General features: G+C 33.6%; 4 protein-coding genes across 6 annotated transcripts; all 4 read left to right on the forward strand.

The window, feature by feature from the left end:
• The first annotated feature begins 16,613 nt into the window (after positions 1 to 16,613).
• On the forward strand, positions 16,614 to 33,507 carry LOC134273332 (uncharacterized). 3 transcript variants are annotated; one of them, XM_062755562.1, is made up of 7 exons: positions 16,614 to 16,819; positions 16,899 to 17,288; positions 25,014 to 25,111; positions 29,140 to 30,345; positions 30,650 to 30,736; positions 32,278 to 32,485; positions 32,821 to 33,507. In XM_062755562.1, the coding sequence occupies exons 1-7, from the start codon at positions 16,672 to 16,674 to the stop codon at positions 33,489 to 33,491; spliced, it is 2,808 nt and encodes a 935-aa protein (XP_062611546.1). In that variant the 5' UTR covers positions 16,614 to 16,671; the 3' UTR covers positions 33,492 to 33,507. The 3 variants fall into 3 exon arrangements, with proteins under 3 accessions (XP_062611546.1, XP_062611607.1, XP_062611675.1); XM_062755623.1 differs by having other exon boundaries at positions 30,653 to 30,736; XM_062755691.1 differs by lacking the exon at positions 30,650 to 30,736.
• A 10,246-nt stretch (positions 33,508 to 43,753) lies between these two features.
• On the forward strand, positions 43,754 to 45,513 carry LOC134273654 (uncharacterized). The gene is made up of 3 exons (XM_062755884.1): positions 43,754 to 44,037; positions 44,156 to 44,295; positions 44,435 to 45,513. Exon 3 carries the CDS (start codon positions 44,456 to 44,458, stop codon positions 45,440 to 45,442), a length of 987 nt encoding a protein of 328 aa, XP_062611868.1. The 5' UTR covers positions 43,754 to 44,037; positions 44,156 to 44,295; positions 44,435 to 44,455; the 3' UTR covers positions 45,443 to 45,513.
• Positions 45,514 to 51,642: 6,129 nt separating this feature from the next.
• LOC134273554 (uncharacterized) lies at positions 51,643 to 58,558 on the forward strand. The gene is made up of 3 exons (XM_062755781.1): positions 51,643 to 51,984; positions 57,177 to 57,316; positions 57,420 to 58,558. The coding sequence occupies exons 1-3, from the start codon at positions 51,711 to 51,713 to the stop codon at positions 58,416 to 58,418; spliced, it is 1,413 nt and encodes a 470-aa protein (XP_062611765.1). The 5' UTR covers positions 51,643 to 51,710; the 3' UTR covers positions 58,419 to 58,558.
• A 5,358-nt stretch (positions 58,559 to 63,916) lies between these two features.
• On the forward strand, positions 63,917 to 66,680 carry LOC134273239 (uncharacterized). Its single transcript, XM_062755462.1, has 3 exons — positions 63,917 to 64,211; positions 64,333 to 64,472; positions 65,371 to 66,680. The coding sequence occupies exons 1-3, from the start codon at positions 63,950 to 63,952 to the stop codon at positions 66,430 to 66,432; spliced, it is 1,464 nt and encodes a 487-aa protein (XP_062611446.1). The 5' UTR covers positions 63,917 to 63,949; the 3' UTR covers positions 66,433 to 66,680.
• Positions 66,681 to 72,089: the final 5,409 nt, after the last annotated feature.

Consider the following 72,089-nt stretch of genomic DNA (forward strand, 5'->3'; position numbering starts at 1 on the left):
AACGTTTGTAAAAAGCTGATGGAGTTATGGAATAACGATGTTACTCGGGAGGAGGAAAAATCTCAGAAGATATTGGAATCAAAATCTGCATGGTTGAATCGATATGAGATCAACTATAGGAAAGAACCAATAAAGCCTAAAAAGATAAAAAGAGCACCGGCAATAAAGAATAAACAACAAAATAATCGGGAACAACAACCGACGTACTGAACATCGGTCTACCACCAGGAACAGAGAAAGTGGTCCAAAACGTCTATCATATGCGGATGCACTGAGAAGAGGAAAACCACACCGTGGACCCCAAAATAATTCAACAAAGTCGTCAAAATAATACCATAGGCATGGTCAAAACAGAGAACATGATCAACGCAGAATTGATCGAAGATTATTTGCTAGAGGTAGAAATGCACCCAATAAGGCAAACCATAAAAACTCGTGGAGAAACGCAACACAAGAAACAAATTAAGTTCCAAGGAACTCTTCCTTTAAACAGAGGACAACTCAGAGGGACGCAAGGAGTAAATCATCACAGAATTCCAGGAATTCTTTTTTAGGACAGGGTTGGTCCCAAACGAAACGGAAGAAATAATTAACAATAATTCTACAATACCCAAAAATTATCAACCTATCACAACGAGACTTAAATAGTGATGAAATAAAACTTCTGGAACATGGTTTAAAATTCACGCCTACGCCAAAGTCTGATAAGGTTGATGTCGTTAAGGACATAGAAGAATTCTGCCGTAAATTACGCTTGAAGGATTTTTTTTCAAAATAAAACCGATGATGATATATCTCTAGTTAAAAATAGAAAAGGTTTCAGGCCACCGCTTAATAGAGATAAACATTTGGAGGATTATATCTCATGTCTCAAAAAGGCAGCTCACTCCAACATGGCGGATAAAAAAGGTAACGTCAAATATTTCACATAATCAATATCAAGCAATGCAAAATCTTAAAAATGACCAAACAATTGTCATAAAAAGTGCCGATAAAGGAGGTGCTATAGTAATTATGGACAGAGAACATTATAAAGAAATATCCCTATCTCATCTCCAGGATAATCAGTTCTATAAGAAACTAGAGCAAAATACAGATCGACACACTATGCTCAAAATAAAAAAAACTCACAAAGAAGTACCAAGGTAATATCACGAAAAATGATATTGAATACCTTACGGATTTCTAAGTTAAAACTAGCCATTTGTATGGTCTTCCGAAAATACACAAATGCAAAGATATCCAGGAAAATGTCAAGAAATTTAATTCTACATACATAAAACTTCCTAGACCAAATGATCTTAAACTGAGGCACATCATTGCAGGACCCGCATCTAGTACACAAAGATTACCGGTAAGCAATCTACTAGATATAATCTTAAAACCACTGTGTACCAAAGTGACCAGTTACGTGCGTGGTGATATGGATTTCCTCAACTATATTCCACAAACAGTACCAAGAGAAACATTACTTCTTAGTTTTGATGTTACCAGCTTGTACACTAATATTACGCATGAGTTAGGAATTGAGGCGATCAAATATTGGTTGAATAAATATCCAGAAGAAATCGACAATAGAAACTTCATTTTAGAAGGACTTAGAATTGTACTAGAGAAAAATAATTTTCTGTTTGATGATGAAAATTATCTACAAATCAAAGGTACTGTCATGGGCACCAAAGTCGCCCCTACATATGCCTGTTTAGTAATGGGAATTTTAGAAGAAAACCTTTACAACATTTGCCGGAAACATTTGATCTAGACTTTACGTAGTACATTAAAGAGAACTGGAAAAGGTACTTGGATGATTGCTTCATCTTTTGGACAAAGAGTGATGAGGATCTTGCAAAATTCCATTTGGTCATAAATGAGTTACACGATTCTTTTAATTTCACAAGTGACATGAATCGTGACTCACTTCCTTTCCTTGATATACTTATAATAAAAAACGGAGAGGATATTTCTACAGACCTATTCTGTAAAGAAACAGATACCCATCAATATTTGGACTTTCACTCTTTCCATCCGTCACATACAAAAAGGAACATACCATACAATATGGCGAGACGTATTTGTACAATCGTGACCGATTTTTCTCTACGCTTTAAAAGACTCCAAGAACTTAAACAACACCTGACGCGACAAAATTACCCAATGAACCTTATTGAGGACGGAATCAACCGGGCAAAAGACATACCTATAACCCAATTGCGAAATATTCGCCATCCAGAGGAAAACGGCGAAGAGAATATTCCATTTGTGATAACTCACAACCCCCGTAACCACAATATTCTCAATTCAGCAAAGCGATTTTTTCCAATATTAGAACAATCTGAAAACATGAAAAATCTTCTGGACAAATCGTCAATTATTAACAGCAGAAGACAAGCACCAAACCTGAAAAGGATATTAACCAAAGCAAAATTTTCCTCTAGCAACCAGAGTGTCGTCAAAAAGTGTAGTGACCCCCGATGTGGAACATGTGATTTCATTCAGGAGGGCGAACAAATTACACTTAAAAACGGGAAAGTTTTTAAAACCTAATACCAGTATGAATTGTAAATCTTCAAATTTGATTTACTGCGCAACATGCCCAACCTGTGGCGAATATTATATAGGGCAGACAAATCAACTTAACGCACGAGTGAGGGTACACAAGCAACATATACGGGACGAAACTGTCAGATGCACCCATTGTTCAGAACATTTTGCCGAGTGTGGTAAAGGGAAATTTAAGATTTTTCCGTTTTACAAAATGTGGACATCGGATGAAATCGCCCGTGTTACCAAAAAGGACTACTTTATAAGACTTCTTAAACCAAAACTGAATTGCAAATGACATTATGTATAATTCACAAAACTTATTTTATTTCTATGCTTTAATTATACATTCTTTGACTGCGCAAAAAAAAGTTCATGCAGCCGCTACCACAGACTACATTGTGACGTCATAATGGCTAAAGTTATCACGACGTCATTAGACACGTTCTTGACAACGTTTTGAATTTTTTATAACTGTCTGAAGAGCCAACATAGCTGAAAGCGCTAACAGTAAAGATTTTATTTAATTTGGACTGCAGCCTTCTGTTTTTATTTACTTAAGTATTTTTTACTGTACCAAGGATTTAACTTATCAACTTATAAATGTATATATATATATATATATATATATATATATATATATATATATATATATATATATATATATATAGAATTGGTCTGTGCCCTGGCCGGTGTCGGGGGCTTTTATATTTGTTCCTCTCTGAAGAGGAGTTCCTAACCCTAGTTCCCCACGGGTCTGTTATGTTAAACATAAGAACCATTGCTTTTATAGCCCCCTCCCCAGACTGATGATTAGTAGATAAGTAGAATGATGGGTGAACTAAGGGGGATTTTGTAAACAATAAAATAAAGAATGCTAAATTGGTACATATAAATTTTAATTTAAATAGTTGTGTTTATTCTTTTAAGGCGAATTTCAATGATTTAATTTCCCTTTTTTTCTCTTTCATATTAGAAGCAGCATTGGAAACACCTAGGAATCTGTTTTTTTCGTTAGCAGATGCTATAGGTTTGAGATTTTTCTTATTCTTGGCTTACAATAATAAAATCTACTAAATAATGATTAAGTGAATTAAGCAAATATGATAAAGATTGCTTATTCAGTACTTTTGTTTCATAGATAAATAGTATTTCTGTTTTATGCTAAACATAATTTTTTTTTCAATTTGTACTGTTAACCACCATTATTTTCTTAATGATTTACTCAGACCATTTAAAAAATCATAACATCATTTTATGAACACAGATATCCCATTTATTATTCACATAATTTGAATTAGAATTGATAAATATCGTTTTTTTTTTATATCGAATAGAACTTTTAGAAGGATTGGACCGACGTGGAGGTAGGTGTATTTTATCCAGTTATTGAAATAAATTCTTACACATTTTTTCGTTCATATTTTCAATCATAATTACTACAAAAAGTAACTTAAAGCACCTTTTAAAGAAAATCTTCAAAAATGTTTTAGCTCACATGAGCCGAAATCCGTCTGTCCGTCTATCCGCCCGTCTGTAAACTTTTCACATTTTCGACTTCTTCTCAAGAGCCACTAAGACAATTTTCACTAAACTTTGTAGAAAGCATCCTTGAGTAAAGGGGAATTCAAATTGCTAAAATAAAAGACAAAGTCCCCTCAAAAGGGGGAGATAATCAGGAAAAGTAAAAAATATAGGGTGGGATCATTAATAAATCTTCTTCTCAAGAACCACTGGGCCGGAAAATCTGAAACTTGTGTGGAAGTATGGTATTGTAAATTTTAAATTGTTCAAGTAATGACCCCGGATGTTGGGCGGGTCCAAAAACGGGGAATCAAAATTGTACTTTAAATATATAGGATTTAAAAAAAAAATCTTCTAAAGAACCACTGGGCGATGAAAGCTGAGACTTACGAGGGTTGTTCGAAAAGTTCGTGGACTCCTGTCATCTCATTTTTATTTAACGTCAATTCTAACCAAAATTAGTAGAAATATTTTAACAATAATTCCAAATAATTAAAAAATTAATTTCAAGTGCTAGAAAAAGGTTTTTAATAAGTGATTATTAAATTAAACTGTTGAAATGTATATGCATAGTATTTTTAAGTTATTCTTGACGCTTTGTTTTTGACGTTACATTGTTGTTAGTATGCTCCGCGGGTACAAAACATATTGATTTCAAAATGAAATAAATTACTTTCTATTAAATCGAATGAAATGAAACACCACACATCAACAAAACAATTTTTTACACAGAATTTTAAGCATATTTTAAATTTCTTGAAGCTACATGTTGACATCATCCACGAACTTTGAAAAAACCCTTGTATGCAGAGGCATCCAGGGACAGTGTTTATTCTAAATTATTCAAATCATGACCCCTGAGGGTACGGCGGGGCCACAATAGGGAATCAAAGTTAAACATTGAAATATATAAGAAAATAAAGTGTTTTTCTCAAGAAGCACTGGGCCAGGAAAATTTAAACTTAAGTGAAAGCATTCTAGGGAAGTGTATGTTTCAATTATGGCCCCCGGGGTAGGTTGAGGCCACAATTTGGAATCCAAAGTTTACATTGAAATATAAAGGATTTTTTTTAAATCTTCTTCTCAAGAACCACTTGGCCAGAAAAACTAAAACTTATGTGAAAGAATTCTCGGGAAATGTAGATTTTATATTTTTCAAATCATGGGTAGGGCGGGGCTGTAATAGAAAACCCAACTTTTACATTGAAATAAATAGGGAAAATATTTCAAATTCTTCTTCTCATGACCTACTGAGCAAAAAAGTCTGAAACTTGTATGAAAGCATCCTAGGGTAGTATAGATTTTTTATTGTCCAAATTATGACCGGTGTGTATTACGAAGGGAGAAATCTGGTATAGAACGGCATAGTTAATGCTCCTCGGGTGAGCGATGTGGCCCATGGGCGTCTTGTTTATCATTAAGATAAGATGAAAATCCGAAGAATGTGTCGTTGTAATTAAAGGATTTAGCTGTTTTTGTTTATCATTAAGATAAGATGAAAATCCGAAGAATGTGTCGTTGTAATTAAAGGATTTAGCTGTTTTTGAAAGATGCTTTTTAAAATCTTAAATACTTTTCAAATTATCTCTACATATTACATATAAGAAACAATTTATTTAATGATGTCTTATTTTGAGGTCACCTGAGTAAACTCAGGTGACCTATTGCTTTCCGTTTTCGTCTGTTGTCGTTCGTCGTGCGTTAACATTTGAACATTTTCAGCTCTGACACCACTATACAAATTTCAACCTATTTTGGTATATAGCATCTATGGGTGAAGGGGAGAAAAGTTTGTAAATTTCATGGTCCCTGTCCCACAGGAACCTGGGGGTGGGGCCCAATCCACTAAAATTAGTGCAATCTTTAAAAATCTTCTTCTTTACTCCTGGAAATCAAGCAGTCAAACTATTGGTATGAGTATAATCAGCATTGAGTTCTCTACCAAAATTGAGAGATTCATGGCCCCAGGATCAGGGGTTCTATAGTACTAGGGCGGGATTAAAAAGGTTATATAGTGAAAATGCATCATTTCTTTGAAATTTTTCTTTGTAATTATTCTTTGTTGCTCCTGGGAACTAAATAAACTAACCAAGTGCATAGGGGAGTTGAAAATGACTGCCTCTTCTCAAATTGTAAATTTCATGGCCCCAGGGTTAGGGGTTCTAGTGCTAGAGCGGGGCTGTATAGATAATATTTTAAAAATGCATACATTCTTTGAAATTCTTCTTTTCTGTCCAAAGGCATAAAATAAACTAACCAAGTGCATAGTTATGTTGAATAAGGCTGCCTCTTCTAAATTTGTGAATATCATGGCCCCTGGGGCAGGGGTTCTTGTGCTAGGGCGGGGCTATATAGATTATATAGTGAAAATAAATCATTTCTTTGAAAATCTTCTCTATTCCTGAGTATTAAATAAACTAACCAAGTGCATAGTTATGTTTTTTTAATCATTTACTTAATATATGGATATCATACAATACATTGTGTACAAAGAGTTTTTTAACAGCAGATATAGTTTTAAATATTGAAAATATATCAATTGTAAAAATCTATACATAATAGCAGAGACGCAAACATCTGTGATCATTTTGTGCATAATAATTAACTATTATAAATTATAAATTATATAAATATCTTTGCTTTGTTTATTTAATTTCAGTACAGTGAAAACAATGACAGAAAATAAATTAAAGAAAATTACAGACGTATATTTTTCGTAAGATACTGTTAATATTTGAAATAATACTAGTGACATTTGAATATAATTTATGACCCTTATTGCAGTGGAAATTTGTATAATAAAATAAGAGTCCATCAAATCCCACTGCTACTTGTACTGAGGGCCAGGTCACCCTTCAGTATGGGTCCATAATTTACATGTGTGAGAAAAGAATATTACAACAGTATTTCAGATCTAAAACAAAAGAAATTTACATTTTGTTTTTATTACATGTATGTTTTAATCATTCATAATATTCTTTATAACAAAAAGTGCCCATCACATTATACAGTCTTACTACATGAATATGATAATTTGGCATTAGGTTTAAGAGTTACCGGTAGTTTCTAAAAACTCTATTGTTGATTTAAATAGTTTTAGTAAATTCTCTTTTTTATTATCCTCCTTTTGTTGGCAGTTCGAAGGGTTGTAAAATTGTAAAGACAAATTGGATTTGATTTCGTCTTTTAAGGCAGTGTTTATACTTAAATAATTTACTTTTACATTTTCATGTTTAACTTTGTTTCTCGTTTTCCATATAAACCACTAAAAATGTATATTAAAGTGTTAATAAATATTCTTGAGAATAGTGGTTCCTTTTAGTAGCCTAAAATTGTTGTTTGTGGGTCCAGCTCCATATTTTCATTTAGGTCTAACACATTGAGTATTGTGTCTTCTATTAATTAAAGTGTTGGTTTGACCAACCTACAATGAAAAAATAAATGTTGTTGATTTTCCCTTTGGTTTACACATAAATTACATATACCACTGGACATTTCAAGTTTGCATAATTTATCTTCAGTGTACAAGATTTTTACGGATTCTTTTCCATTGAAATTCTTGAATTCCATGTTTTATTTTTACTTTTGTTATACTTCCCCAAACTAAATTCCACTGTATGTTGATTTGTAATATTTTTTCCCATTTTTCTTGACAATTCGGTACTGTTTTCTTATTGATGATTTTTATGCCTTTTAATCTAATATCTTCATATTTTACTACTTTATTAGTAGCTCTGTTAATGTGAAAATTATTTTCCAACTTTTACGGGATTTTTGATTCATCATTATCGACCAGGCTTTGTCCTATCATTATTTGATAAAATGGTTTGGATATAGCAGCTTTTATTTTATTATATTCAAATATCCAACACCTTTGTCTAGCATTTTATTAAATATAATGCTATTTTGTGTAAAACAGTTGCCTTCATTGTTCCAAATGTCTCTGATTTTTAATAACATGCTTTTAATAAATGATGCCACATATAGTGGTCTCCCTTGCAAGTGTATAGTTTAATACCTATTCTACCACGATTATCGTAAACTTCAAAGGAAACCGCGGGACATTATTCTCCAATATTTACATTTCCAATAAATTTCCCCTATGATTCTTTACAAAATAAAATGCGGTATATTTTCTCATTAACTACATTAGGTATGTATCACAAATAAGCATGAATATCTCCATTGTTACGTCATAATACCGCTCTTGACGTCAAAAATTCGAAAAATATAGTGCACACTGTTTTGTTTTAAAAATGACAGTTGAACGGTGTAAATTTATGGAAAGTCATCAGAAAAATAATGTAAATATAAGAAATGAATTTAATTTGTTGAAGATTCATTATAACCTTATGAATCTTCAAAAATTAAATTCATTTCTTAAATAAATCACGAACGTCATCAAAAAATTATCAGATCAGAAACACGTATCAATCAAATCTTAGCAATTCAATTGCATGTTTGGCTGTAGGATGAAATACTTGTTTAGACCGCATCGATGTGTCGTCTTTTTCAGTATAAACACTGTAAATTGCATCAAGATGCTGATGAATGTCGGTTTTTATAGCTAAGCGGGGCTATTCCACGGACCTCCCTACACATTAAACAACGTGATTTTAGCAGTGAAACAGGAACATGATTTTGTTATTGTATATTCTTTTTAACTGATCAATACATATTACGAACATATTTGTAATTTTATAAGGCTATTTTTAATGTAACGAAAGCTCAAATCGTCTGCATTCTATGTACAGGTAAGCAAACAAATTTTACCTTTGGTGTTAAATGAAACAGCGTAATCTAGACATGGTGACCTAATTCGTTTCTCTATAGAGGAAACAATTATCCCTAATTTAGCGTTTGTACCATACTTGGTAAAATAGAAATAAAGTCCTTGTTGTCGTGAATGATGCAGAATAACCTCCTCGGTCTCGAAATGTTGTTTGAAATATAAAAGCCTCGGCTAGCGCCTCGGCTTTTATCTTTCAAACAACATTTCTCGACCTCGGAGGTTATTCTGCAACATTCACGAAAACGCGGACTTTTTTTCTTAAACAATCTCTTAAACCTCTTACAAAATTGGGAATCTCATTGCCCCAGGGTCAGAGGTTCTTGTGTCAAGGCGGGGTTATATTAATTATATACTGAAAATAAATAAAATCTTTGAAATTATTTTTCTCTGTTTATTAATATTAAATAAACTAACCAAGTGCATAGTTATGTTGAATAAAGCTGCCTCTTCTAAAATTGTGAATATTATGGCCCTGGGTCAGGCGTTCTAGTGCTAGGGCGGAGCTATATAGTGAAAATGAATTATTTCTTTGAAAATCCTCTTCTCTGTTCATAAGTATTAAATAAACTAACCGAGTACATAGTTTTATTGAATGAGGCTGCCTCTTCTGAAATTGTGAAGTTCATGGCCCAGGATTGGGGGTTCTGGTGTTAGAGTGGGGCTTTATTGAATACATAGTGAAAATGCATAAAATATTTAAAACATCTTCTTTTCTGCATCTGGGTATTAAACCAATGAACTATCTAGCTGCATGGATATGATTTCAGGGCCCCTGGGTCAGGGTTCTTGTGTAAGGGCGGGGCTTTTATGTTTATATTGCGAAAATGCATGAATTCCTTGAAAATCTTTTCCTTTGCTCCTGGATATTATGTCAATGATCTTTTTACATATTCATGTCAAAGAAAGCAGCTTCTTCCAAAATGGTTAATTGTCGGGCCCTGGGACTGGGTACTTAGGGGAGGGGGGGGTGTACAAAGTCTGAAAATAATGTAATGCTTTGAAATCTGCACTTTGGTATTAATCAACAACATGATGAAATAAAAAAAATTATGAAATTTCCAAACTTTTGAAAGATGTGGCACCAAGTTCAGTTGTTCCTGTGAGATGGGGTGCATAAATGATAAAGTAGAAATACTTTTTCTTTTAATTAATCCAAGAACTCTATATCTACATGGTGTGAAAATCAGATATGTAAATGTAGTTTATGTAAATATCAGTACGTTCATGCTGCATGAAGTGACGATGTCTGAGTACCCTTTCTAAGTGTTCTTCTGTATGAGTAAACAGTCTTTTAAAAAATTTCATTTTAAACTACTGAAAATGTTAGATAGTACAGCTGATGATTGTAAAATGGATCCCGATAGAGGACCTTGATCAAATATGTGGCTTTTGATCGTACAGTCTCTCTCTCTCTCTCTTAGAACGTTGCCCGAAGAGCCCTGCTCCGAGATGTACATCTCAGATGAGAGCACTTCATAAAGAGTCACTATCACTTTACAATGCATAATTTTCATTTACATATGAAACAAACAATTCAGATTTAAGTAAATAAAATGTGCGTATATGTTGGTAAAATTTTCCTGAGTAGCCTTTCTAAGTGTTCTTCTGTATGAGTAAATAGTCTTTTAAAAAATTTCATTTTAAACTACTGTAAATGTTAGATAGTACAGCTGATGATTGTAAAATGGATCCCGATAGAGGACCTTGATCAAATATGTGGCTTTTGATCGTACAGTCTCTCTCTCTCTCTCTCTCTCTCTCTCTCTTAGAACGTTGCCCGAAGAGCCCTGCTCCGAGATGTACATCTCAGATGAGAGCACTTCATAAAGAGTCACTATCACTTTACAATGCATAATTTTCATTTACATATGAAACAAACAATTCAGATTTAATCAAATAAAATGTGCGTATATGTTGGTAAAATTTTCCTGAGTACCATGAGATTTGGTGCCGAGAGAAGCGAGGGACCAAATCGAATGGCGAGGGAAATGTTTAATAACATACTTAGTACACGCTTCACACGAGAAATTAAGCCCTTTGTGTCTCTGTCTATTTAATTACAAATCTTTGTGTGTTTCTTATTATTTTATCAAAATAACGATAGTTTGACCCTGACTGCTGCCATTTTATACACGCCCAGATGTGATAATACCCTCGGGATAATATCTACCTGTTAGCTGACGCTCTACAGTGAGTAGTTTTCAAACACAATACAGGTTCATTTCTACAGATTCTAAAATCTCTGTATGAAGATAGTCCTGTCACTTAAATGGATTTAAGTATGGAGCATTTTAGTTTTGTAAAATTATTAAAAAAAAATTTTGGTGCTATAATTTATAATATCCTCCTGAAAAGCAAAGAATTCCACAGAAAACGAAAAGCAGGAAAAGGAAGGTTGACGGTTGGATATACATGTACACTACTTGAGCAATAGGACGGTTCCTACGTATTTGAACATCTTTAAAAATCATAAATATACTTTTTGCTGTGTCCTAATCAGTCCATATCTGTTTAATGGGAATCGAAGAAAAAATTAAATAGTAAGTAAAATTTTATTGTTCCCACTTTTTGATGCGATAATTCTGAAAGTACGGTAAGTACCGATGTAAATGGTAAATCCTAAAAATTAAATAGATTACAAGAAATTTCTCAAATTTCTCATTTAATTTTGACATTAATTTCATTTTTTTTCCATGTTTCCATTTTGGTTAGAACTGAATAATTCAGGAAGAAAGACAAGGGAAGAGAGAGAGAGAGATCTCTGTTCCTGTAATAATTTATGTAACTGTGTATATTTTTTGACTGTGTAGCACATCAGGTCCATTATTCATTGTCTGGTGACCTTGCCCTGTTTCCATAATTGTAACCTATCATTGGTAATGATTGGTTCAATAATTATGCACACAATGACAGAGTCACCCAACCATGAAGCTTAGGCTTGGGGTGTACCATGTGATTTGGTAGCAGCAAAAAGCCTTTGTTCGAGGTGTGAAACATGTGCTAAAATAAATTGGGACCATAGGCACTCCCCATCTTAATTGTTAAAAAAATATTTCTCTACTATACAATCTGTCGTTGTCGTTGTCGTTGTCGTCGTCGTCGTTGTCGTCGTTGTCGTCGTTGTAAACTTTTCACATTTTTATCTTCTTCTCAAGAACCACTGGGCCAATTTCAACCAAACTTGCTACAAAGTATCCTTTGGTGAGGGGGATTCAAGTTTGTTCAAATGAAGGGCCATGAACTTTTCAAAGGGGAGATAATTATGAATTAGAGAAAAATGAATGGCATTTTTAAAAAATCTTCTTCTAAAGAACCACTGGGTCAGGAAAGATGAAACTCATGTGGAATCATCCTCAGATAGTGTAGATTCAAATTTGTTCAAATCATAACCCCGGGGGGTAGGGTGGGGCCAAAATGGCCGATCAAAGTTTTACATAGGAATATATAGGAAAGATCTTTATCATTTTCTTCTCAAGAACCACTGGGCCAGGAAAGATGAAACTCGTATGGAATCATCTTCAGGTAGTGTAGATTCAAGTTTGTTCAAATCATGACCCCTGGGGGTAGGGTGGGACCAAAATGGCCGATCAAAGTTTAACATTGGAATATATAGGAAAAAAAAAGAACCACTGGGCCAGGAAAGTTGAAACTCATGTAGAATCATCCTCAGGTAGTTTAGATTCTAGTTTGATTAAATCATGACCCACGGGGATAGGATGGGGCTAAAATCGCCAATCAAACTTTAACCTTGAAATATATAGGAAAAATCTTTAAAAATCTTCTTCTCAAGAACCACTAGGCCAGGAAAGATGAAACTCATGTGGAATCATCCTCAGGTAGTGTAGATTCAAGTTCGTTCAAATCATGACCCCCGGAGGTAGGGTGGGGCCAAACGGCCGATAAAAGTTTTACATGGGAATATATACGAAATACTTTTAAAATCTTCTTTTCAAGTATACCAAAGCCATGCTTAGTGATATTTATAGGGAATCATCCTCAGGTAGTTTAGATTCTAGTTTGATTAAATCATGACCCCCTGGGGGTTTAAAATTCAAGCCCCCTCCCCCCTCGCCCTCAGTAAACTTTCAGTTCTGATCTGATATGTGCTTTTTTTCTAGCCAATTGCTCATGTGAGTGATGTGGCCCCTGGGCCTCTTGTTTTTGACTGGTGTGCTTTTTTGCGAATAGGTAGCTAGGTTCTTGAAATATGGGTGGACGCTTAACAGAGAAAAATTTTGATTGGCCTAATTTCAAAGTACTTCGCTCAATTTTCTCAAACTATTGTTTAATTGTATTATAATTTATCTAGCATCATTTGTTGTAAACCTATTTAATTTAATAACCCGTTAATTACATTATTTACAATTATTTCTTGATTAAAACGATGTAGCAAAAGGGAGATAACTCTGGACATTTCACATGTTCTAGAAGCTTCCGTCAATATTGAGATCGGTGATAGACAAAATTGATTTGCACTTTCCTCTCTCTAATCGGTTATCACAACTTATTTCTTTAATATCATTTAAATCAAGTTTTGATTGAATAATTCAGTGATGACATTTTATGAAATAAATAATCGATTGTTTGTTGTCAGTTTCATTAAAATTTGCCAGTATCTTAGATCCGCCAACCGGAAACGCCACCATACTCACATTGATGCTGTTTCCTGGCTGTTTTCAGAAAATTTAAGTAGACCTTTAATTTTATGTAGGATAATTACTATCCGAGAGAAATCTAAAAAATATAATTTTATGGACATCATCTTGTATGGAGTGTAGTATTACAGGAGTAAGTAAGAACTCTGGTGCACTCGTTTCGGAGTTTATTTGCAGATTGCATTAATTTATAAGTATAGATTGGTTTTCTAAAGCTGTATCCATTCTAGTCTTGTAGTATATTATCACTCTGACTGAGACACTACACTTCCTAAAAAATAATTCAATATAATTCTGATTTTTCAAGTTATCTTTAATCCCCATTTTGAAGCTCATTAGACCTTGAAGCTAATGCTTCAATATCAAGAAAGAGAATGCACAGAGCTGATTTCATGTGCCATGTTGTCTTGTTCAATTCATAATTTTTCACAAGTCAAAATTATTTTTATGCATGTTACAGTATCGTGTTAATTGTGTTTTAGGAGTTATCGATCTTCGATTGATTGATTTTTACACACACTATGTTTGAGCATGCGAAAGGCGCCACTTGTAATTTCCGATGTACAAAATACATAGTTAGAAAACGTGCTCGTCGTCTTGTGACCATTTCACTTAATCTTTGCATCCAGAAAACATATTATGCATGCTAGAAATAAACAAAGGTTAAAATTTGTATAAAAGAACAGTTGATTTTACTTGAATTCCAGCTTATACAGTGCTGTATATTAACAATATAATGAATGCGTAAACAACTTCCAGTCAGTTTTGTCCAATGATTTGTTTATCTCTCGCACTAAAAAGCTCACAAATATCAAAGGGAGATGATTAAATTTTAAATTGAATGTCTGCTATTTTTGTCCCCCGCTTTCGCGAAAGCGAGGGGACATTAAATCTCATTCGTCTGTCTGTCTGTCCGTCACAAAAACCTTAACCTTGCTCATAACTTTTGATTTAGTAGAGCTACGACTTTCATATTTCACATGTGTATTCCTTGTGACAAGACCTTTCTTTGGGTACCACCAAATTTTACCTTTTGACCTTGACCTTGGAGTTTGACCCACTTTTACACAAAAATTCCAAAGTTTTACTTTGGCCATAACTTTTTAATGGAAGGTACTAGGACTTTCATATTTCACATATGTATTATTTGTAGCAAGACCTTTCATTGGATACCAACAACCTTGACCTCTTGACCTTGACCTTGGAGATTTACGTACTTATGAAAAAACTTTAACCTTGATCATAACTTTTGAACGTTGAGAACTAAGGCTTTCGTACTTCACATATGTAATCCTTGTGAAAAGACCTTTCATTGGATACCAAGAACTTTTACCCTTTGACCTTGACCTTGGAGTTTTAAATACTTTTTAAAAACATTAACCTTGGTCACAACTTTTAAACAGTAGATACTAGGACTTTTATATTTCACATATGTATTTCTTGCTGCAAGACATTACATTGGATACCAACAACCTTGACGTTTTGACCTTGACCTTGGAGATTTACATACTTATGAAAAAACTTTAACCTTGACCATTACTTTTGAACGGTGAGGGCTAAGGCTTTCGTACTTCACATATGTAATCCTTTTGAGAAGACCTTTCATTGGATACCAAGAACTTTTACCCTTTGACCTTGACCTTGGAGTTTTAACTATTTTTTTTCTTAAAACTTTAACTTTGGTCACAACTTTTGAACGGTAGATATTTCACATATGTATTCTTTGTGGCAAGTCCTTTCATTGGATATCAACAACTTTGACCTTTTGACCTTGATCTTAAAGATTTACGTACTTACGAAAAAACTTTATCCTTGGCCACAACTTTTGAACGGTAAGGGCTAGGGCTTTCATACTTCACATATATGTAATCCTTGTGAAAAAACCTTTCATCAACAACTTTGACCCTTTGATCTTGACCTTGGAGTTGACCTACTTTTAAAAAAACGTTAACTTTGGCCATCACTTTTTAACGGTCAGGATTAGGGTTTTCATCCTTCAAAAAATCATCTTCAGTGATAATTTCTAAGAAATGACATATGATAGGATGTTCATATTAGACACAATATGTCATAATAAAAAATAACATCTCACCAACAAAGACACCGAAAGCGGGGGACCACAATTCTTTGAATTTGCTTGTAATCATAATTTCTCATTTCTATAGACTGGATACCAGCAAGGTTTTAAAATGCCTTTAAGAATTAGATGTCATATTTCTTACATCTGTGAGTAATATCAATTGAAGTAGCCACATTTCAAAAAAAAAAAAATCACAAATATTGCATTTTTTAAGGAAAAAAAAACCTGTAGACACCGTTTCCATGGTAGCTACTCAACATCCATATGATCTAACAATATTTTTGGAAGTAGTTTATGAGGTGGTACTTTCCAGCAAAATTTGAAAAATAAAAGTCAGTGACTAAGCGAGCCACAAAAGTTTAAGTGGTTACAGAAAATGGGTATTAAATGTTTCACCTGATATACATTTTTTTGCGTGTGGATCAATAGATCAGAACGTACATTGTTCCCGTCCTGTCTGTTTGTTTGTGTGTTTGTCGGCTTGTCTGTTTATCTATTTTTCTGTCTGTCTGTTGTCAACTTTAACCTTCGCCAAAATTTATGAATCGTAAGAGATAGAGACTTTATATTTTTGCATGCATCGTCAATTAAATGAGGCTTTTTAACATCAAAGTCAATGACCCGGTGACCTATATGCTAAAATAGATTTTTCGAAATTTCACCATACCTTTTGAACCAAAGTAGATAGAGACTTCATATTTAGTATGCATACTCCACTGATTTTGCTCTTCAAAAGGACATTTAGGTCAATGACAGTTTGACCTAGAAGATGACCTATATGCTTAATATAGCTTTTTGGAACCTTTGCCATAGCTTCTGAATCATAAGAAATAAAGACTTTATATTTGGTATGCATACTCCACTTATTACGTTCTTTCAAATTACACAAAGTTCAATGACCTTGTGACCTCTACTGTAACCTATATGCTAAAAATACCTTTTCCGAATTTCGTTGCCGCCGGGTGCATAGTGTTTCACAAACGCATCTTGTTTTTATTTATTTATAAATGGATATAGAACCAAAACGGCTGTTGCAGTACAAGATCCATGGAAAAATAACAGTTCGTCATGCACGAGGGATGCTTGTTGGATGCACTGGTGCTGGTAAAACAACACTCCTTTACAGACTAATGGGAAGAACTCCTCAGGAAATAGACGAAATAACGTCAACAAGAGGACTTCAAATCTACGAATATGTATTTACATTAAAAGATGGAACCATACAAGGTAACGTTTTACTGATACCGAATTATTTCATATCTTCATATACATGATGTTTGTAAGAATGCAAATTCTTTTTTTTCAGCTAGTAAAGAACAGAATCAAGGCAAACAATTGATTTGTGTTCCAAAGTCCGCTCTCAAGAGTAAAGAAGAAATATTGAATCTTAAACAAGATGAAGATTTCAATTCATTGGATGTTGAGAACGATGCAAGCAATGCTAAAGAGGATCGACCAAATACCAAACCATTTACAATAGATCTAAACGACATATTGGACGAAAAGGAAAACGAAACAAGTGTCAGCATGTTAGATTTTGCCGGACAATTTGCTTATTATGCATGCCATCAAATTTACATGAGGTCAGAGGCTTTCTATACTTTAGTGTTAGATATGACCAAAGGGTTTGAGGAAATTGTTAGCAGTGAAAAAGACGAGCGAAAAGGTTCCGTCTTCTCTACTTGGACTTACAAAGGTTTGTTTTGACAATCTGACGGAATATGTTTTGTGCCCGGATCAATAGATCCGGGGCGTATATTGTTTTTGTCCTGTCTGTCTGTCTGTCTGTCTAGCTGTATGTTTGTCTGTTTATCTGTTTGTCTTCAAACTTTAACCTTCGCCATAACTTTATAACCATGAAAGATAGATACTTCATATTTGGTATGATTACGCCACTAATCATGCTCCTTCAAATCATACCAAGTTCAATGACCTTGTGACCTTCACTGTGATCTATATGCTAAAAATAGTGTTTTGTGTGCAAATTTTAACCTATGCCATAAGTTTTGAACCATAACAGATAGAGACTTCATATTAGATATGCATATTTCACTAATGATGCTCTTTCAAATGACATCAAAGACCTTGTGACCTTTACCGTGACCTATACTCTTAAAATGGTGTTTTTGAACCTTCAGCGTAACTTTTGAACCATAAGAGATTCATATCTGGTATGCATATTCCACTATTCAAGTTCTTTCAAATGGTACCAAGATAAATGGCCTTGTGACCTTGACTGTGGCCTATATGCCAGAAATATCTTTTTTCGAACTTTGTTGCAGCCGGGCGCATAGTGTTTCTCAAACCCATCTTGTTTTTTTTAAAATTTAATATGTATTTTAAATTTAGTGGCAATTACTTTAACCTTAACAAACTTTTGCGTTAGATATAGCTCAAACGATACTGGTGTATTGATGTTCTAATGTTGTTTACTTATGATCGTAGGTATCGATAACGAAAAGTTTTCAAATTCAAAGTCCATTGTCCATTTATACGATACAAAGCGTGAGCGGAGCAAGCAAAAACATACGCACACCCAATAGATCAGTCACACTTGTCTTGTGCTCCTTGTCATGATTGAGTAAAAAGAAAAAAAAACGTTACAAATTTCAGGGTGTCAAAAATGACCAAACAATTAGTATGAAAAAAGTCAGCATTTAAGTTAATGTTTATGCATATTATGTATTGGTTGATAAGATCATTGTATCGACTGCAGAACTTCAAGGAAGACTTTTTATGCGCCCGGATCGATAGATCCGAGGCGTATATTGTTTTTGTCCTGTCTGTCTGTCTGTCTGTCTGTTTGTTTGTCCCCAAACTTTAACCTTCGCCATAACTTTTGAACCATGAAAGATAGAGATTTAATATTTGATATGCATACTCCTCTAATTAAGCTCTTTCAAATGACACCAAGGTCAAAGACCTTGTGACCTTGACTGTGGCCTATATGCTAAAAATAGTTTTTTCTGCAAAATTTAACCTTCGCCATAACTTTTGAACCATAAAAGATAGAGACTTCATATTTCGTATGCATATTCTACTAATCAAGTTCTTTGAAATGACACCAAGGTCAATGACCTTGGGACCTTGACTGTGACCTATATGCTAAAATAGCTTTTTTCGAACTTTGTTGCTGCCGGGCGCATAGTGTTTCACAAACACATCTTGTTATATCCTTGTTTTTGCCTCGTTGTAAAAATTGTTCAAACACAGAATATATATGTTTTTGCAAATCGATTTATCTGGGGGATATAAATCCCATATATTATATAGCTAATATGGGTTTATTTCTATACCTTTTATAAATTACTTATAAAATGGAAATATTTAAGCTAGCATGTTTATCATTAAATATGAAGACCATCTTTCCTTCTGTGTTCAATAAACCTGAAGTGAAAAAAGAATTAGATAGATTACATGATCATTACGTACTGGTCCCTGCCGACAAAGCAAGTAACAAAATTGTCTTTGTTTGTAAGGCTCGTTATATAAATTGTATTCTAGAAGAACTTTTAATTTAATTCTACAAGTGGTAATCCTACTTTTACTCATACAAGCCTTTCTAAGGAAGAAATTCTTCAAAACCATATGCCAATTTTTAATATTTTTAATATTCCACAGAGCCAATATGAATTTGAACTACTTATGTATATATTGGGTTCCGAAACTTCATAAGAATCCTTACAAACAAAGATACATTGCAGATTTCAGTAAATGTTCAACCAAGCCTCTTACGTTACTCCTCACTTAAATATTGACAGAAACGAAGGAAAAACTTCAAGAGTACTGTGCAACTATATAATCAAGAAGTGATGTGAATTAGATGTGAATACTAAAAAATTCAAAAGAACTTTTGGACAATTTGAAATCACAAGATTTTACCAAAATCAACAGCTTAAAAACTGACGACTTTTAAACTTTATACACAACCATTCCCCACGATAAATTAAAATCCAGGCTTTTTGATGTCACTGACAACTGCTTCTTGAATAAAAATGGAACATTGGTCATTTGCAAAATTATTTTGTTAAAAAAGATTCTGATTGCACACACAAGTACTCTGAAGTTGACACCAAGAAGATGCTTGAGTTTTTGATTGACAATATCTATGTGGTTTTTGGAGACCAGACGCCAAGACCATCAACTGAGAATAGACTTAAGTCAAAATTTTGATTTTGAATATCTTCGGTTCCATTCAATGTATTAGCTTATAAGTTTGCAACTGTGTAAAATACTTCAATTCAAACATTTGTTGAAAGTTTTATTTTATTATCGAAATTATTTCCAAAGTTATATCAATTGGAAATTTTGACTTAAGTCTGATTTCAGTTTATGGTTTTGGGACCAGGTCTTCCAACAATCTATTGGAATTCCCATGCGAACCAATTGTGCTCCGTTACTAGCAGACCTATTTTTGCATTCATATAAAGCAGAATTTATGCAAAATCTTTATCACTTGCTGTGGCATTCAACTCGACCTTCAGATATATCGACTACTTATTGTCAATTAGCAATGGTAATTTCCATTCCTATGTCGATACGATATATCCAGGACAGCTTGAGATAAAAGATACCACAGGCTCTGACACATCTGTTGTCAATGGTAATCTAACAATCAAGTTATATGATAGACGTGACGACTTAAAAGTTTCTATCGTCAACCTCCATTACTTATGCAGTAGTAAACCTTCATCACCTCACACAGAGTGTATATATCTCAGTTGATTCGACATGCAAGAGCATGCTCTACGTAAGAACAATTTCTAAAACGAGGTAAATTATTGACAAGCAAGTTGATGTAACAAAAATATCAGCAGTCTCGTTTAAAGTCGTCATTTCGAATGATCCATGGTCGATACAATGACCTTGTCAGCAAATACAATTTTTCATCGAGTCAAATGCAGACTGACGTTTTTCATACCAATTGTTAGTCCATTATTAATACACTGAATTGACGACGGATTTTTTCCGTTATTTCCTGATCATGACAAGGAGCACACGGCGGGTGTGACCGGTTGGCAGGAGACGCTCACTCCTCCATGGCACCTGATCCCACCTCTGATGTTTCTGAGATTCATGTTTGCTCTGCTCCTATTTTGTATTGTTTTATGGACTTTGAGAGTGGATACTGTTCGTTATCTCCATATCCAATCATTTATATTGTAAAAAATCTTTTGCATTGTATTATTTTTCATTTATATTGTAAAAAATCATTTGTATTGTATAATTAACTCACCTGAGCCGACGGCTCAAGTGAGCTTTTCTGATCACATTTTGTCTATAGTCCATCTGTCCGTCTCTCTCTCTCTCTGTCCGTCTGTAAACTTTTCATATTTTCAACTTCTTTTCAAGAACCTCTGGACCAATTTCAACAAAACTTGCTATAAAGTATCCTTAGGTAAAGGGAAATCTAGTTTTTACAAATGAGGAGCCACGCCTTAATCAAGGGGAGATAATTAAAAATTACTGAAAAATTAATAGCAATTTTCAAAAATCTTGTTCTCAACAACCACTAAGCCAGCAAAGATGAAACTTATGTGGAAACATCTTCAGGTAGTTTAGATTCAAGTTTGTTCAAATCATGACCCCCGGGTGTAGGACGGGTCCATTATGGACGTTATGGAAGTTTTACATAGAAATATATAGTGAAAAACCTTTGAAAATCTTTTTCTTGAGAAAAGCAAAGCCATGATTTTTCATATTTATATGGAGGCATCCTCAGGTAATGCAAATTCAAGTTTGTTCATATCATAACCCCCGGAGGTAGGACGGAAATACTAGTATAATGAACAATCAAAATTTTACATAGGAATATATAGGAAAAAATCTTTCAAAATGTTCTTGAGAACAGCAAAGCCATGATTGGTAATATTTTATATGGAAGCATCCCCAGGTAGTGTAGATTATAATTTGTTCAAATCATGACCCCCCGGGGTAGGGCGGGGCCACAATAGACGATCAAAGTTTTACATAGGAATATATGGAAAAAATCTTTAAAAATCGTCTTCTGGAGAATAGCAAAGTCATGATTGGTCATATTTATATGGAAGCATTCTTAGGTAGTGTAGAATCAAGATTGTTCAAATCATGACCCTTGGCGGTAGGGCGGGGCCACAATGGACATTCAAAGTTTTTCACTGGAGTATATAGGAAAAATCTACTCAAGAACAGCAAATTCATGATTGGTCTTGTTTATATGGAAGCATCCTCAGGTAGTTAAGATACAGATTTGTTAAAATCATGACCCCCAGGGTTGGGTCTAGGACCACAATAAAGTTCAAACTTATACGGATAAGTCACAGTTAGTCAAAAAATATGTAAAAATTCTTAGTAAGTGTAGATTCAAATTTGCATAGATAGAAGTTTGTTGAAACCATACCCCCTTTTAGAATTTGGACCACTAAGGTATTTACTGAATTGATTTTTTTCTTTCTTAGCCACAATGCTTAGGTGAGCTATGCAGCCCATGGGCCTCTTGTGTTTTATTTGTATTCAATATTTTCCATTTATATTGTATAATTTTTCATTTGCATTGTATCCAACGGATTGTTTATTTTGGTTTGTTCATGCTCATACCTTCTCAAAACAACCGGGTCCGTAGGACAATATTATTAAGAACGTTATGTTTAAGCTTGTTCAATCGAGGGAGTTATGATATTGAGTATTCTGTGTCACAGACACTACTCTTCTTTCAATTAAAAAAGTTAGCCCATAGTACAAGTACTATACTAGTATAGGTCAAAAGAATTATTACTGCAACAAATACATGCGTCCCGTGGTTACATGTACCCGACTATATATTAAGAAGGATATGCTTGGTTAAACTAAATGCTTTTTCATTTTTTAATATCGCTATAGGCCATTAATTCAACTCATTTTTTTCTGAGAAAAAAATGCTCATTTCACTAAATGCTCAGACTGGATAACACGAGTTAACTTCCCAAAATATCTCGGGTATAACCAATCCGATATATGATTAGACTAACGGAATCCTTCGAAATAAACCAAAGTAAACAATCCATCGGATACAATGCAAATGAAAAATTATACAATACAAATGGAAAATGTACAAATAAAAAATCATACAATACAAATGATTTTTTTTACAATATAAATGAAAAATTATACAATGCAAATAAATTTAAAATACATGGTTACTGTTACATGGCAAGCCTCGCCCTCTATCACGTTTTCTTACCCTCGCCCAAATATCGCTTATATTTCAAGACAGTTATCATTTATTATGTTTATCCTGCAACATATTCTTTTGAACGTCCAAAACTAGCTATTTTCGACCGATTTAGGTACATCTCTGCAGTTGAAACTATGACGCCATGGCGTAAACATTGCAATATACATGACGTCACAATGCTTTTAGAACGTCGGAATACATGCACGAGGCTTTATTAGGGCAGTGACCGGATAAAGCTTTGGTTTATTAGGTTACCATTATTAGGTCAAAGCAAGGGGTAGTTGCAGGATAAAAAATTATAAAATGCAAATGAAAAGTTATACAATGCAAACGGCAAATATATAATGCAAATGAAAAATTATAGAATACAAATAGAAAATTATAGAATATAAATGAAAAATTATACAATATTAATGGAAAATCATAGAATGAAGGAAAGATATGGAGTTAAGGAACAATATTTAATTTCAAAGACCATAAAACAATACAAAAGAGCACAGCAAACACGGACCTCCGAAACTTCAGAGGTGGAATCAGGTGCCATGGAGGAGTGAGCATCCCCCGCCGACCGGTCAAACCCGCCGTGTGCTTCTTGTCATGATCAGGAAATAATGGAAAATTCCGTTGTCAATTCAGTGTATTAATAATGGACCTATAATTGGTATGAAAAACGTCAGTAAATAAAAATTATACAATACAAATGTAAAATTATACAATACAAATGGAAATTATACAATACAAATGGAAAACTTTATATTACATATGGAAAAGATCGAATATTGACTGCAACTTTTGACTTGCCATAGGATTTTTAAAAAACATCGTTTCAATCAACATTTAAAAAAAAACATTATTGGTATTATAATTACCTTGTTTGCAAATACAATCGCATTCTTCATTTGGTAGTAACTGACATACTTCAAACTTATGCCCAGGTCTTTATTTTGTAAAACAATTTGACTTCAGATTAGTCCGCCGTCCTGATCAATATATAGGGTTCAAGGCGAATTTGACAAGTCAACAAAGGATTATTGTCACTTATAGGCAGCTGAACTTACCTAAAAAAATTCAAAGGGGTCGTGTTTTCTGCCCTATTTACAGATTTGTTGTTAATTATTTTGCTTGGTGTTTTTTTTTTAAGATCAATCGGAGTTCAAATCGTTGTTCTCATCGTTTTTCTTACAAACAAATTCGTGAAAATCTGTTCACAAATAAAGAATTACTAGCGTTGCGCAATAGTCAGAGCGACTGCTATAGAGTTTCGGACCAACGAGTTGATCCATCTGTGCTGGACAAAGGTCCAAATTTGCAGATCTTCATCGGCAAGTGGTGGTGTTTTCTTGAAATAAATGGACATTACGAACAGAACTCAAGCTCAAATGTGAAAAAAAACTCTAAAGAGGGATAATACAATCAAACAAAACGACGACAGTTCGTCTAGTGAATACGAATACACGTACAGTTTTGCAACAGAGGTTAAAATAGAGGTCCCGGAACTTACTTAAATGTCGACATGATATATCATTAAGAACATGCAATAGATGATACCACTGGGTTTGACAAATCTATTTCATATGTGACTGTTTTACTCACTTTAGACGATAACGATCAACTGACATATAAGTTGTATGACAAAGGAGATGACTTCAGCTCTCTTCTATCGTCAATATTTCTTATCTATGTACATGAAGTTAGACTTTGATATCATCTACATATGGTGTTTACTTTTCCCAATGTGTTCACTGCTTACGAGCATGCTCTGCGAACCATGCGTTATTTCAACTGACAGATAAGCTGAGGTTACAGCAATTTCACTTACTTTGTTGAAGGCGAACATTTCGTAAATTCTGTAATAGTTATAATGACGTTTTTACATTTCATGTTAAAGGACCATATTTTGGCTGACGTTTTTCATCCTAATCGGATTTTGTTTTATACTTAATATGCCTGCAAAATGTTCTGTCTACAGAACCAATTCATATGGGTCATAGCGGGTCGGACTGGTCAACAAGAGATGATTACTCCGCCTCGGCAGCTGACTTCACTTTTACAATTTCTAAGGGTTTTACGCGTTGGTCAAAGAATTAAATAATTGTTGTAGATTTTTGGAGACCAATCCCTATTTGTTATCCTTAATTTATTCGTTATCCTTAATTTATTTATTTGGATACATTAGTTTAAATATGTTTTGAAGGTTTATTACAGTCCACTTCCTTCATTTTTTAATAGATTATTTACGATACTGGGTCCACTCCATTAAATCCTTCGGTGGTTCTGATGCAATAGTACTTCTAGTAGCTACACACACAGAGGGCAAAACAATGGACGTAAGTCATGAAATATAGTGTGTCTTTTTATTATTATTTGCCAATATAACTGTACAAATTAATACTGACAACTACAAAAATGTTTATCAAGAAAGATAAAATACTACAATTTAATCACAACGAATTGAAAGTTTTATTTGTTATGGAAGTTAATCTGCACAGATTATACTGCATTTAAATTCGCAAGCAAAGTAGTTTTGTTAGATACCAGTAATGCTTCATATTTTGAAGCTTATGGTGTTTTTTTTTACTATTTGTCTACTCTTGTCCACCTTTTGAATTGAAGGAGTAATTTTTAGGATGAATTCTTTCTTATATTACATGACTACCATAGAGACTTACGCTCCCCTTTACCAATTTTTTTTTAAAAATCTAAGGTCGACTTATTATTTTTGTACTCTTACATGGCTTTGTGTCGTAGTTAACGTGCTAGCTAGCGCTCATTTGAAACGTACTCAGTTTTATATTGGTCAACATGGACTTGTTTGGTTAATCTTGTTATAGTTTCATTGCTCACGTTTTGTCAATAGAAAACTATTTGTAGTTGATTGTGAATCTTGAACATACAAATTCGTCTTTGGAAGGAAATATCATCTATCAAGAATATTCTTTTCGTAGTATCTTATTTAAATGTCTCCGTCCATTTCCGTGCATGTAAGAGAGAATCCATTGTCTGATGGGGGATGTTCTGGCATTTTTAGTGCTATGGGTGTTAAAACTTGGCTTGTATTTTTTTACTTTAAACTTTAAATCATTATATATACACAATGTTATACACAATGGAATCAAACAAAATACTCTTTGCTAATATCTAACCAGTAAACCAAGGGTTTAAAAAGGGACCACGCTATTAAAATTAAGTAGAATAATTCGTTTGTCGGCGTGCATCAACAGGTTACTTTCTTAGAATAAAAATTCCTGACAATCATCTGTCAGTTTTGAATATTTCAATATTCTCAACGATCAATATTAATGTGAACTATTATTCCGATACTGGATTCCTAAATAACATGAAAATCCTTATAAACAAAGATACATAGCAGGTAAATGTTATAGCAAGCCTCTTTCTTTCCTCTCACTAGAATATTAACAGCAATGAAGGAGAAATTTTAGGAGTACAATTCAACATTATATATTCAAGAAGTGAAGTAAATCAGATGTTGATACTTCTAGAATTATTTATTTTTACCGAAGTTAATAAAATAAAAACTTTTTGACTCTATATACAACAATTCCCAAAAATAAAAAAAATCCAGGCTTTTTGACATCATTGAGAAATACCTTTGCAATAGAAATGAAACTCGTAAATTTACTTAACCTGTCGTTGGTGATTTGCATAATTATTTTGTTAAGATAATTCCACCCTCCTTTGATGTCATAGGTTTTTGCAAAAACTGTAATTAGTTTAAAGTTATACCTAATAGAACAATATATTTTGGAAGAATGCTTTACAATAGGGGTAATGATAAATATCGCAAAGTAAATGAATTTCAGAAATGCATATTTTCTTCATTTTTATTTGGTCATTTGCAAAATCATTTTGTTAAAAAAGATTCTGATTGTACACACAAGTACACTGAAGTTGACATCAAGAAGATGCTTGAGTTTCTGATTGACAATATCTTTGTGGTTTTTGGAGACCAGGTCTTCCAACGATCTATTGGAATTCCCATGGGAACTAATTGCGCTCCGTTATTACCTATTTTTTTATATGAAGCAGAATTTATGAAAAATCTTATGTGTGAAGAGAAGAAAACACTTGCTGTGGACTTCAACTCGACCTTCAGATTTATCGACGATGTGTTGTCAATTAACAATGGTAATTTCCATTCCTACGTCGATACGATATATCCAGGAGAGCTTGAGATAAAAGATACCACAGAGTCTGACACATCTGTTTCATTCTTGGATATTTTACTTGAAAAAGACGTTAATGGTAACCTAACAACCAAGTTTTATGATTATCGTAATGACTTTAACTTTTCTAAAGTCAACTTCCCTTACTTATGCAGCAATATACCTTCTTCACCTGCACACGGAGTGTTTATATCTCAGTTGATTCGATACGCAAGAGCATGCTCTACGTATAAGCAATTTCTATAACGGGGTAAATTATTGACAAGCAAGTTGATGAAACAAGAATAGCAACAGTCTCGTTTAAAGTCACCATTTCGTAAATACTATGGTCGGTACAATGACCTTGTCAGCAAATACAATTTATCATTAAGTCAATGCTGACTCACGTTTTTCATACCAATTGTTATTCCATTATTTATACACTGAATTGAAGACGAATTTTTTTTGTTCTTTCACGATTATGACAAGGAGCACACGGCGGGTGAAACCGGTCGGCAGGGGATGCCCACTCCTCCATGGCATCTGATCCCACCTCTGATGTCTGATGCCCGTGTTTGCTCTGCTCCTATTTTGTATTGTTTTATGGACTCTGATATTGAATACTGTTTGTTATCTCCATATCCTTCATTAAATCAATTATTCAATCTTTTAAAAATGTTGACAAGGGCAATAACTCCTTCCAAGGTCTCTTCATTCAGGCATTTGCTTTATTGTAATTCTAACATAAAATAGTTTCCCCGATTAACAATTCAAAAGTAAGTAGTACGTATTTAGGAACATTCAGCATCAGAATTATGCATTTTCACTAGTTTTAATATATTTGTTTTTATAATACTGTTTACAAAAAATGTGCGATTTTTTATGTTGACATACACGTCTGTTTATTTATGTCTCCCATTTTGAATAAGATGGTGACCTATACACCCTTTGCAATATTTAGAAAATTTAAAGAATATCAAATGAAAATAAATGCATTTTTTGTACTTTGAACTATTAAAATTGTGAGGGCGGAAACATCTTAAAACATTGGGACTGTACATGTGCACTCAAGTACTCTGAAGTTGACCTGAGAAGATGCTCGAGTTTCTGATTGACAATGTCTATGCTGTTTTTAGAGACCAGGTCTTCCAAAAGTCTATTAGAATTCCAATGGGTACCAATTGCACCCCTTTATAAACAGATCTTTTCATTGGTGACGTACACAATTATTACGATATAAAATTCTTATTGTAAACATAGGTACTATTACTCTGAAGTTTAAATTATAGGGGCAAAGACACAGATTTGAAGATATTTTCTCATTTCTGTATAATATAATTACTTATATTTTTCATAGCATTTCACACAGAAATGTAATAAAAAAACTTATTTTATTTGGAAATTATTGAAACTACGAATACGAAGGACGCATTTGATTGACACGTTCTTGAACTTTCACAAGATAAACTTTATCCTTAATACTGAAGAAAAGTAGAAAATAATTAAAAAAATTGTTATGTGTTAATGAGAAATAATAAAACTTTGATCAAGAAAATCCAGAGTAGAAATGTGAGAAAGCAAAACCAACTCACCAGTATTATCCGTCAGTGCTCAGTGATATGTGCAAACAACAATTTGGTAACAAATTGAACATGCCCTGTAAAACGTAAACATTAACAAGAACAGATCTCGTGTTCTGTTTGCAAAAACAGTTAACGTTTCACGAGTGTGTTCAATTTTCCCAAATCTGGTTAGTTTATTTTTTTTTAAATAGATGAAAGCCCATTGAACAAAAACATTATCCAATACTATCCTTAGTACTTTTTGTCCCATTCTTTACTTACATTAAGTTTCTGATCAAAGATCAATGTTAGCTTTTTTTACATGTGGTATGAAGTCGAAATCAATTTTCATGTCGATTGCAAACAGATAAACCTTAGTACAACAAAGTAAAAATAATATCGTTTATGTAGATAATTGACCTTAAGGTGATTTTGTCATTGGACATTTTTTGATCTTACAACAAAAATAAAAAGAGCAAAGTAAAATATCTTCAGAGAGTGTCTTTTCAGTTTAATCTTATGTACCATTTTTTACACAATTTTTTAAAGTTGTGGATAATTAAGTAGAATTTAGAATTATAAGTAAAATATATTTGTAATAAACATGATAATTCTTTTAATTTTATTCAGGAAATAGAAACATTCTTTGAGAGTTTTTGGCTTGCCGTACCAGAAGAAGAAAAAGCATGGCTTTACAAGTCTATCAATGGAAACGAATTTGCAATTGGTCAAAAAGAAATGAATAAAGGATGTGAGAATTCTTTACATTCCATAAAATCTTCGATTGCAGACATAGTGTCTCGTAAATTAGACACAAAGATTGAAGTTCCTTCTTCATGGGCTTTGCTTGAACATTGTTTGAAAAAATTAAAACAGCCTCTGCTGTCCACTGAAGAAATAAAAAAAGTCAATGATGAAATCCCCGAAGAATATCAATTGAAAACAAATGAAGAAATTTTAGATTTCTTACAATTCTATCATGCTCATGGAATATTTCTGTATTTTGACGAAGATGGACTAAACGAGTATGTTATTCTTGGAATACAATGGTTCTCTAATGCATTTAGCGGAATAATTGCTGATAAAAACCACGTCAGCACAGACTGTAAAAGAAGATTTATAAAAGAATGGGAATGTTTCAACGAGACTGGGGAACTAAAGGATACACTTCTCGAAGCTCTGTGGAAAGAGGAACCATTGTATGTTAAGCACAAAGTTGAGCTCATGTCTTATATGGAGAGGCTTCGAATGCTTGTCGAAATCAGTGCCACCAAGACTGAAATGTCTTGGTATGTCCCATGTATGAACAGAAAACCTTTCAAAAAAGAGATCTTTGAAAAAAAATGGAGTTATTCGTCAATTTTATGTTTTCGATTCAACTCCTTTGCCATGTTCGTGTTTTATAGGCTTGTTGCTTATTGCATGAGCTTCCTAGGATGGCGTGTTGCCTGTGATAAAGATGACAGCCGATGTCTCTATCATACTGCGGCAGCGTTTGAACATCAACATCACACTGTTGTTCTTGGTATATGTGATGATGACATACAGCTGCAAGTTATGCGTATTGCTCCTTTACAAATAGAATGCGAAGTATGTCAAAAAATCGGAAATGACATTGAACTTGGACTATCAGAACTCACGAAGACTTTTGCTAAAAAGAAGAATGTTCAACGAGGTTATAAATGTAAAAACATTATATGTAACGAAAAGGATCTGTCATTCATTCCTGAGAGTGAATTGTTCGAAATAGAAAGTGAAACAGTCCAATGCATGCGCTGTCCCATCGATAAAAAACACGAAATAAACGTTCCGTGTACTCTACGATTCTGGAAACAGGTATTAGGAAAGAAGATGAACTAACATAACAATAGTTTGTGACGTTAATGTGAAATATGTTTTGAAGATTTCAGCAGGAATAATTATTATCAGTTATACTATTAGTATATATTAAAATGATTTTCTGAACAATCAACATGTCCCACCCTTCTCCTTTAAATCTTCAATTAAGATAATGGTTTTAATAGTCCATGGCACCAAAAAATCTTTATAAAAAATGTTTTCCAAAAAGCATGAATAAGAAATTAAAAAAAATCTATGATATTTAATCAACTAATATATCTCTTTCTATCTCTTCTCCAAGGAGAAACCAAAACCCTCGCAGTTCCATCCACAGACAGGGAGCTCAGCACAGAAGCAGAATCGTTCAAATGTTTCAACTCATTCCGAGGTTATTGTATAAATTTTCTTTTTACAATTCGTGATAAAAAATAATAAACTTGAATTCACTTCTTAACTTTATATAATTCAATTTATTTAAATGATTTATGATATAAGACAAAATTTTATAAAATTCAGACCATCCGTTTTTACATATTTTCAGAGGAATTCTGCATTGCATACAATGGTTTCCATAGAGTGAACCGAGGGAATACTTTAACTTTATCTAACAAGCTAAAAAAAAGAATATCAGTCTCATTTAAAGTCTTCATTATTCAAGTTCTATAGTCGATACAATGATTTTGTCAGCAAACATGATTTATCTTTACCTCAAACGTTGAACGACAATTTTCATAGTAAATATTAGGCCATTATATATACTAAATTAAAGTAAGATTTTCCTGTTTTTCCCGACCCTGGCAAGGAACACACAGCGCGTGATACCTGTCAATAGGGTTGCTCACTCTTCAATGACACCTTATTTCACTTCTAATGTTTTGGAGGTCCTTCTTTGCTCTGCTCCTAAGTTTGCTTAAAATGCTGTTTCTTATCTCCATATATTTCACGTCAAATAAAGCATTCAAACAAGAGCACTGATCTGGTACTGAATTGAATTCGGATAGCTCGTCTATCTCATCAATACATATGGCGGGTGTGACCAATTAATAAAGGATACTTACTCCTGAGCCTAAGCCAAACCCTAATTTTTTAGAACGATCTCTATTTGTTATCTTTACTTTAACGTAAGCCTTACCGTTTATTTAAGAAATCACTGTCTAGTTAGAAGAGTATGCCAGGGCATCAACAGTAATGGAAAACATGGGATAATTATCCCTTGTTTCCCACTATTGTTGATGTCCCTGGCATACTCTCCTAACTAGACAGTGATTCCTTATATTTCCATTTCATTGTGAAATAAAATTATAGATTTAGACTTAAAAATGTAGAGATAGATTTAAATTACACAAGGACTCCCATGCGGATTTCAATAGTCCTCGTACACTGACGTCAGACACAAAGGAAGCCGCACGAGATTTACATGCATATTTGGCCTCTTTAGCGTCAAGCACAGAGACAGATGCGCACGAGATTTGCATGCGTTTAAGGCCTTCTTAGTTCCTGACCTATCGACCTGCCTAATTTACATTCCGGTAGAATTGTCAAGAAATCAACTCCGGTAACTTTCAAAAGGTTATCACAGAGAAAAAAAATTAGAAATGGAAATACTGTAAACAGGGAAATTTTCGCCCCCGTTTTATTTTCGCCCCTTTCGCCCTACTAACATTTGGGCGAATTTAAAACGGGGCGAATTCAAAGAATACAGTATATTTTCTTAAACAAAACTGTGGCTGGGCGAATTTAAAACGGGGTTAAATTCTTTGCAAGTGTGAAAGGGCGAAAATAAGACGGGGCGAAAATAACCCTGTATACAGTATATACAGATAACATCCAAATATGAAAGAAATATGGCAGACTATCTGGTTACATTTATTTTAATTTTCAATTATACAATAATAAATTTTATATAATACAATAATATATTTTATATAGCCGAAGACAAATTTACCGAAGACAGGACCAATGTATCCCTTTTCCAAGGCAACGATTCAAAAAGATGTAATAAGAAGTCAAATTAAAGCAGAAGTAAGCAGAAGTGTTGGGATGATTTACATCGACGGGAATCCAGCAGGGACAGGATTCCGCGTTGGAGACAAATACATAATGACTTGTTTACATGTAATACAAAGTACTATTGCAGGTACACAGTTTATCTTTAAATCTCTATATTTTGCATCTGTAGGATAGATATCGAGTTACGCCTTGAAAATAGAATGGAACTGTTGAAAGTTCTATGGTCAATACAATGACCTTGTCAGCAAATGCAATTTATCATTTAAATAAATGTTGACTGACGTTTTTCTAAAAAAAAAATAACATTACAACTGCCGATTTACATATTTTGTTTCTAATTCTACCAATTTTTACGATGCTTTGTCCTGATTTACAAGAAAACATCAACTTTTGAACATTTTGAGTGCATTAGTATCTAGTATAAAAATATCAAATAATTTTGGAAAGTTTTTATCAATACAGAACAACAAAATTTCCTGGATCACACTAGAATCTTTATTCAATTTGAGAGGAAGATTTCCCATCAAAATCTGGAAGAACGAAATACCTTCAATTTTGAACGATCTGTTCATTACATACATGATGGATTTGATGTTGCTATTCTGGAACTAAAGAGGCATCACCTTTCCGACATCGGATTTCCTCCAGCCTTGTCTTCATTTAGTACAATTCAGCAGTTTCCTTCAGAGGTACATCTTATTGGTCACCCTGGAGGTGTTCAGATGAAGGAAGACAGCGAAGTTTACCCCGGAATTATTAAACCAAATAACGATGTTGACAAGTACATTGAATACCTAAGTCAGTGGAGTGTGGGATATTTTCCTGATGGTGTCGACTATTACGGAGAACTTCGCGATCCACCAAGGAAAATCTTATTCCATACAACGTTTGACAGAGGGTCATCAGGTTCACCTGGCGTCATATTAAGACAACAACGACCAAGTGTCGTTTTAATTGTGAGGGGTGGTGCTCCTGCTTGCTTTTACGAAAACAAATTCCCAGATTTGTTAATAGAGGACAAAAAGAAGGTTGAATATGGATATGCCATGGAAGATATTCACCAAGATATGCGTAACTCACAAAAGGAAAGTATCAGAAAACTGGCATCAGAAATATTCAAAGAATGGATTTGAAATACCTGATAGTCATTCATCTCAATCGGTGTGTTCATTATATTTAAACTTGTTTTGATGCCATGACAATAAGTCATCCACACATCACATTGCAACAAATGTGTAGAATATCGGTGTGTTTGTAATAAGTAGAAGAAACCAAAAGTGGCGTAAAATTCTTCATAGAAAATAACATCTCCCAAAGAAATGTAAATAGAAGTATTCATATTACCACGCTAGCTGCATTCTCAGTTTATATACGAGATCGTAGATCATTCTTTTCACCAATTATAATACTTTCCTGATTGTTATTCTTACAAACAATTCCGCTAGGAGGGAATAATGATTTTTAATTGTGATTGTAAAATGGATGGGTGAATGTAAAAGAGTATTATAATCGCTTTGATCAAGCTATATCGAAATTATTTTGAGAGAAATAAAATGAATGTTCTTACATGTATATTACGTTGTATTATTGTCTGAAATATTGATTTTGGAATAAGTACTAACTTTCGCCGGTTATTTTTAAAAATAAATCGCACAAATATATTGACCAATCAAAAAAGGGCTTTCCCTAAGAATTTCAAGTCGTATGTAAACTTCCGGCCCCCTTTGGCGATTTCTCGGAATGTTGAAGCAGTAGGTCGAGTTTGAGGAGGGATTTTTAATATTTGCAAGTGTGATGCGCCCTTCTGGATGCAGTGTCCTTAAGTTTAGACCTCGAAAGACAGGCCACAGAAAGAATATGTTTGCAGGGAATTTATATGACGGAGTTTCAGACGAAAATACAAGTGATGACCTACTTCGAAAATCCAAGATGGCGGGTTTCGATGGGTACCTTGTTATACCCCCTGCTTGAAAAGTGGGAGGTTATATAGTGATCGGGATTTCCGTCCGTCTGTCACGCTTTATCTCTTATCCGCAACTCCTCTTATACTACTGAGTGAAATTTAATGAAACTTTCACAGAATCTTTATTACATATTGCCATTGTGCACCTCTTATTTTACTTTTTTATTCGACACGTATTTTAGGTTTCCCATAGCAAAACATTTACATTGCCATTATATGTTTACCTATGACGTCACATAGAAGCTTCTGGATAAAATTTGATAGGACGAGTTATTCCTCTTTACACATTACCGTAAAACAATATATAGCAACACATTGACATTATGGGAGGCGGGGGGGGGAACATTTAGTGAGCTCATTGCTCACAGTACCTCTGGTTTATTATTAGGTATGTGTATATTTTTTTTTATTAAAAGAAAAATAAGTAACGTCAGGTGCCTGTGTATTTTATGTCTATTTTTTAGCAAAAGTCACCACCCGCAGGTCTGCTCAGGCTGAATATTATGATATGATGTGTGGAATGAAAATATCAATAAAGTGTGTTAATATTGTTCCTGAGCAGACCTAAGCTTTTAAAATTTCATAGTAAAAATTGAGCAAATTTTGTATATTTTTTCCTCTTTCTGAAAAATATATACAAATCCCAATAGTTTGTGGCGTCATAGAATAAAAGATTGTCTACAGAGTACTGTAGATCTCTAAATTTTGGCGACACCTTATTTTCGCAAAATACTCTTTGACTCTTTATAAGCAAAACATAATTTTTACGAATTGTTGTTTTTCCTCTATATAATCGTAAGAAATACTTTTAAACGCGAGAATGAAATTTTTGCGAGGTCATTGACTCTCGTAATTACGCGAAAATTAAGTTCTCGCGAATAAAACGTGATTTACAGTACTGTGAGCAATGAGCTCACTAAATAATAACCCCGCCTCCAAAATGAATATAATTGCAGTATCCATTTTTTGCTCTGGAAATTCCAAAATATATGTCAGATCAAAGAGTAAAATAGGAGGTGCACAATGGCAATATGTAATAAAGATTCTGTTAAAAGTTTCATTAATTTCCTTCAGTGGTATGAGAGGAGTTGCGGATAAGAGATGGGTACCAAAAGCGTAACAGACGGACGGACGGACATACCGAAATATGCAATATTCCGCACATATTTCTTTTCAGGTGAATCTAAACCTTATAATGTCAATTGCCTTTTGACTTTTTTTTTCTCTGATTGACATTAATTTTAGTCTTTGTTCTGCTTCCTTTTGGATATGATTTCACTGCAAGTAATTGTATTATGTGCGTCGGTATCAGCGTGTTTAGACAATAAAATACATCTCTAAAATCCCAGAACAAAATTCCAAAGCATATGGAATTTAAATTTTCTCAGATATATGCTATTTTTCTGTAAATTCCATCAATACGTCGTTCGGAACAATAAAATTATACTTCTGTCTCAACGTAAAAAATGTCGTCATCTATTTTCATGAAACTGAGCATGTTTCAGTTTACTTCCATTTGAATTGTCTTCTCTGTTAATATCAGTCGATTGTAGCGTCAATGTTGTTTTCCGTCCCGTTCGTGAAAGTTTCACTATCTAACTTGACGTTACCATATACCAATGAAAGGCTTCAAATTGAGCCATCGAGCAGTAAGGATTTTTCATCTTGGCAAGGTGACAACTTACAAGTAAAATGCCGAGTGCTTGGGAAAGAAAAAGTTACCAACCATTTTTTATCGTCTTAGGTGAGTCTTGGCCGTGAGTTGAACAAATTAAACGACCTTCCAATCACGGAGCGAGTGCTATGCCGGCTGAGCTACCGTGACGGTTTGTTCAATAGTATGAACATCTGGCAAACTGAAAATCAAGAAAGTTTATGTTTAGAAATAATGAATGAAATAACTGGTAAGCTGGTAAAGTTGGTGATCTGACAAATTCAATATTAAGAATCAAGTAATGCTTACTCCTCCATTGCATCTGATCCCACATCTGATATTTTAAAAGGTACATGCTTGCTTTGATCCCGATTTGTATAGTTCAAATAAACTATGAGATCAAGTACTTTTCGCCAGCCGATGGTGAAAAACAAAAAAAGAAGAGTTTGACACATTGTCAGAATAAATAAAATTTATCAGATGCATATTACCATCTAGCATAAAGAGACTGGAGGAAGGGGGGGGGGAACATGAAAACGAAATATTCTACCGTGTTCAGTACGAAACCCTATAAGGATCAATCAATATAGAAAAAAATTAAAGGCGTTATAATGCTCTTTGAAAAGCGTAATAACGCGAAAAAAGGCATTATTTCGCCTTTCCATTCAAGAAGATGTTTTTGCGCCTTTCCATTCAAAAATGCGGTATTATGTTAAAGGCGTTATTACGCCTTTCTATTACAATAGGCATTTTAAGCCTTTTTTAAGGGCATTATTACGCCTTTTAAATGGAGTTATTACACCTTTTAAAAAAACGTTATTACGCTCTTTGAATAACCATTTTTTTGCTTTAGACTGGCATGTGCTTTTGATAGCTCCTCACCCACATCCCACCCCACTCAACTGCCCAAATTCGAGGGTGGACTTCTCGGTAAAACATTATTGAAGTGCAATAATTTTTCCACAATTACAAATTGTTAAGGAAACAAACAACCAAAAGATGAATTATAATATTTAAACTACTGCTCAACGCACTTTTTAAACTCACAAGGTTTTTTGCACAAATTAAGGTGACATTTTTCTTGCAATGAAACTTAAAATTTTCGAGATTTAGTACGAGACATAACCCTTATATTATTAAATATTTCATGATGAAGGTGCATATTTTCTAAAATCATTATCTTAAGTTTTAAAACTCGATGTCTTAAAGGGAATTTGTTTGTACACATGTATGGTGTTCCATGTGTATGATAGTGCTATAGGTATTCACAAATTAATTAATCGAGCTTTCCTTGATACTATTTAGGTGAAATGTTCAAATTGACTTTTTACAGATGAGAGTATTTTGCACATTTTTCATACTTGTCTTGGTTTCGTCGAAATGCAGCGTTGAAAAATGATAAAACTGAATAAAAATCTTGTGAAAGAAGTGGATATAAAGTATTGTTTATCTTTCAACATAGTTAATTGTCACTATGGTCTGAAACTTGACATTTTTCGTTGGAAGGTATCTTTCATGATGCCAGATTTCAGAAAATTATTCAAAATAAAGTACCATCTTTTTATTATGAAAAGCAGTCGTACAGATGAAAAATACATCATCATCTTGCGCCTTTGTGTCATATTAATGATCAGAAAATACAGGAGTTGTATGAACTGCACTGTTTCTGCATCTAGGCAAGGCAAAGGTATGTTTTAAAACGAACGGATACTAAGACAGCTGCATTTGACGAAACCATGAAAAAATCATTTGGGAACTGTCATAATCCATCACCCAAGAACATATAAAAATCCTACCAATTATTATGTGTGAATTATGTTTAAAGTAATGGAATAATATGAAGTTGTAAATCACTTTTAAGATATATGTTGTTGTTATGTTATTCAATTTTGCATTATAACAATGTGACCTTAATTTGTGCGAAAAACCATGAGTTTAAAAAGTGCGTTATGATGTAAAGTAAGACTATTTTCCCCAAAAGCGTGTGAGTGTGTGTGTAAGAGGGGAGGGGGTCACATTCACATTCGAACACACTCGTTTAAAAAGGAAAATAGAAAGAGTTATTTCCTGTTAAAAAATATATGAAAGATGGAATCAAAACTATCTTTATTTATGCAATTCTCTATATTCCTGTACATCTCACTGACAACTGTTCGTTTTAAGAGAAGTCAACACTCTATTTGTAAAAATCCAGGATATAGACAGATACAGCTTGCATACAATGTATTAAAATTCATGTCATTTGGAAATATTTTCCTCTTCTCTTGGAAAAAAAGGAGACAAACTATTTTCATGGGTATAATGAGCAATTGAAATCAATGGCCCTTGGTAGAGGTGTGGTTGCATTAGAAAAGGCCTTGGTTGGTTCAACATTAAAATTATATAACGCATTTAACAATCTTTTTTCCTGGAAATCTAATTACCATCTGTCTAAATTACTTTTCAAAAAATTAGCCCTGTATCTAATTGTAAAAAAATTTAATTTCCCGAAGTTAAGATTTCTGCCCCCCCCCACCCCCCGCCCCCTTCCTCGGTTGGGCTAAGTAAGTCATGTATGAATAAAGGTGTAAAAATGCCTTTGGAAAGACATAATAAAGCCATTTAGAAAGGCGTAAAACCACCTTTTGGAAAGACGTAATAAAGTTTTTTGGAAAGGCCTTATTGAGGCGTAAAAATTAAGGTGTAGCAACGCCCTTTTTTGAATAAAAAGGCATAAAAACGCCTTTATAAAGGCATTAGCCTTCTCATTTTTTTCTCTATTAATTGGTCCTAACGGGCTTTCGTCGTTCAGTTATTCGGAGGTGACAAAAGAATTAGATTACACAATCAGTATGTACTAAAGCAGGTAACAACGCTGTCTTTGCTTGTAAGGTTCATTATTAAAACTTGTGTGTTAGAGGAACTGGGACTAAATTCTACAGGTGGTAATCCAACTTATACCAATAGCTCCCTTTCTAAGAATGAAATTTCTCAAAATTATATGTCATTTTTGAATACTTTAAATATTCCTGAAAACCAGAATGATTTTGAATTACCTTATTTATTATGGATATCACAACTTCTTAAAATACTCTCAAAGATATATAGCGGATTCCAGTAAATGTTCCACCAAGTCTCTTTCTTGACTCCTCAATAAAATATTAACAGTGTCAAAAGTTAAGTAGAAACTTCGGGGGTGCTGTGCAACAATATATTTTTGAGAAATGGTGTGTTTTCCAATGAAAATGAAACTAGCAAATCTACGCACATTGTCATTTGTTATCGCAAAATTATTTTCTAATTATTCACACAAGCACTTTAAGTATATTAATGATATGAAAAAGATGCTTGAGTTTCTGATTTCTATATCTTTCTTTTGGTTTTTGGAGACTGGTTTTCCAGAGGTCTTTTGGAAATTTCATGGGCACTAATTGCTCTTCATTATTAGCAAACCTATTTTTGTATTTATATGAAGCCGAATTTTTTTAGAGTCTTTTACCTGAAAAGAAAACACTTCCCGTGGCCGTCAATTCGACATTTTAGATATATTGACGAATATTGTTGAGTATTGTTGAATCACAATGGTTATTTCCATTCTTATGTCGATACTATATTATACGATATATATATATATTACTATATTATGTCGAAATATCCCGGTGAGCTTAAAATAAAAAAAGTCTGCCACATCTGCTTCATACTTAGGCATTTTCTTGAAAAAGACGTAAAAGGTAATCTAACAACCAAATTTGTTACAAAAGAGATTACTTTTGCTTTTAAATCAACTTCCTTTACTTATGCAGCGATATAATTTATAACATATATATGAAGTGAATCTCAGTTGATTCGATATGCAATAGCATGCTCTACGAATAACAATCATTAAAACAAGGTAAGCTATTGAGAAACAAGTTGCTGAATCAAGAATATCAGGAGTCTAGTTTGAAGTCGTCATTTTATAAGTTCTGTGGTCGATACAATGACCTTGTCAGCAAATACAATTTATGTCGTTAAATAATCGGCAGGCTCACCACATTTAGTTTTTCCTTAGTTTTCTAAAGATTAACTTAAACACATTCACAGAGATGAATAATGTCATTTATATGAATGACGGTATCTAAAAAAAAGGGGGGGGGATCAAACTAATTAGCTCAGATTTAATGTTATAATAATTAATATTAATAATATTAATATATAAAAAAAATTATGATTCCCCCAAAAATGACTTGAATTTTTTTTCTTCGTAAAACAATAAGATGAATTCTTTTAAGAAAAATATAGCAAAAATTGGCACATCAAAACGAAATTGGCAATATTAATAATTACAAGAATACATATGAAATATTGATAAAATTATAAGATTGCAGGGGCGGTGGTTGGTCTTCGAAACGAACGTGTTTTAAATATACTGCATGTGGTCACTGTGCCTGTAGCAGGATACAACAGATCTACATGTACTTAGTAGCCAATATAACCCAAACTTGTTAATCATTGGCTGGAAATTTCGCAGTTAACTGGCGTCAAAACAATTTATAATTGAGTCAAATGCTGGCTGGCGTTTTTTATTCTAATCGTTAGACCATTATCTACACACTAAATATCGGCGGATTTTTTCGTTATTTCCCGAACATGACAAAGAGCACACGGCGGGTGTGACCGGTCGGCAGGGGAAGTTCACTGTTACCTGGCACCTGATTCCACTTCCGATGTTTTTGGGGGTACATGTTTGCTCTGCTCCTATTTTGTATAGTTTGGAAAATTTTTGAGCTTGAATGCTGTTTTTTCACCATATATTTCATTCGTTGTTTTTTTTTTTTATTTTTTTTTTTTTAGAAAACCGCTTCTATCATCTTCAACAATCAGGAAAACGTCTATAAAGATTGGATTTTTAAGTACATTTCTTGGGCTTTTTGATTTATAAAACATACTATGATGTACACATCTTTAATGCAACGTTACCAAATATAACGAACATTAACAAATCAAATGGGTATTTACACAAAAATATATATAAGCAAGAAAATGCCTTCTTTTTGGTTTCTTGGCAATGAACATCAAACCACATTTAATGTTATAAGTAATATGGCATTCCTGTTTTTGTGATTGCCGAATTCGATGTTTCATTTGTCAAAGGGCTTATTGTTGAGGCTACTTTAAGTTTTTGAGCAATATGGCATGGACAAACAAGTTTACTTTAATTATTAGGAATAATACCACAACAAGGCCGGTAAAGACAAGAGCCAATTAAAAAAAAAAACAAACAAACAAAAGCAATTCAAATAATTAAATGGCCTATTAAAATCAATTAGGATAAAATACAAGCATAAATGTTTCCTATTATAGTAATTAACAAGTTTTAACTCAGATGTTTGATATTTTATTACAATTCAATTCTTTATTTCTTTATGCCGTATGGCACATCAGGCAATTAATATAAACAAAAATATATATATTAAAATCTTTGAGTTATATAATGAATATTTACATACATATTATTTGCTACAAACAATTAAGTAGTTCTCTTCTTCCTTGTGAAGCGCAGAACAAAAATCTTCCCGATTTAGACATTTCTTTGACATTTTGAACACTTTTATGGATAACGATATCTTCTTACTTTAGTATTTATTATGTTGTGTATTTAATCAAACAGGAAGTTGTTATCAAGTTTTACTTAAGTGTAAAAAAAAATGCATCAGTAAATCATTGGATTTATGTATTTACGATCTTATAAAAAGATTGCATAGGAAGATTTAAAACGTGAATAACAAAGTCACCTTTTTAGGACAACCTTACTCTACTACGGAAGCCCATTTAGGACCTATCAAAAATAGTTTTGAATTCGTTATAACGATTTTTAGAATTCGTTTTAACGAATTTAATTTGTTATAACAGATTTTTAGAATTTTTTATAACGAATTTAATTTGTTATAACAAAATTGAATTCGTTATAACGAATTTAATTTTGTTATTAAAGATTCATTGAATTCGTTATAACGAATTTAATCTGTTATAACAGATTCATTGAATTTGTTATGACGAATTTAATCTGTTATTACAGATTTGTTAAATTCGTTATAACGAATTTAATCTGTTACTACAGATTTATTGAATTCGTTTTAACGAATTTAATCTGTTATTACAGATTTGTTGAATTCGTTATAACCAAATTCTTGAAACGAATTCAATAAATCTGATATAACAAATTAAATTCGTTATAACGAATTCTAAAAATCTGTTATAACAAATTAAATTCGTTATAACGAATTCTAAAAATCTGTTATAACAAATTTAATTCGTTATAACGAATTTTAAAAATCGTCATAACGAATTCAACAATATCTTTTGATAGGTCCTAAATGGGCTTCCGTATTCTACGTATTTAAAACTCTTATTTGTTAAATAACAAGAGAGAAAAGGGGATTTTTGTGATTTTATTCTTTTGAATAAACAACATACACATTTAGAGTATAGCGTTTGAATAAAATCAAGTTTGATAGATAGATATCTCTTAAACGAATATTAACAAGCAAACATATCCAGTTATACCGCCTTGGCTTTTTACTCTGTGAACAAAGAAAATGTCAGTTTTTAATATTTTGTTGTTGATAAATTTTCTACTTGGATTTTTAGAGTACCCCTCTATATCTTTTTTAAGGTTATTGATGACGATGAGTCAAATGTATACAACTAAAGATAACGAACAATGAAGAATTCCATTAATTAATGCATGTAATACATGTTTAAAATAAGATTATATTTATTAAAAGTCGGGTATATCAACAAAGCACAATTTCCGACTACTTTCCGAATATAGGGATGTATCCACATGTACAAGATAGACTTTTTAAGAAAATCTTACCTATAATTTCCAGATAAATGTGTTTTTCTCTTTGTTCTTTGTTCATGTCTAACATTGATTCATGCATTCTTTTTTAAATTTTAGTATATCCTTCAACACACCGACTTAGGATTTTTCAAAAAAAAAAATCCATGTTCATTCGTGGAAATTAAGGACAGATGCAGCATCCCAAACATGACGAATATTAATATTTGTAAAATTTTTTAAAAAAGTTGCACGTTCACAAAGTAGCAAGAGATTGAAGATTCAATGTTATTGTCGGACTTTTGTTTAAAGTTATTTTCCATGATATCTACGTATTTGTATATAATTGGGATTACTTTTACACCTTTAACAGATGATAGCCTTTTCTTAAATTGTTGTACTTACATGTAGCAGTTTAGATAATGAAATTTTTTTGGGGGCACACAACTAATGCCTTATCTCGTTGTGTGGTCCTTTAGGCTGATTGATTGTGTGTTGCTTAACGTCCCTCTCGAGGATTTTCACTCATCTGGAGACGCCACTACTTGCCACACGTATTTTGTTCAATACTCGGCCCTTAGGGCCATTGAGCAGGGGGGACGTTTTCGTGGCAGCATCTACTGTGTTACGGGACCTCGGTTTATACAGTCTAATACGAAAGACCGGCCTCCACGTTCTACAGTGGGATTCGAACCTCCAACGTAAGGATCAGTTCCTTCCTTTTCAAACATAGACCAGACACTCTAACCACTGCGTTCTTATTGAATTTATATACACAAGGTCTCATAAAAGTAATATACACAATGTTTATAAAGAATAGACTAGTAAAATTCGAGTTTTTAAGAAAATATACAGCCTCGTCAGACTGCACACACAAAACTTTTTTTAAATAATGGACGGTTTTGCCAAACCCTTAAAAAATAAACCACGTGACATGATTAGAGCAAATACAATGAATTAGGCGTTTGGCGTTCCAGCTAGACGGAAGAAAATAAAAGATGGCCAGAATTTTCATATATTTTGTTCTCAGTGGAATTATTGGACTAGAGTTGGTATCTGGAGATTGCGATCGTTACTACGGACCAGTTGGTACTCCTGAATGTGTGCTTTTAACTCCATATTATTTCAAGTACCAATGGGCGACATGCTTAACTAATAAATACATACAGACGGTGTCAAAAGGAAACGCCATATGTAGGGACAACACCGCAACCTACTGCTACTACCAATGCATGATGGAATTGTATGAAGTTGCTCAATGTAAGGAAGATATCTTCCATTTTATATACGGACAGCAAGTACTGGCGTAATGTTACTAGGGGTAGGATGTTCTTTTTTTTAATTGAACGAAATTTTCTCTTCATTTTACATTTCTCAGGACAAGTTAGTAACGATTGTGCGTGTGGAGTTGATGCCCCACAACAAACACAAACTCCACCTACGAATCAAACTCAGCTTCCGAGTCATTGCTACAGTCCATCCGGTAAAGACTGCAATTGGTACAGCGACTGCTTGGAGGTAAATAGTTTCAATAGAATGCTTTCATTCTTTATTGAAATTCTTACTGATAAAAAAAATTATATGTTTGTAATATTGTATATGAAAATATTTGTTTCGAAAGGTTTGACTATCCATCATTTTTTATTTGTTAAAACAGAGAAGATTCCCATGTCAAGAAATGCAACAAACATCATACGCAATAAACTATGGTCTAAAGTTTTGCTCCTTGTACGAAAACCATTACCAGCGCTTCTCTTCTGAAGGTCAGCAGTGGATTGATGCCGTTAGAGGATGTTTACAGGTGGCGTTAGTGCCACTTCTTCGTCCCTTTTTAACAATCAGTTGCGGTGAAATAAAAGAGAAAGCATTTAATTCTCATTTGGGTTGTTATACAAACCCACTTAAAAATGCGCCATCGTTTTGCGATTTATCCTTCATGGATAAATGGAGAATCTTTTATACCGTTATACCGGGACTGATGTCAAATTGTTATCGAACAAGACATCTCTGTAAAGATATATTTCTCTCAGCTAAGCAGTTATTGAATGTACGCATTGCATGCAAAAACCGCGAAAATTTGTCGGAAGAGGGAAAAATTCAACAAATCCAAATCAGGTATATCGGTCTTAACAGGCAAACAAGGTCGCGGCGGTCTTTGGAAACAACAGATGATTATTCAGCTGGGGCTGACCTTGTTAAAACGATTGCAAATGAAATGGAATGGGATTTAAAAGGAGTGACATGGGTAGCATACTTTCAAAACAACATAACGGCAGACGAATCCTTGCAGTATTCGAGAAAGCACTATTTAAATATCTTACTTGCACCCAGCAAATTATACAATCTAAATGACAGAAGGAACGCTTCCTCGGATGCTAATATCACCATCGTTGTTGGCGAAATAACTCAAGCATTCCGTGATGGCATTCTCAGTTCAGATATGATCACTGAAATTTCCCTCGTAAAATTCGCGGTGTGCGCTGACTACAACTGCTCTAACAAAACTATCGAAATCGAACCGTCTGCCAGTAAAAGAGATACAGAAGAAGGGTTCTGGTCGTTAACAAACAGAATTTTTATTGCAATCGGGGCTTTTCTGCTTTTGATAATATTTATTTCTGTAATTATATGCCTGAACCGGCGCAATGCAAGCAAAATTATTTAAAAGCTATGTTATCGAAACAAAGACATATTAAAACTGTAGTTAATAAATGTAATTTGGAAACAGATACATAAGATAATCTAGTGGAAATATACATCTGGTTTTTTTTGTACATTTCTAAAGTGTAAATGTTTGATTATGATTTATGTTAAAATAAAATGTTACATTGTAAATACATGTATATTGAACAGCTCCTAGACAGGAAGAATAGTTTTTTAAATCATTTTATTATATAATTAGTGCTTCGATTTTACAAATCATAATGTGAAATACTATTTCCTATATTCTTACTAACATTTTTAGTAATATATACATTTGTAGAATAATTGTAGAATACTTAAATTAACATGTATCTAATTTTAAAAAATAAAATTTAATGTCCAATCATGTTTTGATGAAGTAAGGAGAAATGTGGAAACTCTTCTTTAGTTTGTCTTAATTAGAACAGTTTTACATATACCATATTTACCTTTAAATAAACATGAAGCTTCCAAGAGCATTCTCTTGTCTAAAAGAGGAAACATGTTTCATCAAGATACAAGTGATATAAGGCAAGATCGTTGATTTGATTTCTAAGAATAATTTTATTGAAAATGATGTTGATCAAAATTAAATGGGAAGACTAATCGTAAATAAGCAAATGCAACATTAGTTTTCCTTTCACCAAAATCAGCACTCGGATGCATCCTTTGCTTTTGTTGCACCTTATTGTTTTCTTATCACGGGTACATGTACCTGTGTGCAATGGGCGACAAGTGTTCGTGCTGCTTACTTTACATTATTTTTGTTTATAGGTTATTGCAGTTTACTGACTAAGTGTGCGACTTTTATAGGGCCTTCAGAAAATTATAAAGACAAAGAAAGGATTTTGGTGCCCATATTTCTTTTAGAAATCGTGTTCAGCTCTAATGAGAGGAAGGGTTAAAACTTAACTTGTACACTTAAAAAAGTTCGTAACACGCACTTATTTTTGATTTTGCAACGAATGTTTACCTGATCGGTACTAGTATAACTAATATGCCATTCAATACATTTGGATCGACAAGTGCCTTAGTGTCATTTAAATCCTTTCAATGACTTTCCTGCCCGTAAAACAATTTCCGATTTGCAATTCGCACCATATTTACCCAGACAGGATGTTTTGATTGTTGTCTCCATATTTCCTATTTTTGTATGGAGCTCCACTTTCAGTCCAGAAATCAGAAATTGCAAATGCGTTTTTTTTAAATAATGTTTTTAAAAATTGTTTTTATATGAAAAAAAAGAAAAATGATCAGGTTATCCTTACTATCTTAATGTAAAGATATATCTATAACATCCAATGCAGTGAGTCTCAGACACACGTGGTGTTGCTGATAAGGGCGTCTCCAAAACTCTTTGAAAAAAGTTTTATCAGAAAAATAAGAAAGATGATCAGGTTATCCTTAATATCTTAATGTAAAGATATATCTATAATATCCAATACAGTGAGTCTCAGACACACTTGGTGTTACTGATAAGGGCGTCTCCAAAACTCTTTGAAAAAAGTTTTATCAAATTTAAACAAATAAAAAAAATATATACAAGAATTGACAGTAATAACAGCCAGTAGTCATCCAGTGTCTGGGCGTCCATACAAAGTCCACCAAACTTCTGGTTGTCCCAGTATCGTGAATCAATCTTCCAAGTGGCATGTGGTGCTCAATTAATGCACTGGATATCTGTAGTCAACATTTTTATGTTTTTGAGAATTCTATGAGAATTTGTAAGAGTTAATAACCAAATTTGACAATGAAGTTATTATTGTTGGTGATTTTAATTCAGTACTAGACCCAAACAAAGATTATTTCAATTACTTACATATTGATATCCCAAAAGCCAGAAAGAAATTACTTGAAAAAATAGATAGTCATAATTTAATAGATATTTTTAGAGAGTTCCACCCAGAACAAAAACATTTACCTGGAGGAAACCAAACCCTCTGAAACAAGCACGCTTAGACTTTGCTCTTGTATCCAACTCATTGTTGACTGATATACAAAATGGTGATATTCTTGGAAGTTATAGATCAGACCATTCACCAATTTTACTGACCCTTAAGTTCAATGATTTCCTACATGGGAAAGGTTTATGAATATTTAATAGTTCTCTTTTAAAAGACCTAAAGTATATTGAAATCATAAATGATGTTATTGATAATGTTAAAACACAATATGCATTGCTGGTTTACAATGAAGCCAGCATTAAGGAAATATCCAATTCTGAAATACAATTTACTTTAAATGACCAATTATTTTTAGAGACACTCCTAATGGAGATAAGAGCAAAAACAATTTCATATGCAAGTTATATCAAACAGGAAAGGGTAAAAAATGAGAAAGACCTAATTGAGGAAATTACTGAACTGGAAAAAATTATGACAACAATGTAACTAGAATTGCTGAGAAGAAAAAAGCATTAGAATCAATAAGCCAACACAAGCTTATGGGGAATATGGTAAGGTCAACGGCAAAATGGACTAGTGAAGGGGAAAAACCAACCAGATATTTTTTAAATCTTGAAAATAGACATTTTACAAATAAGATAATACCAAAAATTATTAAAAATGAAAATAATGAGGAAAGGAAATAACAAAGCAATCTGAAATTCTAGAAGAAGTTGAAAAATTTTACAAATCATTATACTCAGTTCAAATATTAGAGAATATTGATTTGAATCTTAAAGAATCCCTTGAAGAATATAATGTCCCTAAATTAGATGATACTGAACGTTTGCAGTTGGAAGGTGTTATTTCATATAGTGAAGCCTTATCAGTATTAAAGACAATGTCTAATAACAAAAGTCCAGGTAGTGATGGCGTCACAGCAGAATTTTTTAAAGTATTCTGGAGAAATTTGGGTCATTTTGTCGTACGCTCTTTGAATTATGGTTATGAAATAGGTGAATTTTCTTCTACACAAAAGCAAGGAATAATTACTTGCATACCAAAAGAAGGAAAAAGTAAATTTCATCTCAACAATTGGAGACCAATATCACAGCTTAACATTATTTGTAAAATTGGATCAGGATGTAAAGCAAACAGATTAAAACAAGTTTTATCCAAAATAGTTAGTTCAGATCAAACAGGTTTTATAACTGGGAGATACATCGGAGAGAATACACGTCTTGTATACGATCTGATGCACTACACAGAATTGCATGATATTCCTGGAACATTAGTCATGATAGATTTTGAGAAAGCCTTCGACTCTGTGTCATGGACTTTTATTCAAGAAACATTGGAATTTTTTAACGTTGGACCAAGTTTTTTTAACTGGACAAAAATTTTCCAAAATAATAGTTATTTGTGTGTCACAAGCAGGAATTTTTATCTAACTTCTTCAAGTTAGGACGGGGCTGTAGACAGGGTGACCCAATTTCTCTTATGTGCTGAGATACTGTCTATTAAAATAAGAAATAATGAGAATATCAAAGGAATTAAGATTAATGATACAGAGTACTTAATGTCACAATATGCAGATGACACAATGTTAATTCTTGACGGCTCTGAAAAATCACCAAAGGCTACAATGCTAGTATTAGAAGAATTTTATAAAATGTCAGGTCTCAAAATCAATCAATCAAAAACCCAAATTGTGTGGATTGGAAGTAAGAATTAAGTATTCTGAGGATAGACTCTGCCCTGATCTGAAATTTTAATGGGCAACAAATTTTAATCTTTTAGGCATTTATTATGATGTTGACTTAGCAAAAATCACAAAACTAAACTATGACAAGAAACTAGTCAAAATTTAGACCACCATAGAGCAATGGAAAAAGAAAAACGTAACTCCTATTGGAAGAATCACATTGATTAAATCACTACTTATATCACAGCTTAATCATTTATTTATTACTTTACCAAACCCACCTACAAGTGTTATAAAAGATCTAATCAAATGGATCTTTAACTTTTTATGGAAATCAAATGTAGTTAAAATAAAAAGAAAAGTTGTTACACAAAAGTATGCACAGGGAGGATTAAAAATGGTTAATATTGTGTCCTACATAACAGCTTTAAAATCTACAGGGATAAGAAAAATAATCTATAACAATAACTCAAAGTGGAAAAAATCATTGGAAAATAGTGTTGAGATTGATACACTTTTAAATACTGGATCAGAATATTTGTCACATTTACAAGAAAATGTACAAAATAATTTCTGGAGAGATGTTTTGAAAGCTTTCCAAGAAATTCAAGAGAAAATAGAGATAAGAAATTGGCAAGAATATGCTTGTCAACCTTCATGACATAACAACAATTTCAAAATCGAAAAATCAAGCAATATTTTACAAGTCTTGGTATGCAAAGGGAATAAAATATGCATATGATCTTTTAGATGAGAATAGTAACTTCCTATCACTAGACAATATTCAACACAATTATGATTTGAAAATTAACCATTTAACTTATACAGGCATATGGCAAGCGATACTTGCAGATTTAAAGAAGTATAACTTTTGTAGAAATGGATTTATTCATAAACCAGGTATTCCATGTAATATCAAAGTCTTTGTATTAACCAAAAAAGGAACAAAGCCTATGTATGATATATAAAATAAATCAGTAATAAAACCTGTGGGTATGGGAAAATGGGCAAAATTTTTCACCTTGACAGATACAAACTGGAAAGAAATTTATTGTCTGCCTTTTTTAACAACCCAAAACAGTAAATTACAATGGCTTCAATACAGAATTAATCACTATATATTGACAACCAATAGTCTTATGTTTAGAATAGGTAAAACCTATGTACATTTTGTGAAGCAGAGGAAGAAACAATATTCCATTTCATTTGGCAATGTCCAGTTGTAAAACAATTTCTAGATGGTTTTGTTAGACAGTGTCATCGAAAAGACATTGTATTAATCTAGATGGTAAAACTTTTATATTTGGAGATATAAGTAAAACAATATCATCAAAATCATTAAATATTTTGCTTAGTCAATGAAGCAATATATTTACAGAGTTCGTTGTCAACCCCTCAGCCTCTCCATCCATGGTTTTCTGAATGAATACAAAATTATTTATGAAACATTGAAATATACAACCAGGGAAGGTGATAAAATAGATGAGTTTAACGCCTCCTGGTAAAAATGGCACTCCATACTCTCAGACTAATATCAATAAACCCTGTCTCAAAACTAGTTTTGCTACCTACTCTATCTATCATCCACTTTCTTTAATAACATAATCTCTCTTTCTTTCTCTTGCATTCTCTCTCTCTCTCTCTCTCAAAAAATGAATGCTGCTGCAATGAAATATTGTGTTCATCTTATGTGTTTGTACTATTTAGCATTGTGGAATTCAAATAAGAAAAAAATTATGTTTTGAAACTCTTTGAAATAATTCTGCAATAGGAAAATGAATAATCTTAAAATAATTTTATTCTTCACTTATTTCTCTAAAAGAGACCCCCAGTCCCTGCAACACCATTTCAACTGCATTAGCACTCTATTCTGGTGTCAAGGATTGCATAGGTATAATTTTTTTCCTGAGTTTTCAGTACGTGCAAGTATAATGAGCAAAAGCACATTCAAATAAAAAAGTAAATCAGTATACACAATTAGATAATTTGTTCAGATCTAAGATATTTACTGTGATACAAAAATGAAAATAACAAATTACTTCATTTCTATTTAGACTGTTTTCCAAAGTATCGTTGGTCATTACTTGGACTTAACACAGTTACATTTGGAAGCAAGGTCACTTCATTCTTTACATTTTATTTTTAACATTTAAATTTTATTTTGCAGCATAAAATTTTAATTTTTCTACTAGTCAAGATCTAAGATTTTTTTGAAAACAAGTCTCATGTTAAAAAAATCTTCATAGAGCGGAAGTAAAACGGACCCTTAAAATATGAAGTGGGATCAGGTGCTGTGGAGAAGTAGTGTGTTCCTTGGCCATGATCGGACAAATCCGTTGATAATTCAGTTCAAACAATCGCCTAACAGTTTTGTATTGAAAACGTCGGACAACATTCGAATTGATGATAGATCGCATTTTCTAACGATGACATAATATCGAGCAAACAATTTGCAAATTGTTGAGTTCAAACGAGTTATACCACCTTTCTGTTCAACATTCTAAAGAGATATATCTTTACAATAGAAAAGCTACCTGAAGAGGCAATAGTACAAAGTCTAATGTTTTATCTAAACCCCATTTTTCTGTTTTTCAATGACGGCTCTCGACACATATTATAAATCCGTCAGAGATAACATATTTAACAGATAAAAAGCCATAAAAATGGAAGCTAAGGGTTTAAGATACCTGTTCATTATTAATTTTATTATAATTGTTGATCTGGAGGTGGTGACTAGTTCCTGTAATCGCAATTATGGTCCAGCAGGTTCTCCGGAATGTGTGCTTTTTGACCGATATTATTCAAAATACCAATGGGCCACCTGTCTGACAAATGAATACATTCAGACGGTTTCGAAAGGAAACGCCATTTGTCGAGACCACTCTGCAACTTACTGCTATTACCAGTGCATGATGGAAAGCTATGAAATTTCTGAAGGTTAGTAAAAATAAGGGTAAAGTTAGGCCATATACCGGTATTTGCTATCTAGATAATATACTAAAACGCAAAAGAAACGCAACACAGAAGTTTAGGGGAAAATAATTATGTAAAGTAAAGAAATTTATATCTTAAAATTATGGATTTCTTCAATTTGATAGATATCGGTAATTTAACGGCTGAACGATTTTCATACCATAACCGGAAGTCAAGTTTGGGTCTGCTTAACAGAAATCAAAAATTGCATGCACAACAAAACATTTGGCAATATTATGTAGTTTAAAGGGTTTGTACTGTTCGTCTTAAGTAATGCAGCAATGTTTCAAAAAATAAAATCTCCTTTCGTTTCGATGCTAAGGCTTTTTGAAATTGGCTTAAGTACGCATTTCCATTGCTTTAGCTAGAAAATCTCACAGTAAAGGTGATGGAGAGTTGATGATGCAAAAATACACTATACATTACGCCTCAATAGGGTGTTACGTATCATATGTATAAATGAAAGTCCTTGGACCGGAAGTCCAAGTGTTACCACAATGATCTAAGTTAGAGAAAATTCGAACTAATCATCTGAAAACAGGCATTTAAAAAAGGCAAAGAATAATTCCTTCGCTCAGATCTCGATATTGATTAACCTACTGTATCGTAGAAATTAAGCTGCAATTATTGTTTAGGGTAGTCTTGCATGTTGCAATTGAATGGCTGGGAGGGGGTGTTTTAACAGTCATAGGTTACTTAGTAAAGTGAAAAGATAAACATTTAACATTTTTATCAAATCTCTGATCTACTGAAAAGTGAGTTTAGCCTAACTGTATTTTTTTTTTGAAAATCATAATATAAAAAACTCAAACATTTGTAGATAACTGCTTGTTGCGTTTCTTTTGCGTTTCAGTATATTAGCTATGCATAATATATGAGTTTTGAACGTTATAAGCAAACACTTCTCAAGGGAAATGAAAGACCAGTTATTTTTCGTCACAGACGTCTGCTTTTTTTATTTAAATCAAAATCGCAAATCTACCTATTTCGTCATTAGACACCAAGAAGGATATGGAGATAACGAACAGTATTCAATATCAAAGTCCATTAAACAATACAAAATAGGAGCAGAGAAAAGACGGACCTCCAAAACGTCAGAGGTGGGATCAGGTGCCATGGAAGAGTGAGCATCCCCTGCTGACCGGTCACATCCGCCGTGTGTTCCTTGTCATGATCGGGAAATAACGGAAAATTCGTCGTCAATTCAATGTATAAATAATGGACTAACAATTAGTATAAAAAACGCCAGTCAGCATTTGACTTGATGATAAACTGTATTTGCTGACAAGATCATTGCATATATCGACCATAGAACTAACGAAATGATGACGTTAAACGAGACCGCTGATATTCTTGTTTCATCAACTTGCTTGTCAATAATTTACCTCGTTTTAGAAATTGTTCATACGTAGACCATGCTCTTGTATATCGAATCAACTGAGATATATACACTCCGTATGCAGGTAATGAAGGTATATTGCTGCATAAGTAAGGGGGGTTGACGATAGAAAAGTTAAAGTCATAACGTTTATCATATAGCTTGGTTGTTAGATTACCATTAACGTCTCTTTCAAGTAAAATATCCATTCATGAAACAGATGTGTCAGGCTCCGTGGTATCTTTTATCTCAAGCCCACCAGGATATATCGTATCGACGTAGGAATGGAAATACCATTGTTAACAATACGTCGTCGATATATCTAAATGTCGAGTTGAAGGCCAAAGCAAGTGTTTTCTTCTTTCCACGCATAAGATTTTGCACAAATTGTGCTTCATATGAATATAAAAATAGGTCTGCTATTAACGGAGCGCAATTGGTACCCATGGGAATTCCAACAGATTGTTGGAAGACCTGATCTAAAAAAAAAAACCACATAGATATTGTCAATCAGAAACTCAGGCATCTTTTTGATGTCAACTTCAGAGTACTTACAGATTTACTTTGTTAAAAGCTTTTCGAATTGTACATCGAATCAACTGGGAGACAAAACTCATTATGCAGGTGATAATGGTATAGTTATACAATTGTGAGATATTGACAATTAAATAAGGTAAAGTTATTACGTTTATCATAAAGGTTTCTTTTCAGGGTAGCATTAACGTCTTCGTCTTGAAAATATCCATATATGAAACAAACATGCAAATCTCTGTGGTTTATTTTATCTCGAGATAGAGAAATATATCAAATCAACGTAGGAATGGAAATTATTGATTGTTTGTTTGAATTTTGGACCAAAATAAATTTAAATAAAATTAAGTGATAAAAGTCTTATTTGAAACTATTTAACGGCACAAGTAATTACGTCTAGCAGGACTTTAACGCAGGATTCTTTATGGGCTGTTTAACGTGACTGTCCCGTCACAGTGAAATTCCTTAGCGCCACAGTTAAAAAATCAACGCCAAAGTTCCGCTACAGTTAACATGTTAGCGCCACAGTATGATTTTTATTGTGAGTGAGATTAATATGTTTTATAAAACAAATAAACCTCCAAATAATGAACCGTTTTTCAGTTTTTAATGCTATGAATATATCAAACTCTTCAAAGAAGTGTAATTTATATCAACATGTAATTGATAATTTCTGTTTGCAGTCAAATTTAACAAAACCTATTGACAAAAAATTAGACAACTATTAACAACTATTAACAAAATTTAGGTTATTGAATCACACGTTGAGTATTGAAACAGGTCGACACCATAACATACCTAAGATTAATAGATTACATGTATGTATATACATGTATGTTGTAATTTCCATGATGTAAAAGACAAATTTCATTTCATTTTAAAATGCCCTTTGACTATTGATCTAAAGAACAAGTTTTGAACAAGCATTATTTTACTAAGCCAAGACTTAGCGTTTTAATTAATTCAGCTGTTAAGTTCTAATAATATCTAGATCTTTTAAATTTGGGCAAATTTTTGTATGCTGCAACAATGTGAAGAAAAAAATAAAATTGATGTATAGTACTATTTTCATGTATATGTTCTTTACGTTCACTCTCTCTCTCTATGCTCTTTTTCTTACTATTATCATGTATGTATAACTTCTCTGATGAGCCAGTTGGCTCAAAGAAATAAGAAACAAGAAAACATTGATATAACCATCAATTGTCGCCCGGGAAATAAATAAAGTAAACAATGAAAATGAGTTTGGATCATCAAACCGCTTCGATATGTGTGATAAAGTCATGCGTCTAAATGATGGAGACGATACACATGTAGTCAAGAATATTTTGAAAACTTATGGTCGGATGAAAATTGAACAAAAACGGTACCCTTTAAACTTTATCAATTCCTCAATTAAATGTTGGCTGCATAAAATTTAAATTAAAACCAGACACATGCATCACTTATTTTCAAAAATGTATTTCACTTTCAGAATTATATAAAACACGAACTGTGTAAAGTACGCTTTTATGCGATAAGTAAAATTCGATGTTCTATAAAAAGGGTCGTTTTTGGATAGTATATGATAAGCAACTTTATATATTAAATTTGAAAAACATATATATTTTTACAGATTTACTTGATGGAAGTAAATATATTGTACATCTCTTGATTTATAAAGGGAAAGAACATTCTGATTAACAATCTTTTTAATGTTTAGAAAACCTTTAATTCTGATTGACTTCTCCCACCTCAATCCCCATGTACCAACACTTAAACTCAGATGTATAGAGCAGCCCAGTCCTCCGGGCTGCAATAAAAAAGACTTGAAACTTGTTTCTAATGGTAAACCATTTATTTACTCTAATCATGCTAATTAGGGCACATTGTTTGACCTCAACAAGCAATTATCTTTTAGACCTTGCTAGACACTTGAATGAAAAGAGACATACCATTTTTCCACACTTCACGATAATTGCAGATTGAATTTTTAATATTAATTAATTCACACTTTAATAGTTCTAATTAAAAGCAAGTTTCTAAAATTGCATTTTCACTGCGAGTCACACATTGTACCTGTATGCGTATCGTAATCATGTGATTTTGTAATGTGAAAAAAAAATTAACGAATGAACCACCAAAATAGGATTTTATGACTCTGAAGTATGTTTTTAATTCACAAGTTTCAGATATTTTACTCCCCAGATCGATGATTACAAATTTAAATATAGATTTAAGCTTGATTTTGTGACTTACCAGAATTTCCTCTCTCCTTTAATGAACACTGTATAATTTACCTTTTGTTTAACCAATCAATTTTTTTAAATAGGGTTTATTGCGTAAAAGTTGTTGTCACTGATACTTTTATTTTCAGATTCTCTAAGAAAATATCTGTTTGTTTATTATTCTGTTTGTTTTGTCCGGAGAGCGGGGAGGGGTGTCTATTTCACAGCATGTATATATTTTTTTAAAAATCCTAATTTGTTTTACACTATCTTTATTCGATATCGATTAAATGCTTTTATTATTGAATTCATCAGTTAATTTTCCAAATAATAAATGCCATTTGTGTATTTAAGTTTTGATTCATTGAGGATGTATTTTTTGAAAAGTTTAATTCGTGGTTCATCTGCGAATTCGGTCGAAGAATTACCGCGAATATAAGCGCAGTAAACCTTGCGCCAGAGTTCAAATTTAAATGATGGTGAACCCTAATAACGTGAAGAAGAACAAAATTACGTAAAATGATTATGTTTCAGATATTCTATAACTAAGCACTTTGTTTTGGAATTTAAAACTTTAAAAGCAATGGATGTTTGTGAAGAAGTACAACTTTGGAAGCAATCGATATTTTTGAAAAATATAAAGGTTGAACCACCTTGAAATATGGTGGAACACAAGACTGGATCTCCCTAAGATTAAGAATATCACGAATGTTTACTGCATCAATTTCTTTTTGTTTTTGGTAAATTGAAGTTTGAATAACAAATAAGTTGCTTGAGCAGCATTTTCTTCCCCAGAACCTCGGCGGCTTTAAAAGTTTGCAATATTCATAATCACGGAACTAATTCTGTATTCTGGTGTCGAAAAATCAAAAAATGGACTATCCTTGACTTTTCAAATAAATCATTTAAAATTTCAAAGAGACAGCGTAAAATTGAATGCAAATCTCTTTTTTTTTGTTGTTGTCATTTTGGCATTGCAGTTACAGTCACTACAATAAAATAAAATATGAAATAAACCGGAGATTCATATTTATTTTTAGGTGATGTTCGTGATGAATGTGCTTGTGGAGTTGATGCCCCACAACAAACAAGAACTCCACCTACGAATCAAACTCAGCTTCCGAGTCAGTGCTACAGTCCATCCGGTAGAGACTGTAATTGGTACAGCGACTGCTTGGAGGTAATAGTTTTTACAAAATCAATCTGATGCTTCTCATTCCTTTCAAATTGTATTCTAAATTCAAATTTATTTGACGTTTTAAAATTTTTAATTGTTTTGTCAGAGACGATTTCCTTGCAAAGAAAGGCAACAAACATCATATGCAATAAACAATGGTGATAAGTTTTGCAACTTGTACGAAGACCATTACCAGCGCTTCTCGACTGAAGGACAGCAGTGGATTGATGCCGTTAGAGGGTGTTTACAGGTGGCGCTAGTTCCACTCCTGCGTCCATACTTCCAAATTACCTGTGAGGAAATTAAGAAAAAAGCATTTAATTCTCATGTCAATTGCTACACAAACCCAAGGAAAAACACTCCATCGTTTTGTGACCTAAAAATGTCGGACAAACTACAAATAGGTTTTACCGTTATACCCGGACTTTTTTCAAATTGTTTTCAGCATAAATACCTTTGCAAGGATATTTTTGAATCTGCAAAACAGTTATGGGAAACATACAAGGCGTGTACATATCATTTATCTCGTTTAAGTAATGTTAAACAACTCCAATTCTCGTACTTCGGATTTAATCATCAATCTAGATCACGCAGATCCACAACAAGTGTGGATGATTACTCAGCAGGAGCGAACCTTATAAAAACGATTGCAAACAAAATGGAATGGAAATCATCAGGTGTGACGTGGATAGCATATTTCCAAAACAACATAACGGCAAGCGAACAATCGGTCATGCAACAGTTAAACATATTACTTGCTCCAAGTAAACTTTATAATTTGAATGACAATACAAACGTGTCTTCGCCTGTCAACGTGACTGAAGCTGTGGAAAATGTAACAGACGCGTTCCGTTCTGGTATCCTTACTTCAGATATGATCAATGGTATTTCCATAGTCAAATACTTTGTGTGTACCGATAACAACTGCTTGAATAAATCTTTGGAGTTTAAACCCCTGTCATCAGCTTTGAAAAATGATGTGAGCGATGGATTATGGACACTAACCAACATAGTATTGATAGCAGCCGGATGCGCATTGTTTTTGCTGATATCCTTATCAGCCATTATCTGCATGAGAAGAACAAATTCAAGTAAAATTGTTTGAAACATTTACCCTTTAAAACTTACAGATGAAGGTATATGAAAGCTTTAAAACATTGTTAATCTATATACAATTACAGTTTTAAAAAGGAATGTTACGCTGCAATTATATGATGTGTTACTTATATATTATTTGTATTACTTTGATAGAACAACTAATAGATAAGATAAACCATTTTGATTTGCCGGATAATTTATTCAAATACATGTATAAACACATGTACAAAAGGGTAAAGATATCCATAAAAGTATTTGCAAATCTTTCTTGTTGGGGATTACAGGCATATAAAACAAAATGCTTTATTACATCGTCAATGTAACTTTTATTATAATACTTCCTTAGATATTTCCTTGATGTTGTGCCTTGAATTCATTCTAGATAAAAAAAAATAATTCAACATTCTGATATTCAAATAAATCATACAATGTACTCTCGTCGTCAAGTGCATTAATCTGATGAGGGGTTTTCCCTTTATTTCCCGATCATGACAAGGAGAACATAGCGGGTGTACTCCTCCATGGCACCTGATCTTACCTCTAATGTTTTAGAGGTCCGTGTTTGCTCTACTCCTATTTTATATTGTTTAATGTACTTTTAAGCTTGAATACTCTTTGTTATCTCAATATGTTTCATCAGGCATACTTCCTCTATCGTCTAACTAAACAAGGTAATATTAGATGCATATTATAGCTAGTTTTTACCACGGATCCTTCTTAACAATTTATAATACTTTTGGGGGGTACGGCTTATTGTTTTAACACATACATATGTCTCCTGAAATAGCAACGGGTCATTATTTTTCTTCTATTGGCTTCTATGGCCTATTTTGTTTCGTTTAAATACCTTGCTATGAATGTTTCAAAACATCTAAAATTTGTGATAATTGTAACCAAATACATGATCATAAAAATGCACTTTATCTGCAAAGGCTTATTCTAACCTATAGAATAGTGTGTATTTACAACTTACACTTTGTGATATTTTGATCAAATTAGACATCGAACTACAAATAAAAAGACTACAAATAAGATATGGAGAATATAAACTGTCAAATAAAAACTTACTGCGTTCATACCAGGACTTTAAGATTGACGAAAATCTAGGCTATATATCAAAATATTGTAATTTAAACAAGAGTCCCATGGGCCACATCGCTCACCTGAAAAACTTTGGCCATGCTGTTCTTTAACAGATTTCCACCCTTTGAAATACCAGTTGTGACCACGCCCTACCCCCAGGGGTCATGATTTGAACAATTTAGAATTTCACCACCCTAGGATGCTTCCACTTAAGTTTCAGCTTTTCTGGCTCAGTGGTTCTTGAGAAGAAGATTTTTAAAGTTTTTTGCTATATATTTCTATGTAAAACTTGGATTCCCTATAGTGGCCCCGCCCTACCTCCGGAGGTCATGATTTGAAAAATTTAGAATCTACACTACCCCAGCATGCTTTCACATAAGTTTCAGCTTTTCTGGTCCAGTGGTTCTTGAGAAGAAGATTTTCAAAGTTTTTCCCTTTATATTTCTATGTAAAACTTGGATTCCCTATTGTGGCCCCGCCCTACCTCCAGGGGTCATGATTTGAACAATTTAGAATCTACACTACCCCAGAATGCTTCCAAATAAGTTTCAGCTTTTCTGGTCCAATGGTTTTTAAGAAGAAGACCTTTAGAGTTTTTGCTATACATTACTATGTAAAACTTGGATTCCCTATTGTGGCCTCGCCCTTCCTCTAGGGGTCATGGTTTGAACAATTTAGAATCTACACTACCCCAGGATGCTTTCACATACGTTTCAGTTTTTCTGGTCCAGTGATTCTTGAGAAGAAGATTTTTAAAGTTTTTGCGATATATTTCTATGCAAAACTTGGGTTCACTATTGTGGCCCCGCCCTACCTCCAGGGGTCTTGATCTGAGCAATTTAAAATCTACACTACCCCAGTATGCTTCCACTTAAGTTTCAGATTTTCTGGTCCAGTGGTTTTTAAGAAGAAGACCTTTAGAGTTTTTGCTATATATTACCATAAATGAACCATTTCTAAATCGAGGAATGTTTTTGAACAAGAGGCCCAGAGGCCACATCGCTCACCTGAGCAACTGGCTAGGTAAAAGCAAAAATTAGTCCAGTATTGAAAAGTTATATATATTATAAAAGTGGGTTCCGGGGAGAGGGTATTTAAACAAACTTAAATCCACACTTCCTTAGAATGCTTTTGAATTTATGTGACACAATATGGTTTTGTTCTTTATAAGCTGAATTTTTTTTTATTGATATAGCCTTTGTATTCCTTTGTTATTATCCAATTTATGGCTTCTCTTTTCTCCTGAATTCTTAATCTACATTACCTTTTTTTATTATTTTAAATTGATGATCAATCATCAATGATGGCTTTGTGAAGAATTTTAAAGTTTTTTCCTATGTTTTCTTATGTTTAACTTTGATACCCCATTGTGTCCCCACCCTATCCCCGTGGGTCATGATTTGAACAAGATTTAATCTTCCTCTTCAGAGGATACTTCTGCAAGAGTTTCATCTTTCCTGGCTCTATGCATTCCTATGTTAAACTTTGATACCCCACCGTAGCCCCACCCTACCCCGGGGGTCATGATTTAAACAAACTTGAATCTTCATTAGCAAACGATGCTTCTACATAAGTTTCATCTTTCATACCCAGTGGTTCTGGAAGAGAAGATTGATAAACATTTTTTTCTATGTATTCATTTCCTATGTTAGACTTTGATACCCCACTGTGGCCCCACACTATCCCGGGGGTCATGATTTGAAAAAAACTTGAATCTTCGCTACCAAATGATGCTTCTAGACAAGTTTCATCTTTCCTGGCCAAGTGAATCTTGAGAAGAAGATTTATACAAATTTTTCCTACGCATTCCTATGTTAAACTTTGATACCCCATTGTGGCCCCACCCTACCCCCCGGGGGTTCATGACTTGAACAAAATTAAATCTTCTCTTTTAGAGGATGTTTTTGCATGAGTGTCATCTTTCCTGGCCCAGTGAATCTTGAGAAGATTTCTTAAGATTTTTTTTTATGTATTCCTATGTTAAACTTTGATACCCCCACTGTGGCCCCACGCTAACCCCAGGGGTCATGATTGATTTGAACAAACTTGAATCTACACTACCTAAGGATAATTCCACACGAGTTTCATCTTTCCTGGCCTAGTGGTTCTTGAGAAGAAGATTTTTTAAAGATGCCTTAATTTTTCACTAATTCATAATTATCTCCCCTTGGAAAAGGGCGTGACCCTTCATTTAAACACACTTGAATCCCCTTCACAAAAGAATACTTTGTGGCAAGTTTGGTTGAAATTGGCCCAGTGGTTCTTGAGAAAAAGATGAAAATGTGAAAAGATAACGACGACAACGACGACAACAACGCCAACAACGACAATGAAAGACAACAGACAAATTTTGACCAGAAAAGCTCACTAAAGCCTTCGGCTCAGGTGAGCTAAAAACAATTTGCTGAAACAGGAATGTCAGCAGTCTCGTTTAAGGTCATCATTTTGACCTTGTCGGCAAATACAATTCACAATACGTCAAATGCTGACTGACGTTTTTTATATTAATTGTTAGGCCATTGTATACGCATTGAATTGTTAACGAATTTTTCCGCTATTTCCCAATCAGGGCAAGGAGCACACGGCGAGTGTGACCGGTCGGCAAGGAATTCTCACGCATGGCAGCTGATCCCATCTGTGATGTTTCGGAGGTCCGTGGTTGATCTTCTCTGAATTTGTATTGTTTAATGGACTTTTGAGTATGAATACCCTTTGTAGAGACAGACTGCTACCGGAAGTCGTTTCTAGAGACAGTTTGCTTCCTCTAGAAGTTTTGCTCTTGAGTGAGACTTCTCACTAGGGTATGAATGACTTTAGAGCAGGAGACCCCCGAGGAAGTATCACTCTAGAGTCCACTTCCCTTTGGAACTAGTTGTAGAGTCAGACTTTCCCCATAAAAGGTATTCCCTCTTCATTTAATCTTGCTTTTACCATCACTATAGCCACTCAGTAGAGATAATTTTGTCACTAAACCTTTACAGCGGAGGTTTAACTGCCCTAACTTTCACTAAAGGTGCAGGAATTTATTTGGATCAGACCGTCCGTTTGTCCGTCTGTCTAGGTAGCTTTATTTCTATCTATGTGTAACACTTTCGTTTCTGGACAATTACTTAAAAACCTTTATTTACTTATTATAAGCATAGGATTAAAAAAAATTATTACCAAAACAAGTGCCTGTGGGTGAAGGCTGTAGCACTTATCAAGGATATTATCTATTTTCCTGACAGTAGAGGATAGACTAGTTATTTTCCAAATTTTCAAGATCAAATTATTTGTTTCTTAAATCTGTTACCCCCTCCCAAACATATCAAAATCCTTATATGATGGGCATCAATTACGCCACATCATTCAATAAACTTGATACACCTGTACTTTGTACTTTGTTATTGTAAAGTCTATTTTTATCCAACTTTCAACTTCCAGTTTTGTATGATCATTTAAATGTATATTGACTTTAACTGTTTAGGTAAAATCAATAGCATAGTTCTCTCACATTATAATTCAGTTTTGAATAGTTTTCTTTTTCACATTTGTTTTTATAAAACACTTGCTTTCCAAGGCTGTATTCATTGTAATATTTCACTCTGACTGAGACACTGTACCTCTTTTTACAATCAATTCAATATCATTCTGATATCTCAAGTAATCCCCATTTTGAAACTCCTAAGACAGTGAGGCTTAGGCTTCATTATCATGAATGTGTACAGAGCTGATTTCTTTTACGTGCTGATTTCATGTGGTCTTTTACATTTTGCCATTGTTCACACATAAAAGATACTCTTTTGCCTGTAGGAAATAAACAAAGAAGCTAAAATTTGTATGCACATTATATAAATAAAAAAATACTTGATTTTATTTAAATCGTAGGATATATATTGCCAATGTAAACAACTTCCCGTCAGTTTTGTCCAATGATTTCTTAAATCTCTCACACTAAAGAACTCACATTTATCAATGGGAGATAATTCAATTTTTAAATGAATGTCTTCTATTTTAATCATAGAGATTTTTCGTATTTATAGACTGAATACCAACAATGTTTTTGAATGCCTTTGAAAACTAGATGTCGCATTTCTTATTTCGGTAAGTAACATGAATTGAGGTGGCTGCATTTCATCAAATGACATTGCCTAAAGTTGCATTTTTCTACAGAAAAAAATCAACATTAGACACCGCTTCCATGGTAACTACTCAACAATCATATGATCTAACAATATTTTTGGAGAAGTTTATGAAGTGGTAAATTCCAGCCAAATTAAAAAAAAAATCTGTGACTATGTGTGCCACAAACGTTTAAGTGGTTACAGAGAATGGCTATTAAATATTTTAATTGCAGTAAGGAAATTATACAATTTAAATCGCCGAAGGGTTACTTCCTCGTATATCAATATAAAATATAATGTGAATTCAAGAATTCGGGGTTTGGCGTTTCAGCAAGAAGGAAGAAAATAAAAGATGGCCAGAAGATTCATATATTTTGTTCTCAGTGTAATTATTGGACTAAACTTGGTGTCTGGAGATTGTGATGGGACCTTTGGACCAGTTGGTACTCCTGAATGTGTGCTTTTAACTCCATATTATTTCAAGTACCAACGGGCAACGTGCTTAACTAATAAATACATACAGACAGTGTCAAAAGGAAACGCCATATGTAGGGACAACACTGCAACCTACTGCTACTACCAGTGCATGTTGGAATTATTTGAAGTTGCTCAAGGTAAGCAAAAGCTGCTTCCATTTCTAGTACAAACTGCAAGTACTAGCATAATATCAATAGGATGAAGACGTTTTTCTTGCATATTGTTAAAATATTCTTTTTTTTCCTTTAATTTTTTTAGGAATTGTTAGTAACGATTGTGCTTGTGGAGTTGATGCCCCACAACATACAACAACTCCGCCAAAGAACCAAACTCAGCTTCCAAGCCATTGCTATAGTCCAACAGGAGGAGACTGCAGTTGGTACAGCGACTGTTTGGAGGTTATAAGCTTTATTATTATACCTCTATTGATAATACTCGAATTTGATTGGCTGGTAAGAAAACTTTAAAACACAACAATGGCTCCAAATGGTACTGTTTAAAGCAATTCTGACCTAGGAAGCATTGCACGTGGGATATAATGACCCGGTCATTATTTTTAATGACCGCTAAAAATGACCGCTTAATCAAAAATTCGTTTTTGAGTGAAGTAAATGCATAAAATAATAATTATTCGAAAAAAAAAAAACATGTTTTTAAAATTGTGCATTGTCTGTTTTGCATTACCATACAGAATACGGTAAAATTTTATCGTTTCAACATATCGTAACAATTCAGTTCAATAGAATGTAGAGGCGGCTCTTTAAAGAGTTGAATTCTGTGTTAGATTTTGACTGTGTAGAGGAAAAGTAATCGTTAGTTATAACAATGTATGTCGCTATCAACCAAATATTGTTTTAATCAGTAAATCATGATGCAAAAACTTACACGACTTGCAGACGTCAATGTAAACAACTTCACTATCCGGTCTGTACCGAATCCCGATCCCGATCAAAGAAAGAATTGATAACGGTTAGAGATTCATACTTTTCAATATATATCGGTATAATAAAACAATTAATTGCCCCTTGTGAGTTCAACATGGTGAAATAAGGACCCTCGACCTGGCCCACTCGATGACCTGCCCTGACCTCGGCCGCTACGCGGCCTCGGTCAGGGCAGGTCACCTCGTGGGCCAGGTCGAGAGTCCTTATTTCACCATGTTGACCTCACAAGGGGTAATTAATTGTATATTATAACGCTTTCATCTTTGAATGACTTTTATTGAGAACAAATAAATATTGGTTTGTTACGAAAGGATTGTCTACCCATAATTTTGAGTTCTCTTTATTTTAACAGAGACGATTCCCATGTCAAGAAATGCAACAAACATCATACGCAATAAACTATGGTCTTAAATTCTGCAACTTATACGAAGACCATTACCAGAACTTCTCGACTGATGGCCAGCAGTGGATTGATGCCGTTAGAGGGTGTCTCCAGGTCGCACTGGTGCCGCTTCTTCGTCCCTTTTTAACAATCACTTGCAGTGGAATAAAACAGAAAGCATTCAATTCCCATCTAGATTGTTATACAAACCCAATTAAAAATGCCCCATCGTTTTGCGATTTATCCTTCCTGGATAAATGGAGAATCTTTTATACTGTTATACCGGGACTGATGTCCAATTGTTATCGAACAGCACATCTCTGTAAAGACATATTTCTTTCAGCCAAGCAGTTATTAAATGTTCGCAATGCGTGTGAAAACCGCGAAACAATTTTGTCGGAAGAAAGAAACATTCAACAAATTCAAATCAGGTATATCGGTCTTAACAGACAAACAAGGTCACGGCGGTCTTTGCAATCAACAGATGACTACTCTGCTGGGGCAGACCTGGTTAAAGCGATTGCAAACGAGATGGAATGGGATTCAAAAGGAGTCACATGGGTGGCATACTTTCAAAACAATATATCAGCAAACGAATCCATGCAGTATTCGAGGAGGCACTTTTTAAATATCTTACTTGCACCCAGCAAATTATACAATTTAAACGACAGAAGGATTATTTCCCCGTTTATAAATATAACAATAATTGTGGAAGAGATAACGCAAGCATTCCGTATTGGCAGTCTACGGTCAGACATGATTACAGATATTTCCCTTGTAAAATTCGCGGTGTGCGCCGACTACAACTGCTCAAACACAACTATCGAAATCGAACCGTCTGCCAGTAAAAAAGATACAGACGAGGGTTTTTTGTCGTTATCAAGCAGAATTTGCATAGCAATCGGGGTTTTCCTGCTTCTGATAATAGCTGTTTCTGCAATTATATACATGAACAGGCGCGCAATTCACGCAAAATTGTTTAAAAGTTTTCGAAACGAAGACTTTCAAACTCTTATTAATGATATTGATTAAATTCCATAAAGCCCAAAGGGCTTTATGATGAATTTAATCTCGTACCAACACGTATGTATAGCCCGATAGATGTTTTAAAATGATACCTTATTACTTATATTTACATTTGTGACTTATTCCTACTTTATATTTGCCTGATTGTGACTTTAAAGGTGTGAAATGCATTATTTTTCAAACCCAACGACATGCATATAACCCACTTAACGCGCGTCGACCCTTTATGACATCACAGAGAAATTACGTCGAACGTTTATGACGTTTGAGGAGCCTGCATTTATACAGTTATAGATATGCATTGCTCTCAGTAGTATTATACAAAGGAAAACATTTGCAAATGTAAATATTTAAGAAATAAGGTATCATTTTAAAACATCTATCGGGATACAAATACAAGTTGGTCACGAGATTAAATTCCATAAAGCCAAAAGGGCTTTATGATTAATTTAATCTCGTACCAACCCGTATTTATAGCCCGATAGATGTTTTAAATTGATACCCTATTACTTATATTTACATTTGTGACTTATTCATACTTTTTATTAGCCTGATTTTGAATTTTAACGTGTGAAAAGCGTTATTTTTCAAACCTAATGGCATGTATGTAATCCATTGAACGCGTGTCGACCCTTGATGACGTCACTGAGAAATTACGTAAAACGTTTATCCATACGCATATCTATGACCTCTTTACCCCGTATCTGTATTTATACAGATGTAGATACGCATTGCTTTCATTAGTGTTATATAAAGGAAAACATTTGCAAATGTAAATATTAAGGAAATGAATACATAAGATAATGCAAGTGGAAAATATACATATGGATTTTCTAAAAGTAAATGTTTGATTATGTTTCCTTTCAAAATAAAATGTTTTATTGTAAATATCTTGAACAATTCCTAGACAGGGAGAATAATTTGTTAAAACGTTTTACTATATTATCAGTACTTCGATTTTATAAATCATACTGTGAAATACTAATTACTATATTATAATTAACATCTGAATAAACATATTCGTTATAAAATGTAATATATGCATTTGTAGAATTCTTAAATATACATGTATATAATTTTTTTCTTTCAAATAAAATTTGTCTAACGTCCAATTATGTTTTGATGAGGTGTCCAATTATGTTTTGATAAGGTAAGGAGAAATGAGAGAAACTCTTAATGTGCACGTCATGACGCATTAACCCATAAATGAATTATAAAGAACATGAAGCTTCCAAGAGTATTCTCTTTTATAATTTTCATCACAAGATCTTGTGTGATTTCTAAAAATAATTTAACTGAAAATGGCGTTGATCAAATTAAGAACTGAACACGACTCGTAAAAAAGCAATAATAGTATTAGTTTTCCTATCTCCGATATCAGCACTGAGATATATCGTTTGCTTTTGATACACATTACTGCTTTCTTGTCATAGGTACCTGTGTGGAATGGGCGACACTTGTTCCTGCTGTTTATCTTGCATTTTTTGTTTACATTTTATTGCAGTTTACTGTATTTGCATAATACGCTGACCTGTGCAAGTGTTGTAATTTTCTTTGATTACCTTCTCTTTTGCCATGAAAGAAACACACTGTTTCTTTTGACGTTTTACAGCTGTGTAGCTTCCGTCCGTCTTCACAGATGGAAAATAATTACGCTGAACGGTGAAAAAGTAAATGTTTGTGTAATATTCCGGAATTTTATATTGTGACCATTCGGGTTCAGCTATAATGTTGCAGAGTAAACGTCCGTGTTAAAAAAAGTATATAAAGGCTGAATCCTGGTATAGACTGTATTATTCCAGTGCAAGCTGTGCTGCGTATAAGACGCGTGTGAATATATAAACAGCGGTAAGTGAGACTGTAAAAAAAATAGTTAGCCTACAGAAGAGGTTGACCTTATGAAATAAGTAAGGTCTACAAGGATAGTTATGAAAAAGCTGTTGTGTTGTGGAGTGGCAAACCACTCAGATGCTAACCAGCAATGGAGGTTAGCCACCTCACAAATAATTTGTCTTATCTGTTTGGCAACCAGGATGTTGTGTGCAGTGTGTCTGCCAGAATAAGGCTAGCAGTGTGCATAGCAGTTGAAGGGCTGTCACTTGTACTGACGTTGTCCTAAATAAAGCTACAGTACAAGCGTCAGTCCGAGGTTAGCCATTTTTGGGGATAGTATACCCACTGCCATTTACTCAATCGTTTGTAATTATTCAATTAACTTTTCCATATTGTCGTCATGATTATAAACCTAGATAAAGTTAGGCCATTTTATTTGTATATTTTTTGCAAGCCTTTGTCATTCGCTATTCATTTATTAAGAAAAAATGTTATATTAGAAATCGTCCCCCAAAAGCTTTAATCAACAACGTACGACCCCCGACAGAAGTTAGTATTCCGCTCGGCACGTTACAAAATATTGTGGCAGCAATGGGATTTGGGGAACTAGATTTTTCTTTTTAATTTGCTTGTTATATTTCGTAGCTTCCAATAACCATTGTTCTTATTTGTCAGTATGGATAGTATGGATGACCTTACTAAAATTGAAAGAGAGCTAAGTAAGCTTCAGGCTAACTTCGATGAAGGTAAAAGAAAGACTGCAAGTGATTCAGCTTTACCTGAAAGGCGGAAAACCTTAGATGATGAATATTATGAGTTAATGGGTGCAAAACATAAATCAGTTAAGACGACCACTCGACCTACTTATAATTCTGAAAGAAGAGAACCTGATAGCAGCATTAGCGTAAGTAGGTCAGATGACAGGGCTCCAGCTAAGTTTTCCTTTACGAGTACACCCTATGTTAGAAAGAGGCAAGATGACCCTTTGCTTGCAAATATCACAACACGACGACCTTATATAAAAGCAAATATTGATCAACACAAGGGTAATCATGTAAAGCCAGACAAGTTTGATGGCACTGCCTCATGGCTAGATTTTTAATCTCATTTCGATGTATGCGCTCAATTAAATAGTTGTTCATCCTCTGAGAATGGAGAAAGATTTAATTACAGTTTTTTTTTCAGGTCAGTGGAAGAACAATTTTGCTACCTAACCAAACAGAGTTGTAAAAGGCCCAATTACGAAAAAGGAGACAGAGGGCTTTTGAAGTATTGCCAGAGCTTTGGCAGAATGTACGCAGGCTGGCCAACCTTGCGTATTCTACTGTCCCTATTGAGGTTAGAGAAACCCGTGCAAAAAACCAATTTATTGATGCTCTGAAGGACAGCAACATCAGAATCTGCATCAAACAAGCCAGACCACTTGAACTAAACGATGCAATCCGCCATGCTGTGGAGTTAGATGCATATAGATCTGCTGTAAGACGTCTTCAATAAGATAAGGGTTATTTGAGAGAGGCCAACTAGCCACTCGAATCAGACAAACATAATTTGCAACTTTTGCAAGAGGAAGGGTCACATGAAGAAAGATTGTTACTTTTATCAAAATATGCAGAAAAAGTAAAGATTGAGAGAGAGAGAGAGACAAGTCCACTTCCTCTCCTGGACAAGAAAAGGAAACAGACAAAGATGCACGTAGAACCGGTGTAAGTCGGAAGGCAGGGGAAGCCGGTATATCTGTTGATGCTACAATAAACGGTAGTAAAATGAAGTTTCTAATCAACACCTGGGCAACCGCTGGCATCACTTCACCATCGACATTGTATTTTGTGATGGGTGATTCAAAGCCAGTTCTTGACAAGGTCAAAAAGGACGTTCTTACAGCAGATGGTACTGCAATGAATTTTGAAGGTTCTATTTCAGTTTCTTTCCTGTTGTGTACTTTAACAATAAAACAGAAATTTACGGTAATTGATGTAGGCATTGCCGGTAAATATGGGCTTGATTTTCTAACTTCTAACATTTGGTTCTTGAAGGTTAACCCTAGCTGCTCATATCACGAATCCCCTTGTAGTGAAATTATTACTATGTGTAATGTTGTTGCACCTGTGTATGAGAAAGTACCAAACCTTGGTGTTATTGAACCGTGGGTAAATAATGGCCCATTTATAAGTATGAAAAACTCAGTCAACGTTTGACTAAATGATAGATTGTTTTGCTGACAAGGCCTTTGAGTCAACCATATACCATTCATATCCTTGTTTTATCAACCTTTTTGTCTATAGATTGCTTTGCTTTAGATATTGTTCGTGCAAACGACATGCTCTGGTATATCAAATAAGTTAGCACACATAAACTCCATTATGAAGGTGATAAAGGCATATTGCTTCATACGAAAGGGAAGTTGACGATGAAGGAGAAGGATATGGAAATAACGAACAGTATTCAGTCTCAAAGTTCATTAAACAATATACAAAATAAGAGCAGAGCAAACACGAACCTCCGAAACATCAGAGGTGAGATCAGGTGCCATGGAGGAGTGAGCATCCTCTGCCGACCGGTCACACCCGCCGTGTGCTCCTTGTCATGATCAGGAAATAACGGAAAAAATTCCGTCGTCAATTCAGTGTATAAATAATGGACTAACCATTGGTATGAAAAACGTCAGTCAGCATTTGACTCAATGATAAATTGTATTTGCTGACAAGGTCATTGTATCGACCATAGAAATTACGAAATGATGACTTTAAACGAAACTGTTGATATTCTTGTTTCATCAACTTGCTTGTCAATAATTTATCTCGTTTAAGAAATTGTTCATACGTAGAGAATGCTCTTGCGTATCGAATCAACTGAGATATATATACTACGTATGCAGGTGATGAATGTATATTGCTGCATAAGTAAGGGAAGTTGACGATAGGAAAATTAAAGTCATCACGTTTATCATATAGCTTGGTTGTTAGATTACCATTAGTGTCTTTTTCAAGTAAAATATCCAAGTATGAAGCAGAAGTGTCGGACTCTGTGGTATCTTTTATCTCAAGCTCACCAGGATATATCGTATCGACGTAGGAATGGAAATTATCATTATTAATTGACAATACGTCGTCGATATATCTAAATGTCGAGTTGAAGCCCACAGCAAGTGTTTTCTTCTTTTCACGCATATGATTTTGCATAAATTCTGCTTCATATGAATATAAAAATTTTTGCTAATAACGGAGCGCAATATGTACCCATGGGAATTCCAATAGATTGTTGGAATACCTGGTCTCCAAAAACCACATAGATATTGTCAATCAGAAACTCAAGCATCTTCTTGATGTCAACTTCAGAGTACTTATGTGTGCAATCAGAATCTCTTTTAACAAAATAATTTTGCAAATGACCAATGACGAGGTAAGTAAATCACGAGTTCCATTTTTATTGAAGAAGCAGCTGTCAATGTTATCAAAAAGCCTGGATTTTAATTTGTTGTGTTTAAAGTTGAAAAGTCGTAAGTTTTTAAGCTGTTGATTTTTGTAAAGTCTTGTGATTTCAAATTGTCCAAAAGTTCTTTAGAATTTTTAAGTATCCATATCTGATTTACACCACTTTTGAATATATATTTGCACAGTACTCTTGAAGTTTTTCCTTCACTACTGTCAATATCTTAGTGAGAAGTAACGAAAGAGGCTTGGTTGAACATTTACTGGAACCTGCAATGTATCTATGTTTGTAAGAATTATTATGAAGTTTCGGAATCCAATATATATAAGGTAGTTCAAATTCATTTTGGCTCTGTGGAATATTAAAAATATTCAAAACTGACACCTGATTTTGAAGAA

The sequence above is a fragment of the Saccostrea cucullata genome, unplaced genomic scaffold (assembly GCF_032062105.1).
Source record: "Saccostrea cucullata isolate Sc308-1 unplaced genomic scaffold, CSIRO_AGI_Scuc_v1 ctg1167, whole genome shotgun sequence".
Classification (NCBI taxonomy): Eukaryota; Metazoa; Mollusca; class Bivalvia; order Ostreida; family Ostreidae; genus Saccostrea; species Saccostrea cuccullata.

Coding starts and splice junctions, on each gene's coding strand:
- LOC134273239 (XM_062755462.1), top strand. CDS start 63,950: ATGGCCAGAAGATTCATATATTTTGTTCTCAGTGTAATTATTGGACTA. Junction 64,212..64,332: donor ATTATTTGAAGTTGCTCAAG/GTAAGCAAAAGC, acceptor TAATTTTTTTAG/GAATTGTTAGTAACGATTGT. Junction 64,473..65,370: donor GGTACAGCGACTGTTTGGAG/GTTATAAGCTTT, acceptor TTATTTTAACAG/AGACGATTCCCATGTCAAGA.
- LOC134273654 (XM_062755884.1), top strand. CDS start 44,456: ATGCAACAAACATCATACGCAATAAACTATGGTCTAAAGTTTTGCTCC.
- LOC134273332 (XM_062755562.1), top strand. CDS start 16,672: ATGCTTGTTGGATGCACTGGTGCTGGTAAAACAACACTCCTTTACAGA. Junction 16,820..16,898: donor AAAAGATGGAACCATACAAG/GTAACGTTTTAC, acceptor CTTTTTTTTCAG/CTAGTAAAGAACAGAATCAA. Junction 32,486..32,820: donor AATACAAAGTACTATTGCAG/GTACACAGTTTA, acceptor TTATCAATACAG/AACAACAAAATTTCCTGGAT.
- LOC134273554 (XM_062755781.1), top strand. CDS start 51,711: ATGGAAGCTAAGGGTTTAAGATACCTGTTCATTATTAATTTTATTATA. Junction 51,985..57,176: donor AAGCTATGAAATTTCTGAAG/GTTAGTAAAAAT, acceptor ATTTATTTTTAG/GTGATGTTCGTGATGAATGT. Junction 57,317..57,419: donor GGTACAGCGACTGCTTGGAG/GTAATAGTTTTT, acceptor TTGTTTTGTCAG/AGACGATTTCCTTGCAAAGA.